We start from the raw sequence: 72,089 nt of genomic DNA on the forward strand, positions 1-72,089 counted from the left end.
CTATGGACAATGATGCTTTAATTATTCCTGTGCAAGTTTTTGAATGGACATATATGTTCATTTTCCCCCTATTCTAGTTTTACAACATCCACCACCTTTTTACATATTATACATATTCTATTTATTCTGTTATTTGTTGATTTTTTACCAACCACTAGAATCTAAATTTACTATAGTGCCTGGACTAGCTCTTAGTGTATAGTAAGGACACAAAATATTTGTAGAATGAAGATGCAATCTACACTAATAAAAGAGAAAGATGCAAATTGACCATACCTTCATGATGCCCACCAGCCAATCAGGAGTGAGTATGCAAATTAGCCCAACAATGATGGCGGGTTAATTTGCATAATCAGGCGCCAAGCGGCTGGGGGTGGGACACTTGTTTCGTCACCGTGGCGAAACAGTGTCAGAGGCTTTCCATACCACCCCAGCAGCTCCGGGTCTCTGGGCAGCTTGGGAAGGCAGAAATGTGGCTCTGGGCCGGAGCAAAGGTGGTGCTAGCAGCCAGGAGAAGGAAGGCCCATTCTTGCACAAATCTTCGTGCATTAGGCCTCTAGTGTTCCCATAATAGTGTTTCTAGGTAATACATTTTTAACTGGCATATTTTTTAATGCTTTCACTTTTTCATCAAATATGTATTAACCTATTTTATGCTGTAGAAACCATGTTATTATTGATGTTTATAATAATGGGTAGGACAAAACATTATGATAAAAAGATTCCACAATTAGCCCTAGCTGGTTTGGCTCAGTGGATAGAGTATCAGCTTGTGGACCAAAGGGTCTCAGGTTCAATTCTGGTCAAGGACAGGTACTTGGTTACAGGCTCCTCCCCAGCCAGGGTCCTGGTCAGCGCTCTGCAGGAGGCAACCAATCAATGTGTTTCTCTCACATCGATGTTTCTGTCTTTCCCTCTCTCTTCCACTCTCTCTAAAAATCAATGAGAAAATATCCTCGGGTGAGGATTAAAAAAAATTTCCACAATTGGATAATAGAACTATGTAAAGAACTAATCACCAAATGATAAAAAGGAACTATGGTAGGTAGAGCACACCCCCAATGATGTCCATACAATAATCCCAGAAATTGTGAATATATTATGGTCATGGCAAGGATGAATTAAGGTAATAGATGGATTTAAGATTTCTAATGAGCTCACCTTAAAATCCTGGGTTATCCAGCCAGGCCCAATTTAATAACATGTGTCCTTTATAAGTGATAGAGGCAGAAGAGCCTGAGTGAGAGTAGGAGGTGGAGGAGAGAAACAGTGTCAGAGTAATATGAAATGAGAAAGACACAATCTACCATTGATAGCTTTAAAGATGGAAGAGTCAAGGAATTGCACAACCATTCAAAGTTGGTAAAGGCAAAAACCTGGATTGTCCCTTAGAGCTACTAGAAAGTAATGCAGTCCTGCTGACCCCTTCATGTTAACCTAGCAAAGTCCATTTCAGACTCCTGACCTCCAGACCTGTAAGATAATATATTTGCATTGTACAAAGTTTGTAGCACAGCAGCAATAAAAACCTAATAGAGGAACCATATGCACTTGCTAGACAAGAGGATAAGAGGGGGGCCTGAATCCCCATTATGTTTGTTAAGCTCTTGTTCTTGTGTGTACTATATTTAGCACAATATAAAATTTTCATAGTAGTAGGAGTCATGGTCTCTGCTCTTGAGGAAAAAAGTTTACAAACTAGTTGGATTTTCTAATGGGAAAGCACAACCATATGGCTGAGATCTTAGAAGCACACAATTGTGCCAACAGGATAATCAACCATCATTTACATGGCCAGCCATCCCAGAGAACTGGCAAGCAAGGAGCATCACTGTAGCAGCTGTTGCCATGGCCCCAAATCCTACGATAGTGACTGAAATAGAAACAAAACAAACAAGCAAATAGAAACCCTCAGAGATCTTGAACTTGTTAAATTGAGAGGCAGCATAGTGTAATCAAAGGGAGTACAGAGCTACCTGGATACTAATCTCACATCTATCCCACAGTAGGCTTTTGACCTTGGGCAAGTTACCTAAGCATCATATTTTTCCTTATCTCTAAAATGAAGTTGAGCCCTTCCAGCTATTCTCTGGGAACTGGCTGACATCACTTCCAAAACAAGCCAAATATTCTTTCTTTTTTTCTATGTACATAAAAGATATAATCAAGGACAATTTTAGTACAGGAAAAAAAGTATGTGTATGATTTACTTAACAATACTCAAATTTATTTATTACTACCTACTTTATGCCAGGTTCTTTTACACTTTTACAAATACATAAACACCTCCATATATATATATATGTATACAGGCAGTCCTTGGGTTATGTAAAAGATCCGTTCCTATGGCGCGACGTAACATCATTTTTGCCGTAAGTCGGAACCAACATATAATAAGCACCTATGTCACTCACATGGAGCACAGCAGTAATGAAGTGAAACAGTAAAAAAAAATTAAAAGAAAGATAACAATTCCTGACCTTTACTTGTGGTAAATAAATAATAAAAACATAAAGTACATATGTACATACTTTGAAATGATGGAACTTTTTCTTTTTATAAATACTGTAAATGGGAGATGGCGACGTAACCATGAAATGATGTAAGTCGAGTCCAATGTAACCCCAGGACTGTCTTTATATGTATATAATATGTATATATACACACACAAGCATATATCTAGAGAATATGTAAATTTCTATAGAAAATATATATGAAGAAAATATATTTAGTAAAGAACCATAAGAGTTTTATAACTAAGTTAGTATATTTTGGAGATTCTGAAACACAATAGAAAGAATAAAAGAAATTTTGACATGGCCACAGTATTAGTAAGGGTTCCCAGAGAAACAGTCTATCTATATAAAAGCCTAAGAGACAGTTACAGAGGAACGATTGGAATGACCCGAATGATTGGAACAACCAGAACAACCAGAATGACCAGTTGCTATGATGCACACTGAGCAGGCAGGCAGGCAAGCAATTAGGGGTGAGCAAACAGGCAGGCGAGTGGTTAGGGGTGAGCAGGCAGGCAGGCAAGTGGTTAGGGGCAAGTGGTCCCAGAGAGGGTGCAGACCAGGCTGAGGGATTCCCCGCCCTACCCGTGCACAAATTACTGGGCCTCTAGTCCTATCTAATAAAAGAGTAATATGCAAATCATCACTACGTTACACTCACAAGCCACGCCTACCAGCCAATCAGAGTGAGTATGCAAATTAAACGAAAAACATGGTGGCAGGCCCGCCCTCCAGCCTCTCTGGGCCTGTGGGAGTTGGAAAAGTCAGGTGTCAGCACCTGAGGCTGGCTGCAGCCATGGAGACCAAGAAGCCGCCTGCCCCATGATCCCAGGCCTCAGCCAGCTGGAGAAACCTCAGGTCTGCCTGCCCCACGTCCTGGGGGAGACTGAGAAACCGGGTGCCAGTGCCTGAGGCTGGCTGCAGCCCGGGAGATGAAGAAGCCACCTGCCCTGTGATCCCAGGCTGCAGCCAGCAGCAGAAACCTCAGGTCCGCCTGCCCCACGTCCTGGGGGAGACTGAGAAACCGGGCCCTAGTGCCTGAGGCTGGCTGCGACCTGGGAGATGAAGAAGCCGCCTGCCCCGTGATCCCAGGTCGCAGCCAGCTGAAGAAGCTGCCCACCCCACGTCCTGGGGGAGACAAGAAACCAGGTGCCAGTGCCTGAGGCTGGCTGCGACCTGGGAGATGAAGAAGCCGCCTGCCCAGTGATCCCAGGCTACAGCCAGCTGGAGAAGCCGCCCACCCCATGTCCACCCACCCCACATCCGGGGGGAGATGGAGAAACTGGGCCCCAGTACCTGAAGCTGGCTTATAGCCCAGGAGATGAAGAAGCCACCTGCCCTATGATTTCAGGCCACAGCCAGAAGGAGAAGTCGCCCCCACTGCATCCAAGGGAAAATGGAGAAGCCACCCGCCTGCGGTTCAGGCGCCAGCACCTGCAGCTGGCTACAGCCTGGTAGATGGAGAAGCCGCCCATCCCGCAGCCCCGGGCACCAGCACCTGTGGCTGACTGTGGCCTGGGAGACAGAGAAGCCGCCCACCCTGGGGTCCTGGGCGCCAGCACTTGCAGCTGTAGCACAGGCAAAGCCACCTGCCCACCATCCCCTGAGGCTGCAGCCAGCCTGGGCGCCTATGGCTGACCAGAAGGAGGAAAGCCCGGATCCTGGGTGCGTTTTCAGCTGGAGGAGGGAATCCTGGGTACCAGGTGCGGGCCAAGACAGAGGTGGTTAGGGGCAATCAAGCCAGCAGGGGAGCAGTTAGGGACAATCAGGTTGGTAGGCAGAAGCAGTTAGGGGCAATCAGGCAGGCAGGCGAGCAGTTAGGAGCCAGCAGTTCTGAATTGTGAGAGGGATGTCCAACTGTTGGTTATCCCACGAGGCGTCCCAGATTGGAGAGGGTGCAGACCAGGCTGAGGGACACCCTCCCCGCTGCCCCCCATGCACGAATTTCGTGCACCGGGCCTCTAATATATAAATGAACAGAGAAGAGGTAAGGAATTATCTCAAGTGGTTATGGAGACTGAGAAGTCCCATGACTTTCAACCTGCAAGCTAGACAGCCAAGAAAGGTGATGGTGTATTTCCTGGGGAGCCCAAAAGCCAAGAGACCCATAGAAGAGACCCATGTCCCAACTCAAGGCAAACAGGCAGAAAAATTCTCTACTACTTGGGGGTCCATTATTTTCCAAAAGCTATTAATTTCATGGAACTCTCTAGTGGTCTCAGGAATACCCAGGAGATAACTACCCATTTCACAATATTCCTCTTCCACATTATCCATAGTGATTAAAAACGTGTTGCTTTATCAGGTAGAATAGAGGGTGGGTGGGTGGAGGAAAGGTTAGTTATACAGAGCTTTCAAATGTGGATAAATTCATTACATCAAAAATTGATTCTGTTTAAAAACCCACATACACTATCAGACAATTTTTAAGTACTAAGAAGTTGTCATTCTTACATGGCAGATAAGGTCTTCCAAAATTCTAATTCTCTCTTGAAATACTAAATTAAGTCATAGGTAACAAATTGCCTACTATTTTTTATTACAGTGAAAAGCTTACGTTGTTTCTTTTTTGGGGAAAGTCCACAAAGACCTCCTATCTTAATACTCATAGTTCTTCTATTAGACACTCTTTCAAGTAAAAACGTTATTGCCTGCAAAACGCAGCAGATTGAGCAAAATTCAGTCAACCATACAAGCCTAGATACAACTATTTACTATGCTTTGCAGCAAAAATACGCCCCGTTTTGCAACACAGATTACTAAAAAAAAGTATTCTAAAGGGTTGACATTTAATAAAATTCATATGGACATTTTTGTGTATAAATGGCATTGTTTTTGCTTGTGTGTAGTGGTGAAGAATGCAATAATTAGTTAATACAGATTGGTGTCACTCCCTTTATGGCACTAACAATTTCACCACTTTTATAGCATCACTATAAACGTCAACAGTGTGCAAAAAGGACAACAATGTCTAAATATTGTTATAAAAATAGTTTGACCTCACAGATACCCAAAGAGTATGTTAAGGATACTAAACCAAAGCTTCCTAGACCCCGCTTTGAGAACCACTTTACTGAAGAATAGCCAACATGTAACTTGCCCTCAATGTACAGTATGACATTGGTCAGGTTCTTTCCTAGAAGAACTCCTCTTATTTTTTCAACTAAGTTGATTAGAGTTCGGATAAGAGAGTCGCCGCTATTTATATGAGTAATTAGACCCATTTTATAGAATAAGAAACTGAGATTGCTGTTTGGTGGAAATAATATTAGGCTAGGATTTAATTTTAAAATGTCTTAGTATCACACGGAAATTGGAATTCTGGAAAAATATTGTCTTCGATCTATTTTAAGGGATAAATATATTTATATTTATAAGCTCATTATCTCTTACTGATCAACATGAATGACAGTAAAATATCCAGGAGACCTCAGTTCAAACAAACAAGTAACTGTGCTTAACTGAAGGTTGTTGTTAATCCTAACCAATGACGTGGCTAATAGGTAATCCTTTTTAAAAGATACCAACTCAAAATCAGTCTTTAAAATGGTATTTTCTACTGAAAATCTCTAAAGACCAAAGAAACCTTTTACAAAATAATTTTCTTTACTTTTAAACTTAATGTAATCAATTGTTATTCAAATTTTCTTTAATGTAGTTTTTCCCCCCCAGTACAATACATAACTTCATTAGTCTCATTGCTTGCTCTTCTAAACCAATATATTATTATTAGGCTTGTTTACACTGTACCTGCTCTAGGTTGAAAATTTGTTTTTGAACAAATTAAATATATTTAGAAAAAATGAAATGTCCTAAGTTACCATTGTGTTCTTCTTTTGTTTTTAGTGAACTTGTAAACAAAAAAGCTCCCATTTCAAAAAAACAAGATCCCAAATCATATATATGTTTACAATGATTACATTTACCTAAGCAACATACATACATGTTCAATTTAAAGATGTTAACTAAATTTCTGTGACAAATATGCTTTTTAAAATATATATAAACCAAGAGCATTGTGAAGTTAATGCAGAGTCCTGAGGATAATCTAGTAGTCACGAAGTTTTTCTTAAGTTTTCACTTTAAATGCTGTTATTTCTAACACAGGTAAGCAGGCAGTCTTTCATATGCTCAAACACTGGAATCTCTGGTTGCTACCATATCAGCTGGCTTGCAAACAAGAAGCCAACTATTTTAAGAATGTTTTCAGTGAACAACTAGCAAACCCTAGGGCTGGCTAAACCCTAAGAATGCACAATAGTGAGCATATACAACCATCACAACTGTGGGTGAACACTGTTCATCCCATTCTTCTGAAATGAGATCTCAAAGCTGTCTAGTTAAAAGTAAAAGATGTTCACAAAAAATTGGCATATGCACAATTTCTCCACCTATTTGTGTGTGTCAACCATTTAGTTCACTTTTCCACTTGAAATAAATGGAATAGAAAACTGGACACCATGTTTCACTATCTCAGTTAATATTTACAATTACAACAATGCTTCCCAGAGCCAGTTTATACTGAAATTAAGTTCTTTACACCAAAGAAATGGTTGTCCACAACCACTGGCTAGTGTACATATGAACTAAAATGTCTAGATTTGGGGAGAAACTAAAGCTGCTCCAATCATCGGCACTCCTTCGTCTGTTCCTTGATTCATGCTTAGCAACCTGTGGGGGTTGGGGCCTGCTGACCCTGCCCACTTGAAGAGGCTGCTGATTGTGCTGCTTTCTGCTTTAACGTTGTCCAATCAAATGTGTAGTCATACTGGTGGTTCAGGGTCCTGAAAAGAATGCGGAAGAGCTGCCTCAGATACATGTAATTCGGGGCTTCTTCAAAGCGCAGCCCACGGCAATAGTTTAAGTACATGGCAAATTCTGCAGGAAAGCCCTTACACAATACTTCAACCGGAATGGACATCTTCTTTTCACTAATCTTCTCATATTTCTGTACCTTTGTTGCAGCCTTTAGTCCTTGCCATGGCAGGCTGGTTCTATTAAAATACATCAAAACATATCCTAACGATTCCATGTCATCTCGGCGACTCTGTTCAACACCAAGGTGTGCATTGATGCTAGCATACCGCGCAGTGCCTGTGAGATTTTTATCTTCTCTGTATGGTATGTGTTGCCTTGTCCTGTTGTCTCTGTACTTTTTGGCCAAACCAAAATCAATAAGGAATAACTTATTACAGTGACGCCCAATGCCCATTAGGAAGTTATCTGGTTTAATGTCTCTGTGTATAAAGTTCTTTGTATGCACATATTCAACTCGACTGATCATCTGGTCAGCTAGCATCAGTATAGTTTTCATGGTGAAGCTTCTCGAACAGAAATTGAAGAGGTCTTCCAGGCTGGGTCCCAGAAGATCCATGACCAGCACATTGTGGTCTTTTTCCTGCCCGTACCAGCGAATGTGGGGGATGCCGACCCCGCCCTGGAGAATCTTATAGAGCTTGCTCTCGTACAGCAGCTGCGGGTGCCTGGCCTTCAGGGATTCCAGCTTCACCGCCACCTCCTCGCCGTTGGTGATGTTGATCGCCAGATAAATGTCCCCGAAGGAGCCAGACCCGATCTTCCGCACGAGTTTGTATTTCCCGCGGACAGTGAATTCGGCCTGAGAGCTGCTGCAGCTCGCCATCCTGAGACGGTCTCCAGCGGGGCTGAGGCCAAGCCCGACACCTCGGAGAGGAGGACAGAGGCCTCTGGGCTGGGCCCTGAGCAACTCTGCAGAGGTGGGCGGCCGGAAACGGAAACGGTGGCTCTCGGTGTCACAGGGCCCAGAATCCCCCAAGGGGACCCTAATCACCTCTGCTCCGTCAGGCTGCTCCTTTTCGGGCCGCCGTTCCTAAGGGGTTCTCGAGGTTCCCAGGCTGGGCCACTTGGTTTCTGGGCTTTCGTGACGTCGCGGGCTGGAAAAGGGGTGCGTTGAGTTAGGACAGGGTTACCGCTGCCCCCACCGCCATAGCCTCCCACCCCGAGGCCCCGCTGTCTCTGTTACTCTGCGGCTCTGTCATTTTGTTACTCACCTGGTGATGCCATCTTGTTACTCCACCAACGCCGCTGCCATCTTGTTATTCTGGCTCCACCAACGCAAAATGGCGCCTTCCCTGGAGCTGCTGCTTCCGGGCGCAGAGCACTCTGGGAAAGGGGCGTCAGGCGCTGACCCGGAAGGAGCCCCAGGGAGAAGGAGGGTGGAAGCGACCCGCTAGAGGAGCGTCACAGCTGCGCATGCGTATTCTCACGGAATTAGTTCTTCCGCAGGTGAACCTTTGAAGTGTCAATGCTTTGAATGTATGGGGTTGAATTAGAGCCTCTTCCTTTGGAAAGTGATAGTTCAGAGATGGAAGTGCTTCTTCATTGGTTATCATGTGGGCCTTGTGTGCGGTCCTTCATTCTCTTGGCATTGCTTTTTACCTAAAAATCAGATTTGTGTGTGTGTATTTTTTTTTTTTTTAAGAAGGAACGTTTCTTCACTTTTTTCTATGCTTCACTCTGTATCAACAATACAACTCGCCCCTCCACTGCAGAGTGGAGAGCCACACCCTGAAGGCAGCCGGGATGAAGTCTTATGCTCTCACCATGGACCCAATGCAAACTTGTGACCTAAGTGGGGGAGAGGCCAGGTCATAAAGCAGCAGTCGCCCAGGATGCCAGAGCAGTGGCCATTGGCTTGATCGTAGTGTGCTTTGCTAATTAATACATGGTAACCATTGAGGACACATGGATCAGCACCAGAGTGAAAAGGTACAGTTTATAGAAACTTGACTACTGTCGACTTCAGTGTTTTTTATCTGCAATGACACCCTCATCAAAATTCAGTGGTAACTCTTAACATTTTACTAAGATGAAGTGATTTATTTCAATAAATCAAAAATTGCAACAATGCCATCGAATGCTTTCCATGTCTCTTGGATTCATGCTCCTTTGTTATTTTGGAGTCAAAATACTTAGTTCCTTTTAAAAATTGTTCCACCCACTCATTTATTACACTAAAAATGTCCCAGACACTAAGACCTATAGGTATAAATACTAACAAAAAGAGGCATCTGCCAGCAAAGACTTTTAATCTTATTTGGGTAATTTATACATATTGTAAATGCTATATGAAAATTCAATAGTGCCAGATAACATCTTTTTGATGATGTTTGTCAGATATAGCCTTTGGTACATCATGTCTATAAATGTACCTAATTAGCTTGTGGGGGATTAAGAAATGACATTTCTAAGGTATTATTTATTGTCAGTCTATTTATAGTAGTGGAGTTAGCTCCCTGAAAGTGCCTTCAGTTCTTAAAAACATGCTGAAATGCACCCTTTTAATAAGTCACTCAACCCCCCACCTCAGCCGCATCTTCACCACCTGAAAAAATTCAGAGGGCACATTATTGAACAAGCTCCTTGACAGTTCCATGTATTTCCAATGAATAGATGCTTCTCAGTCCCCATTGTTTGCCATGTTCACAGGACTCAGTTAATGAAATGGCTAATTAGATTTCTGTAATCCTGTAGTCATTGTGTTTGAGGTGACATTTTGTTGGTATTTCTCTTGTGGCTCCTTCAGTGTGATAGGAAATATTTTCCATTAGCCAACTTGGCTCTTGTTATTTTGCTGGAATGGCAGTTCCCTCTGTCTGTATAATGAAATCATTGCCCTCCTAAATACAGCTCTGCCACTCAGCATTTAAATAGAAAAGAATAGGAAAATGATCATCTGATTAGGCAAACAGGCCCATGTTCAAAATCCGTTTCCGAAATCAAATAGAATTGCATTGAGTTCAGTGTGGAGGAATGACTTAGGTATTATTACATACTATAGTACATATTCACTGACTAGCAGAATGTGGAAGGATTTAAAGTTCTAAATTCTTATTCTTATTATCTGTAAGAACCAAATTCTTGAAAAAGTAGGGGCAAGAAGATTAATTTAGGCTGCTTTTTTAGACTCTTAAAAACTGTATTACAGCTAAGAAGTGGAAGATCATGACCAATATCACAATTCAAGTACTAAATACAAATTATTTAAAATATTGGAATGATAATAGTGCAATTTAGAACTTGATAATTGTCTTGTATAGAAATAAAAGGGATTTATATATTTGAATTTTAATTAATATAAATTTATTTTCTACAAGTTTTAATAATTTTCATTTTGAACCACCTTTTGATTAGTGCAGAAATACATTTTGAGAGTCACCTCTAACCAATTGGTTTCAGCCCTTCACTTCTGAAAGTCAGAAAATAAGCAATGAACTAGTTTTAAACAATACTCCTCTGAATGCCAACTAGTCAACAACAGTTTCATTCGAGTAGCCACAACTCTATAGATTATGCCTACTTAGCTATACCTTTAGAAGTAAAGTTAGCAAATTCCTAAACACCATGCTTCCTTGAATACTTATATAAGATCAATAGTTTGCTATGCTCAGAGAGACTGTGCCTGAAGAGCATAGCCTTCCATTATTATAGTGAACTATAAAGTCAGCTTTGTCTTTTTATTTCAGATATGGAATGGTTATTTCATCATCCTTCAGACCCCACTACACACTTGCATTATGTTTCTCTAGAGAAATAGAGACAAAGATATATTTATCTATATCAATATAGATAAAAATATATATCCTAACATATATCTTGCTTTCACACTCATCTTCCACTTCTAGTTTCTAGTTTACTCTCAATAAATGATCTATATTTAGCCCAAAAGTAGAGAAATAGGAGTAATGAAGCCTTGATCACACACAATACCTTCCTTAATATGACTTGTATCTTCTGTGATGCTTTTCATTCTCCAAAGGACCTCTACCAAGCTCACCCTATGGTGAGCACTGGCATAGGACACAAATATTTCCATGTTTTTTATCCATTCAGTGAGCTCTATCTTACATATCTCTTCCTCAAATTTATTTATCATTAATTTTCCAATGTTGTTCCATCCAAGTCCCTGACCACCAGCCTAACAATTGGCTATAGTCTGAATCAGCATGTAATTGCATATCTTGCCTTTTGCCTTTCAAGCAAAATGAACAACCAGATGTTCTATCCACTAGCAGTGGTTCTCAACCTTTCTAATGCTGCGACCCTTTAATACAGTTCCTCATGTTGTGGTGACCCCCAACCATAAAATTATATTCGTTGCTACTTCATAACTGTAATTTTGCTACTGTTAATGAATCGTAACGTAAATATCTGTGTTTTCTGATGGTCTTAGGCTCGACAGCAGTGGTTCTCAACCTGTGGGTCGCAACCCATAGGTTCTCAACAGGTTGAGAACCACTAGAAGGGTCACCTAAGACCATCGGAAAACACAGATATTTACATTATGATCATTAACAGTAGCAAAATTACAGTTATGAAGTAGCAACAAAAATAATTTTATGGTTGGGGGTCACCACAACATGAGGAACTGTATTAAAGGGTCTCGGCATTAGAAAGGTTGAGAACCACTGCACTAGGGAAGTCCCTTCATCACTGTCCTTCTGGGATGTCCCAGAGAAGGCCTGTAGTATTATACCTGTCCACTTTTAGGTGGTGCCTGCATATCCTACAGAACCATCTGTACACTGGGCCTCCTCTTCCTCTGTCAAGTGATCAGAGGGAATTTCCCATGAAACTATAGGTGCAGACTTGGGGAGAGAAGCAGAATGAGGACCATGAGCATTTGAGTCATTTTCCCATGTAACTAACTTTGTACCTTCAGATTCTGCTTAGGCTGTTCATTATGGATGTCCTGAAGTTCCATGACTCGCTGTCTGGAAGCTGGAGAACCAGGAAAGCCAGTGCTACAATTCATTCTGAGTCCAAAGGGCTGAGGACCATGGGAGCTCAATAATGTAAGTCCAAGTCCAAGTTGAAGAAGGCCTAAGAACCAGGAGCACCAATGTCCCAGAGCAGGAGATGTCCCAGCTCAGGCAGAAAGTACTAGTAAATAATGCCCTCCCTCCCCTTGTTTGATTCAGTCTGCCAATCCAAATGCTAATCTCTTACAGAAACATCCTCATATACATACCCAGAAGTAATGTTTTACTAAGTACAGTTAAGTGGACACAAAATTAACCATCACAAAACATAAAAATATTTTTACAACCCAGCCATTTTTCTTCATCTGCACTGGGTAGCCCAAGATAGCTTTACATTCCCTGGGTTATATCCTACTTCATTATTTGCCCATAATTTTTCTATATGTTCTTTTTCACATTATTAAAATTTTAATTTTATCCACCTATTTTAATACTTATTTGTTTTATTTTAAGACTTTTTCAAAGAAATTCATTTAAAGAAAAAATCTAGTATACATTTGATTAAGTGGATTCCCACAAAATATTTGGCCATTATTGCCTCCTTATATAGCCACTCACATAAACATGTTCTTGGAATGATGGCTTAGAAAATTGTAGAAGCAAACAATGAAGGAAATATTCCATGTAAATGGGTTTAGTGAAATACAGAAAACAAAGCAATCACCCAATAAATAATAAGCAATAATTATTATTATTTTTAATGGAATGATTTTATTAAAGGAAACTACTCCAAATTTTGACAAAAGAAAATTCATTAGAGCATTATCTTTCATATAACAAGAGAAAGAAAAGGCATAAATCTTAAGAGGGCCATCAAAATAGCTTTAAATTCCAAATGGAACTTTCAGCATAGGCAATGAGGAAAATGTGCCCATATACCTCAAAGGGGAGTAAATATAATGTAGGAGACACTTGAGAAAATTACTTCAAAATTTTGTACAGCATTTTATAATCACTTTTCAAACCACCATCACACTTAAGGAGAATAAAATGTGAAGAAAGTAAATGACTTCAATTAAGATTCTTTAATACTCAAGTCCAGTAGTCAACAATCACTTTTATTTTAATCTACTTTGTATTTGATTCACTTAGAATGTTTTTAAATATGTTGAAATAGATTTGCAAGTAGCATATAAGGCATATCTGAAGAAGAGGCCCAATTAAATGCCCAATTAAATAATTATTAATTTTTTAAACTTATCTGTAATCATTATAGTCTCAATTCACATAAGACAGAGTGTAAGTAATAAAGCCACCTTACCATTTGACATTCTTTTTAAGCCATAGACATCATTTTTCTGTTCAGCTTACTCCAATCACATTAGGGGAAATACTATTTGAAAATAAATAGCATGTCCTTTAAACCTCTATTGCTGTGCAGTTTAGGATAAGGAAATAAAGAACTTTATCTCAAAAAATATTAATGGGTCTCTACTAGATCTTATTTCAGATAAATTCCCATTACTTACAAAGAGTTTTCTGATTTCTCCTAGGATAGTTTTAAAAACATGATTATCTTCTTTCTTAGAGACGGATTCATCTGTCAAACAGTATCCCCAATGACTGTTTGTACACTGAATACCTTAAAAATAGATCAGAAGTAAAAGCACAAGCAATACATTTTTTTTAAATTTTCAAACTGGGTTCCTTTTAACTAACATATCTTTCTCCCTTGATGCTTTGGCTTTTAAAGAGCTTTATAAAAGATAGTAATTGGTCTTATACTTTTTGAAATTTCTTAAGAGCATTAGTCTCTTCTGTAGTTCAGCTTACCCATAAGAGAGATGGGAAAATGTGCTAATGTGAAAAGTTATTCACAAAATTTTTGCCCTAAATATGGAAAAATTTTAGTTGTGGCCACTGTAATGATTTAAATACTCAGGGTACGCATTAAATTTTTTAAACCTTCTTTTCCACTGATCCAGACCCTGATAAAGATTTAAAATAAAAGAGCATAAGAGAATAATAAAGGAAGAACAACTGTACTTGTATTAAATAACACTAAACTCATTCTAGTCATCCTCTTTTTGTGTGTGCATTATTCCCAAACACTTTTATATAAGTGTTGTATTTGGTTTTGTGGAATGAACAGAAGCTATGAAACTACATGAAGTGGATTTAAACATAGTTTAGCTAAATACTGCACAAAGTAATTATCCCCTAATAGCCTAAGTTTTCTCATCTACAAAATGAATGTAATAATGGCTATCTTATATATTTTCTATTAGCATTGCATGAGATAAGCATAATATCCCTGGATAAAAATTTAATAGGACAGACTAAAGGGCCCAGATACAAACCCACATAATATAGTCACTTGATCTTTAGCAGTGAAGTAAGAGCAATAGAGGGTGGGGCAAAAGTAGTATTACAGTTGTTTGCATGGAAAATAATACAATAATTAATAAACATACAAGAATAAACTCTGTATTTCTCATACTCATAACTGCAGATCTACTTTTGACCACCGTGTAGAATGGAGAAAAGATAGTCTTTTCAACAAACGATACTCTGGTAACTGGACATTCACATGCCAATAAATACCAATAAATAAATAAATAAATAAATAAATAAATACCAATAAATCTAGACACAGACCTTTCGTAAAATTAACTCAAACTGGATTGTAGACCTAAGTGTAAAATTCAAAACTATAAAACTCCTGGAAGATAACAAAAAAGAAAATATAGATGACCTTGGTTTTGGCAATGGATTTTTAAATACCACATCAAAGGCACAATCCTTGAAATAAGTAATTGAATAGCTGAACTTCATTAAAATTAAGAACTTCTGCTCTGCAAAAGACACTGTCAAGAAAATGAAAAGAGAAAACAATCTAATTAACAACTGCTATCTAAAATATACAAAGAACTCTTAACAATAAGATAACACAATTTAAAAAAATAAGTCAAACATTTCAATAGACATCTCACCAAAGATATACTGATGACAAGTAAGCATATGAAAAGATGTTCCACATATCAATAAGAAACTGAAAATTAAAACAACAGTTAAATGTCACTACACACTTAGCAGAATGGCCAAATACAAAACACTGAGAATACCAAATACAGATGAGGATGTGAAGCAACAGGAACTCTGATTCATTGCTGGTTGGAATACAAAAATGGCACAGCTATTTTGAAAGACAGTTTGGCAATTTACTACAAAATGGTACATACTCTTACCAAGCAATACAGCAATCATACTCCTTGGTATTTACCCAAATGAGCTGAAAAATGATGTCCACACAAAAACTTACACAAATGTATATAGCAATTTTACTTACAATTGCCCAAACTCACAATCTAACAAGATATCCTTCAGTACATGAATGGATAAATAAACTGTAGTCCATTGAGCTGATGGAATATTATTCAAAGCTAAAAAGCAATGAGCTATCAAGGCATAAAAAGATATCAGGTACCTTTAATGCATATTACTAAGTGAGAAAAGTAAATCAGAAAAGGCTATATCCTGTATAATTCCAATAACATGACATTCTAGAAAAGACACAACTCTGCAGATAGCAAAATGGTCTGGGGTTGCCATGGGTTAAGGGGGAAGGAGGAATGAATAGAGCACGAAGGGTTTTTAAGGCAGTGAAACTATTCTGTATGGCTGTAATGGTAGATATATGTTATTATACTTCAGTCAAAACTCATAGAATAGCCCAGCCAATGTGGCTCAGTGGTTGAACATGGACCCATGAACCAGAAGGTCTTTGTTCAATTTGCGGTCAGGGCATATCCTAGGGCTGCGGGCTCCATCCCCAGTGTGGGGCATCCAGGAGGCAGTAGATCAATGATTCTCTGTCATCATTGATGTTTCGCTCTTCTTTCCTCTCTCTGAAATCATTAAAAATATTAAAAAATAAAAACTCATAGAATATACAACACCAAAAGTGAACCTTATGCAAACTATGAACTTTGAATGATAATGGTAAGTCATTACAAGTTCATGGATTGTAACAAAAGTACCATTTTGATGCAGGATATTGACAGTGGGGGAGGTTGTGTGTGTGGGTCAGCAACAGGGGATATATGTAAGCTCTCTGTACTTTCCATTCAATTTTATTCTATACCTAAATCTGCTCTAGAAAATAATCCTGTAAAAATCATTTTTTTAAAAAATCCTGTAAAACAGTAGTTTTAACTAGCTTGGTAAATTAAGAATGCTAAACTGTTAGAAAAAAAATTTATTTTTTCATTTGATATATTAGTAGGTACCATTTGGGCATTCATTGGTAGGAAGGAAGATATTGTGATTTTTCTCTGAGAATGACCATAGACATAGATCTTTTTTAGTTATGGCCACTTTAGGAAGCATTTTCAATCTCTAATCTCAAAATTGGGTTCTACATTTTTTTATTTATTGTTTCTTATATGCTGGCATTAATACTCAATTTGCCTTTTGCTGATTGCCTTTAAGTGTTACTATAACAAACAAATAAAAGAATGCAATAAATCTTTAATATAAGGAATAATGGGGGTGAGGAGCCGGGGGGGTGGTACAGTTTCAAAAGACAGTGAAGGGAACCAAAAACAATGGTTTCTAAGCAAGAAGATTGCCCAATATAGCAAAGCATCTTTACCTCAGTAGGGCTGAGTAAGAATGCTAAAATATTCTCATCAGCAGCAATATTTAATAATCCCAAGAGATAGTAAAATCAAAGTCCTAACTAGCCATCTGTCCAGTATGTAAACTAGGCTACTGCTCTACTGTACCTAGAACTCTCACCCAGTCATCAGTTTCCTTGGAAGTAAGACTCGTGTCACACAACCTTAATCTGCAACTATCTGCCAATCCCTGAGTGCCTATGACCCTGTGATCTCCTGGCAATGATAAATCAATGGTGTCCATAAATAATAAGGGACAAGGCCCATAGCTTTGGGGAGGGTTTACCTGAGAATGTTAAAGCACTTCATACTGTCTGTAAGAATACAGATACCAGGCAAAGTAATAACACAGGACCTGGATAAAGATTTGCATAACATAACCAACTTTGAGCAGAAAATAACTCAAAAACCGGTGACATAAATATGGATAAAAAATTGTGGTCTTTGGAAAGGTTCACTGTACGTGGATTTTAATTCTAGCTCCAAAAGTTATTAACTGATGTCTCTATTTACTTATTCATTCAAAAAAGCATGTTCATTGTTCCAGCCACTGTATATATAACTTTGAGCTGATATTAATATTTCTAATCTTCACTTTCATAATTTATAATGTTAGTAATAATTGCCTACCTAAGTCAGGATAGTTGAAAATGTTGATATGTTGCCAATATTTTAAATGTGTGCATTATACACATGACAGTTATTATCCTATATAATAAAGAGCTAATATGCTAATTAGACCAGAGGGCGGAATGACCTTCCTGAACGACCAGTGGGTGGGGCTGTGGGGCTGTGAGGGCTGAGCCCCTTGCAGGAATTTTGTGCATTGGGCCTCTAGTTAAGTAATAATAACTAAGTCATATTTTATTGTGACATACTATTCACATCTAATGTTTATCTTTCCTAACTTGTATAATACACATACAAACCACCTTTTTTTCCTATTCATGGAAGCATACTATTTTATATAATTAACTGGAATTGAAAGAATCTTACTACATTTTGATACTTAGAGTTTAGCAAAGGTTCTTTAATTTTGTGTGGCTGTGAGGTTGGGTCAGGTGTTTATTTGTGTCTGAGACCACATGTCCTACATTAAAAATAGCACAGTTGGAAACTGAAGTTCCATTTCTAGGCTATTGGGAAACACAAAAGAAAGTGAAATTAAGGATTAAGGGTTCCTACTACTAAGCTGCAGAATACTCATTGTACTAGAGATGCAATGATTCAATTCAATTCCATTGTAGAATGATGTGAAAATGAAACTGATGGGAGAGCAAATGGAAACAGCTGTGTTTTACTGCAACACAGACAGTCTGCACATTTTGCTGCTTATTTATAATGAAAATGAAAATTGTAAGTGACAGGCTGAGGATAGTTTATAAAGCAAACATTTTTGAAGCCTTGGAGGTGCTATTGCTTTTTGAAAGGCAACCATCTGACCCACCTTTTGAATTATGCATGGTCACTGAATTCTGTTACAATGATGGAAACACACACTTTCATATCAAAAGAAAAATGCTTGAGACATAAAACAAAGTTTGATAGAGCCCCAAATATATTATTACTAGTGGCCCGGTGCACAAAATTCATGCACGGGGGGGGGGGGGGAGTAGGAGGTTGCCTCAGCCCAGCCTGCACCCTCTCTAATTGAGGACCCCTTGGGGGATGTCCGACTGCCTCTTTAGGCCTGATCCCTGTGGGCGATCGGACATCCCTCTTGCAATCTGGGACCGCTGGCTCCCAACCACTCACCTGCCTGCCTTCCTGATCATCCCTAATTGCCTCTGCCCGCCTGCCTGATTGCCCCTAACACCTCTGCCTGCCTGTTTGATCACCCCTAACTGCTATCCCCTGATGGCCTGATCTTGCCCCAAACTGCCTCTGCCTGACTGATCACCCCTAACTTCCCTCCCCTGCCGGCCTGATCTCACCCCCAACTGCCCTCCCCTGCTGGCCTGATATTGCCCCCAACTGCCCTTCCTGGCAGGCCTGATCTCAACCCCCAACTGCCACCCCCGCCAGCCTGATCTCGCCCCCAACTGCCCTCCCCTGCCGGCCTGATTGCCCCTACCAGCCTCTGCCTTGGCCCCCACCACCATGGCTTTGTCAGGAAGGAAGTTGGATATCCAGAACATAACCAGTCGACCCGGTCTAATTAGCATATTACCCTTTTAGTAGTATAGATAGATTATATAGGATAGGATTGCTTAAATCGGGGGGGGGGGGGGGTGCCTTTTTCATCAGGAGGAGATGCTCTTGGCAGACAAAAATACATAATCCCTATATCTGGACTGATAGCCAGCCATATGCACTATACTGCCAAACCAGTCATTAAAAAATTGAACCACTTTCTTATACCTTATACCAAACACCTTAAAACCCCTCCTCAGCCCCCACCTTAGGTTCTGCCTTCACAGTTCACCCAGATTAGGTTCTGATTGGTCGGTTTCTGTGCCAGTCAGCATCAAAAGCTCCACCTCCTAGGCGGCCATCAGCTCCTTGCACTTCACCCAGATTAGATTCTGATTGGTAGGTTTCTATGCCAGTAGGTGTCAAAAGCTCCAGCTCCTAGGCAGCCATTGGCTCCTCGCACTTCTCCCAGATTTGGTTCTGATTGGTCGGTTTCTATGCCAGTCAGTGTGAGTAGCTCTGCCTCCTAGGCAGCCATTGGCTCCTCGCACTTTATCCAGATTTGGTTCTGATTGGTCAGTTTCTATGCCAGTCAGAATCTCCAGACCTATCAACAGGCCTGATCAGAGAGGCAGAGCTGATCAGCAGCCCCTGCGGAGGCCCAAGAGAATGAGAGGTGTGGCTTCTGGCCAGGCCCTGAGAGAAAGAGAGGCAAGGGCTGATCAACAGTTGCCATGGAGGCTACGGATCAGACCCTGTTTCTCCCTCCAGGCCTCTCTTCAGTCCTGATCCACAGCCCCCTCAGCAGTCAGTGCTGGGTCACCACAGCAACCCAGCACTGACTTCCAGTATGTTGAGCTTTCAGTTGTTTTGGATGTTATGGACCCTGGGTTTTCATATATTAGGATTTTCTATATTCTAATTCAGAACAGGTTATTGATAAGAATATATCTGGATTAGCCCTAACCTAGGCTCAATGGATAGAGCATCAGGCAGTGGACTCAAGGGCCCCGGGTTCTATTCTGGTCAAGGGCATGTACTTTGGTTTTGGGCTCAATCCACAGCAGGTGTTGTGCAGGAAGCAACTGATTGGTGTTTCTCTCTCATCTACATTTCTAACTCTCTATCCCTCTCCCTTCCTCTCTGTAAAAAATCAAAAAGCCTAAGCAACTATTACGACTGAATGACTGGAACGACCAGAATGACTGGAACAACCAGTCGACCAGTCACTATGATGTGCGCTGACCATCAGGGTGCAGACGCTCAATGCAGGAGCTGCCCCCTGGTGGTCAGTGTGCTCCTACAGCCAACCTCCTATGGCCCTCCCCCTCCCCCCACCTGGCCGGCCAACCTCCCGCGGTCCCTCGGGGGGCCACCGGCCAACCTCCCTCGGTCCCTCTCCCCTGCCAGCCGCACCTCCCCCCGATAGGCCTTGATCACTGGCCAGGCCAAGGGACCCCATCTATGCACGAATTTGTGCACCAGGCCTTTAGTATATATTTTTAAAAAGAATATATCTGGTTTAGTGGCCTTGGGCACTGGATCATTGGATTATAGGGTCTCTTATGTTGAGGTAATCAGTTCAAAAATAGGCAGAGTAATGTCAATGCCATGATTTAATGTTCTGAATAGTGATCTAGGATCCTTCTGGGTTCCTTTTCTCCCCTGGGGATTTTTTTCCTTGATATCCCCCATTTGTTGCTATACCTTCAAGTTCACACCACATTTGACTATCCCTAGATGAAGATGACTGGGAAAAAAGGGTTAAATTTGAGTTGAGTCAGCAATCAAACAGGACCTAACTTGCTATCAGTAAAAGTAACAATATTTTTGTGTCTCAGAGGTTATCTGTATGCTTGTGTAACATTGGCATATAAATATATATCTTTTGGATGGCACATCTCTGTTTCAGGCTGGTAACACATCATTTTCCATTACCATGGCTCTTTTATTCCAAGAGTACAGAGGCAATTTGATACAGAGGTTGGTCAACTACAACCTTGGACTATAATTTCCAATCATTTTTTCTAATAGTAAGGCTTGTAGCTAACTCTGGAAGATGCATTCTTCCAGACCTTTACTTTTTACATGATTTGTTCTACTAAGCCCATTTATTCCTTCCTGCTCTGTTAAGACATGCAGGAAGCATTTCTAGCACCCCACCCTCTGCAACCTGACTCCGCACACATGAACTAAGTGCTGATTCTCTACTCACACACTAATGCAGTGTAAGCCCATCTTATGACACCCTGAGAAAGACTGTGTTTTAATGCATTTAGATTTTTTTTTTTTTTGGTGGGGGATTCACAGAGCATTGTGTGAAAGATCTTTTATCTTGGCTGTATGACAATTTAAGCCTGGATCACCACAGGTGTCCACAATGGAATTACCTTTTATAATAAAAAAGAAGTGGCAAAATAATATAGTAAACTTGGTTGGGAATGAGAGTTTATTCATCAACATTTTTTTTCTCTCTGCCAGGCTAGCTATTATGAGAATTGAAGAGTAAATATTTCAAACTGTTAGGCTGTGGGCAGACTCACACAGAAACAATTAAATATAGGGTGATGATAGGCTATATTAACAACAAGCTAGGATGGGAAAACAAAGGAAGCAATGAGTAAAAATGCCTTGTGGAGTCAAGGGATCATTCACAGTAGAGAGACCACTTGAATTCAATCTTGGAACAAAACTAGAATCTAATTATAAAAAATAGGTGAGGAGCAATGCCATTAGAAAGATGATAAAATAGGAAATTCCAGTTATTTTTACCCCCACAGAAATACTTTTTAACAACCACATACAAACCAAAATACCTTTATGAGAAGTTCATAATCTGATTAGGAAGATGCAGAACCCCAGAAAAGGACACACCAAGACTAGCTTCATTGAAATAAATATAAAGAGCAATTTCACTTCATCATTACCAGGCCAAACTGTATCAACCATTGGATCTTTTTAATTGTGAATCTCCATCCATATTTTCAGGGAAGGCAAATTCATAGGAAATGTTTGAGAGTCTCTCAGAATTCCCAGTCAGGCTATTTGGTGAATATTTTACCATGTCAAAGCCAGTCCTTAAAGACTGGAAAGAATGACTGTTTCTTTAAATGTCCAGACACTAACACATATTTGCAAGAAACATGAAGAATAAGGGAAACATTGCACAATGAAAATAAATCTCCAAAAGCCAACCATAAAGAACTATAGATATATGAATTGCCTGACACATAATTCAAAATAATTATCTTAAAGAAACTCAGTGTGTTAAGAGATAACACAGATGAACAACTAAACACAGTCCATAAAATGATACATGAACAAGATTAAGATATAAACAAAGAGATAAAGAGATAGAAACTAAAAAAAAAATTCTGGACCTGAATATAATAACTACACTGAAAAATTATCCAGATTGATTCAACAGCATACTTGATCAAGGAGAAGAGGAATCAGCCAACTTGAAGACCATTTGAAATTATTCAGTCAGAGAAGCTAAAAGAATGAAAAGAGTGAAGAAAGCCTAAGAGACTGATGGGACATTATGAAGCAAATTAATGTGTGCATATCGGAGTTCCAGAAGAAGAAGAAGAAGAAGAAGAAGAAGAAGAAGAAGAAGAAGAAGAAGAAGAAGAAGAAGAAGGGAGGAGGAGGAGGAGGAGGAGGAGGAGGAGGTGGAGGAGGAGGAGGAGGAGGAAGAGAGAGAGAGAGAGAGAGAGAGAGAGAAGGGGAAGAAATCTTATTTAAGGAAATAATGGCTGAAATGTTCCTAAATCTGGGTTAGAAAAGGATATCCAGATTTGTGAATTCCAGAGAAGCAACAAAATTTAGAATATAAAAAGTTTACACTGAGCCACATTATAATGAAATTGTCAGAAATCAATGACAAAGGAAGAATTTTGAAACCAGCAAGAGAAAGTATGCAAGGGAGTCATCATAAAAATATCAATTGGTTTATCAGCAGAAACCTTACAGACCAGGAATTAATGGGATGCCATATTCAAGGTACTGTTCTTCAAGTTGAGATGAAATAATGCTAAATAATATAAAACTCACTAAAATATATAATAGACAAATATGGAATGCTCTAATACTAAATGATACTGTATAAATCACAATTTTAGTATAACAGCAAAGACAAAGTGTTAATAATAACTAGATCTACAAATATTTTAATGGCTATCTATATATATAAGAGGCTATCCTATCTAATAAAAGAGTAATATGCAAATCATCTCTGCTACACTCACAAGCCACGCCCACCAGCCACACCCCAGCCACACCCACCAGCCAATCAGAAAGCAAATATGCAAATACACCCAACCAATATGGCTGCAGCCTCGGACAGAGGCCATGGTCGGAACTGGGCGATTGGAGCCCTAGATTAGAGGGGACGATTAGAGCCAGCTGGGGTCCCCCACAGGCAATCAGAGCCAGCTGGGGTCCCCTGCAGGCAATTGGAGCCAGCTGGGGGTCCCTGCCCAGGGCCCGAGCCTCAAACAGAGGCTTGAGGCATTGGCTGGCGGCAGAGCCGGACCATTGGAACCAGCTGGAGTCCCCTGTGGTGACTGGAGCCAGCTGGGGGTCCCTGCCCAGGGCCCAAGCCTCAGCCAGAGGCTTACAGCCTTGGCCGCTGGGGCGGAGCCGGGCAATTAGAGTGAGCTGGGGGTCCCTGCTCAGAGCCCAAGCCTCGGCCAGAGGCTTGCAGCCTTGGCCACTGGGGCAGAGCCTGGCGATCGGAGCCAGCTGGGGTCCCCTGCGGGCGATCAGAGCCAGCTGGGGGTCCCTGCCCAAAGCCCAAGCCTCGGCCAGAGGCTTTCGGCCTTGGCCGTGGATGGAGCCGGGCGATAGAGCCAGCTGGGGTCCCTTGCAGGCGATCGGAGTCAGCTCAGGGTCCCTGCCCAGAGCCCAAGCCTCAGCCAGAGGCTTTAGGCCTTGGCCAGGGGCGGAGCCTGGCAATCAAGCCAGCTGGGGGTCCCCTGCCAAGGGCTGGAGGCTTTAGGCCTTGGCAGGGGCGGAGCCAGAGATCGGAGGAGATAGGTGTGAACTACAGAGGAAATACCTTTTCTGACCGCTCATTGGCTAAGCTCCCTGTATGCCACTGGTAATATTCTTAGTAACTTGGGTATAAGAATCCAAAAAGGTGATCTAGGGCTTTTCCACCACACTCCTGGAGAAAAAAAAACAAAGGTCCGCTGCTGGAGGGCTAAGAAATGTCATAACCTGCCCTACACGGTTTGGCTCAGTGGATAATGCCTAGGTTTGCCAACCGCAGAGTCCAGGTTAGATTCTGATCAAGGGCATGAACCTAAGTTGCAGGCTCCTCCCTGGCTGGGGCCCAGGTCAGGGCTCATGCAGGAGGCAACCAATCAAAGTATTCCTCTCACTTTGATGTTTCTCTCTGTCTTTCCCTTTTTCTTTCACATTCTCTAAAAGTCAATGGAAACATATACTCAGGTGAGGATAAGAAAGAAAGAAAGAAAGAAAGAAAGAAAGAAAGAAAGAAAGAAAGAAAGAAAGAAAGAAAGAAAGAAAGAAAGAAATGTCATATCCTATGAAAGACACATCTTGGAAATTCCTAAAGAAAGTTGTCATTTTTTCTTGGTGAAGGGACTGGAGTCTGTGTTGATGAAAACACCTTGGTGGCTGCGGTGACTGGCAGTGGCTCCAGCAGCGGGGTGATGGGGCTGGTGCCTTTCTCTGATCAGCCTGGTTGTCTCCCACAAAGGGAGGCCAGACTGTGGCTTAGGCCCGCTCACCATAGGGAGCGGGCCTAAGCCATCAGTAGGACATCCCCTGAGGGCTCCCAGTATGTGAGAGGGGGAAGGCTGGGCTGAGGAGACCCCCCCCCCCCGCCAAGTGCACGAATTTCATGCACCAGGCCCCTACTCTATATATATAAAAGGGTAAGCGACCATCCAACTGTCTGACTGGCTGGTAGTTATAATGCACACTGACCACCAGGGGACAGATGCTCAATGCAGGAGCTGCCGAGCTCCAGTGACATGACAGCAGCAGTTCCCTGGTGACGGACCCCAGAATCAGAGAGGAGGGAGCCCGATTCCAGGGTACAACACCCAAGAATTACCCTCTCGCAATCTGGGACCCCACAGGGGATGTCAGAGAGCTGGTTTCAGCCCGATCCCCACAGGCCAAGCCGAGGGACCCCACCTGCCAGAGGGGTCCTGCTCACTCTGCAGATGCCCTTCAAGCCACTGCACTGTCCCAGGTGTGGCCGGATGGGGAGGGACTGTGGGAGATTGGCTGCAGGTCCTGTCTGGCCTGTCTTGCCCAGTCCCGCTCCACCAGCCACCTTCTAATTAATTTCCTTTTAATGTGCACGAATCCATGCACCAGAGCACTAGTATAACATAAAAAGATGCAATTCTACTTTATACTATAATAAATATAAGGGAATATAAATCAATAACATAAAGTGTGATAGAAAAGAAGTAAAAGTGTAATTTTTTTATGCAATTAAATTTAAGCTGTCACCATCTTAAAACAGACTTCTATAACATCTGTTATTTAAGCCTCATGGTAACCACAAAAATACCTATAGAAGATAGTCAAAGGAAAAAGAGAAAGGAACGAAAGCATACCACTATAAAAAGTAAATGACAAATAACAAAGGAAGACAGCAAAAGAGGTAAAGAGGGACAAGAAAACTATAAGACATACAGAAAACAATTAACAAAATGTCACTTGTAGGTCCTTATCCATCAAAAACTTTTAAATATAAATAGATTAATCTCTATACTCAAAAGACATAGAGTAGCTGAATAGTTTGAAAAACAACAAACACACACAAGATTCAACTATATAAAATTCGTTCTATATTTAAGAACACACAGGCTAAGAGTGAAGGGATGGGGAAAAATAGTGCATGCAAATAGCAACAAAAAGAGAGCAGTATTAGGTAAAATTATATCATATAAAATAGACATTAAGTAAAAACTGTCTCAAGAGACAAAGAAGGACATTATATGATAGTAATAGGGTCAATTCACCAGAAAGATCTCTATATATAAAAGCCTAAGCACTGTTAAGACCGAACGACCAGAGCAACCAGAACGACCGAATGACCAGGCGACGGGCCAGTAACTATGACAGCCCCAAATCTGATTCACCTGCACCTGGGACCCAGACAGGAGGGAGGAGGGAGCCTGATTCCTCACAGAATCAGCCATTGGTTAGCTTGCTGCTGGGGCCAACCTCCTGTGGTCCCTCCCCCAGGCCGGCCAGCCCCCCCATTGGCCCCGATCACTGGCCTGGCCGAGGGACCCCACCCATGCACGAATTCATGCTCCGGACCTCTAGTATAACAATAATAAAATATGCCTGCACTTAACATCAGAACATTCGGATCTATAAAACAAACATGAATCTGGAGGAAGAAATATAATAATAGTAAGAGACTTTAATACTCACTTTTAATAATGGATAGAATATCTAGTATCTGGCTGGATAGCTCAATTGGTTGGAGCATCATCCCAATGCAAGAATCAACCAATAAATAAATAAATAAATATGTGGAACAACAAATCAATGTTTCTCTCTCTCTCTCTCTCTCTCTCTCTCTCTCTCTCTCTCTCTTCCTCCCCCCTTCCTTTCTCTCTCTAAAAATAAGTTAATAAATACAAAACAATATTGGATAGAGCATCTAGACAGAAAATAAACAAGGGGCCGAAACCGGTTTGGCTCAGTGGATAGAGCGTCGGCCTGCGGACTCTAGGGTCCCAGGTTCGATTCCGGTCAAGGGCATGTATCTTGGTTGCGGGCACATCCCCAGTAGGGGGTGTGCAAGAGGCAGCTGATCGATGTCTCTCTCTCATCGATGTTTCTAACTCTCTATCCCTCTCTCTTCCTCTCTGTAAAAAAATCAATAAAATATATTTTAAAAAAAAGAAAAAAAAAGAAAATAAACAAGGGAACAAAATATTTAATGCAAAGAACACATTCATATAATGGATGTATAAAGATCATATGACACAAACACTATCTAGTGCCAAGAAACACTGTCTACAGTAAATCACATGTTAGGTTGAAAACCAAACTATAACAAATGTAAGAAGATTAAAACATGGCAAAAATCTTTTTCAACCACAATGGAATGAAATTAGAAAACAATAACAGTAGAAAACTAGAAAATTCACAAATATGTAGAAATTAAATAACACTCTTGAGCAAACACTGAATCAAATTAAGAGGAAATTAAAAAAATATTTTGAGACAAATGAAAACAAAAATACAATTTACCAAAAGTAAAGGCAGGCAGAAAAGTCAGTACAATGAGGAAAGATTATAGCTATAAATGACTACATTCAAAAGAAGATCTCAAATAAACAACCTACTTTTATATATTAAGAAACTAGAATATAAAATACAAACTAAGTTCACATTTAACAGAAAGAAGGAAATAAATAAAGCAGAAATAAAATAGCGAATAGGAAAACAATAGGGAAAAAAAAAACACCCTAAGATTTGGTTTCTGAAATGATAAACAAAACTTTAGCTAAACTAAGATAGAGCTCAGACTCATAATTAAAATCAGAAATGATTTTAGGCATTACAATTGATACCACAGAAAGAAATGGTGCCATAAGAGATAATAGGAATAATTATTCACTAACAAACTAGATAACCTAAAGGAAACGGATAAATTCCTAGAAATATATAACCTACAAAGAATAAATTATAAAGAAGCAGAAAATCTGAAATTATAAAGAAGCAGAAAATCTAGTGAGGAGACTGGATCAATAATAAAAAATCTGCTAACAAAGAAAAGCCCAGGAACAAATGGCTTTACTGATTAAATCTTACAAACCTTTAAAGAATTAAAGCCAATCATTTTCAAACTCTTCCAAATATTGGAGAGGAGGAAACATTTCCAAACACATTTATGAGGCCAACATTACCCTAGCATTAAAGCAAGATAAAGCTATCACAAAGAAAGACAGCTATAGTCTATTATCCCTGATGAACTCACATGCAAAAATCCTCAACAAAACATCAGCAGGACAAATTCAATAGCACATCAAAAGGATCATTCACCAAGACCAAGGGGGATTTATCCCTGGGATGAAAGAATGATTCCACATGACAATCAATTAAAGTGACATACCATATTAACAGAATTAAATATTAAAAAAATCACATAATCATCTTATTAGATGCAGAAAAAGCATTTAAAAAATTCAAAACCCATTCATGATAAAAACTCTCAATAGAGATAAAAGAAAATTACCTTAATGTAATTAAGACTGTATATGGCAAGCCCACACTTCACATCACAGTCAAGGATGAAAACTTAATTTTTTTCCTTTAATATTAAAACAAAACCAGGATTCCCATTCTTGTCACTTCTATTAAATATTAAATATATTCACTATATTATAGAAAGGAAGCATTTACAATAAGGAGTTTAAAACTTTCACCCACATGTCCTTTTAATATAGCCTCATGTAGTTAGAAATGTAATTCTGTAAGAGTGGTTACTAAAAGGACATTTTTAAAAAAATCTAGTTTCCAATATCTTACCTACACTGAAAAGGATTGAACTGGATATTGATGTTACTATCTCTTCCCATATTCAGTGTATAATTACTAAATCAATATTTCTTTGCTAAATAAGCTAGACAGCCTTACTTATTAAAACATCTTAGAGTTGTATGTAAGTATATATTGTGGGGTTTTTTATAAATTAAATTTTATTTTTATTTTTATATATGTCTTTGGAACTAAATTATGAGGATTCAAAATGAAAGTGTATCACTTTCATCAAGAAAAGGCCCTCACAACTGACCAGTGTTTTTCCCTCACATTATCTGTGTGTGTGCATGTGTGTGTGTGTGCGTGTCTCTCTTTCCCTTCCTCCCTCCCTCCTTCATAAAAAGAAGAGAAAGGTGCATAATGCAGTGTGCAGATGATGTGCTATTGAGCTGTACACTTGAAACCTGTGTGGTTTTGTAAGCTAATGTTACCACAATAAATTCAGTAACAAAGTATTAAATAAAATGAAAAAGAAAAGATTTCAAATGAATCCATTTTGTTTCATAACTATAGGGCAAATAATGTTATATCATAAATTAAATAATGTTATACAAGTAATTAGGGGAGCTGAGTTGCCATGAAAGGACTGTTCCTAACTGGCTGTGAAACTTTGTACAACTCCTTTACCTGCACTGGAGCTCTGTTTCGTCATTTGTAAAATGAGAGTTTGGAACTTCCGAGCTCCCAAAAGTAGCTCAGCCAAGTTGCAGAAGTTTTTCCCTTTGAGGCCAGAGATAGTTTTATCACGTTTCCAAATGCTAAATGCTCTTCCCCAAGTGTTCACCACAAATCAAAGTTGGCAATCTAAAACCAAACCAAACAAAATGCATTTCCTCTTATGCAAGATAGAATCTAAGAAAAGTTATAATTTAAAAATCTATAACTGATTGTAGCAAATTTGCTTCATTCTGGTAAACCTTATTGATTTAGTCAACAGACATTTATTTAAAACTGATCATTATGCAAAATAGACAGGGCAGTAAAATTAAAAAGAAGAAAAAGAAAAAGAGAAGATGAATTGGTTTCAAAGAACTTACAGACTAATGATGGCAGAAGTAAGGAGAGACACGTGGAGTGACCACATGGCTTCCAAAGAGCAATATGTTCTTTCAAATATACATGTTATTTCTTTCCTCAAAGATTTATCTTGTTGTGTTCTACATTAAAGCTATTGTGTGTACCAATTTACCATACTGCAGTCCTTTTTTCTTCCAACATATGGTTTAATATTTAACAATTATCCAAAGCATGAGATAAAATAAGGCTTACAAGACAGATACTAGCATTTACATCAGTTGCCATAATAGCAGGAGTCCGTATGACTTGTCTACTATTGTGAAAATTGTCTCAAATAATGAGCCATCTATCATGTAGACAAATCATTTCCACCAGGTCTAGCAAAACAAAACATGCAGCGGTGAAAAACAAAACAAAACAAACAAAAAACAATAGGATATTGGGGTGTTTGTGGCAGAGAAACCAATTAAGTATGGTGCACGAGTGAGTTAAATCACTGCCAAAAACTAAATATATATTAAAACTTGGAGCAAAAGCTGTCTGAGCAACAGGAATTATAGCTGTTATAAATTAAGAAAGTAAATCACAAATTCTCAATAAAGAGATAATATGAAAATTACCTAGTCAGTATTTAAAAAAACAACAACATATAGCTACAGATGATATGTGTAGAATTGTGCATCTGAAACCTGTATAATTTTGTTAACCAGTGTCACCCCAATCAACCCAATAGAGGAAAAAATAAATAAATACACAAAACAAAATATATGTCTTCATATACTTATGCTTAGAATCATTGTGATAAACCATGTTGGATAGGGCTAGGGTGGAGATATCAATACTTTTGATCTATGACATTTTTAGATCTCTGTAGCCAAACTTACACATTAAATTGACAAAGCAATAGAATGAAAATCATAATTATTGTATTTTGCTTAGATCATAATTTATTGGATTTTTTTGTTTGTATTTCTGGCAATTAAATTTTTTATTTTATAATCACTTGGACTTACTATGTCTTATCTTTGTAATTATGATACATTTTTATTAATGGAATACTGAATATAAATGATATCAAATATGTTGTACATATTTGTTGAGCTAATGACTATCTTACTGTTGCAAAAGAGAAGAAAAGGGAAAGAAAACAAAAGAAAATAAAGGAATGATAAATGAAATATGTAATAGCATGATATGTAGTAATCTGACATTCAAGTTTTGAAGTTGGATATGTGTAGGTTCTAACCTCCATTCTGTCTCCATTCTGTCACCTATTATGTGATTGAACTAGTTACTCAAAGACTATAAACTTTAGTTTTCTCATTTGTAAATGGAGATAATTACATCAACCCCATAAATTTTAGAGGAAGGAAGGGAAGAGAGAGAGAGAGAGAGAGAGAGAGAGAGAGAGAGAGAGAGAGAGAGAGAACGTCGATCTGTTGCCTCCATCATCCATCCCGACCTGGCATCAGACCTTCCACCTGGGTATGTGCAGGAAGCAAACCCACTACTTTTGGTAAACAGGACGACACTCCAACCAACTGAGCTACACCAGCCAGGGCAACCCCATACATTTTTTTATGAGGTTTACATGATATAATATGTATAAAGTATCAATGTAGTGCATGGTCTCAAAAATAGAGGTAATTGTAATTTGCCCTCCAGTGATACACCTCCCAATAAGGGAAATTTGGGTAGAACACAAATAGTATTTGGTTCTCGTTTTCTACAATTACTCAAATTGACCATTTCAGCAATCTCAGTAATGCATGGTATGTCACTTATGTGAATTACAGCATGTTGACAGTTTCCCTCTGTGCGATGTGCACTGTAGTCAGAAGGTTAAATTCACTTAGCAGTATCTTGAGCAATGCATTTTTGGACAAAACATCTCATTGCTCTGATATCTTTTCTTAGTCTGCAAAATGGGAATAATCACACTTAATAAACCCTGCTGAGTTATACATCAACTGTTGTAATCATTTTTTACCAACAACTCCACTTTAGAGAAAATTACTATAACTTTCCAATGTCATTTTTCACTGTGCAAAGACTTTCTGTGGATTCTTGTATTTACAACAAAACTAATTAGTCATCTTAGCACTTAGGAAGTATTAACAAGTTAAAAGGACAATATCAGCACTCTACCTCATTTAGCAGCTGGCATCTTGCTGATATATGTATGTGTGTGTGTGTGTGTGTGTGTGTGTGTGTGTGTGTGTGTGTGTGTGTATGTTTTAGCTTTGGTAAACTCCCCAGAGAATTTTGTAGATCCAGTCTCATTTAACTTTTGCTGAAGTTTGCTCTCCAAACAAATAAAATACCACTCAGTCAAAATACCTATGATTTCTGAAGCCTTCACATTAAAAAATAATACAGGTAACACAAGGCTGAAGCAACTAACATTGCAAAAAAATCCAACTGATTAAAAAAGTATTCAGTCTCTTAACAATATATGTCTTTCAATAATTTAAGGTCAAACATATATTTTGACAGATATTTTTAGAGCATCTGTATATGTTTGCATATTCATTAAGGAATTAGTATTCCTCTGTCATTTTTTTTATGGATGTAATCCACTGATACCATATCCATCTTACCTAATAATAGACAAACATGTAAATTGACTGTACCTCCGCTACGCCCACAGCCAATCAGGAGTGAGTATACAAATTAACCTGAAAAAGATGGTGGGTTAGTTTGCATATGCAGGCGTGGAGCGGCAGGGTGGGGTGGGATGCCTTCTATGAGCGGGGGGGGGTGGGGGGAGCAGAGGGAGCTACAGGAGCAGTGCTCTGGCTGGGAGCGAAGCCAGGGGAAGGAAGGCCTCTTCTTGCACGAATACCGTACAACGGGCCTCTAGTTGTGGATATATCAGGTTGTTCAGAGCAGCTGTGGCAAACCATTATCTATTTTTTTCTCATTTTAAATTTATTGATTCAGCCAAATGCACTATAATTCAGAAAAGAAAAATACCCTATGATGGGTCTAAGGGTGCTTAACAAACACCATTGCAATCTTAAAAATGCTTTTACTGTCTGTTTTATATCAGCTTCTGCAAAGAATACCTATAGAGCAGGTTTAATACGTTATGGTATAATCTTAAACCTGGAGACAACGGGAGAAACACTACAGCTTAATAACAAATGAAGCAGTATTGGATTCTTTGTGTCTATTACAATGCACTTTTCCACGGATGCATGTCTCATAAGTTTTATTTCATTTTGGGGCCTTTTAGAACAAGGGAGCCTGTTTTCCCTCTTTAGGTAAAGAAGCATTTTTACTTCTACTCTTTTAGCAGGAGATTCAAAATATTCCTCAAAAGAACTGAAACTTTCAGAGGAAGAAGTAGGAAATTCAAACAAAGGGTAATAATAACTGAGATTAGGGACATCCTCACTAAAGAGATAAACACACAGAAATACATTTTATACTTATTAACCAACTTTACTCCTCAAGATCGTTAGGTGTTGAATTTTTTTATAGATATAATCATGAATTTAGAAGTTTCACTGTCCTTACTAATTGTGGTATTAGGAAAGTAATTTTATTCTGATATAAATAAAATAAATGTAAAAAGTTACTGCTGACTTACATTATGTATTTGCCTAAATGTCCCCAATTTTCACTTTTTTCACTCATTTGTTCATTTAACAGTACTTATTATAGGCCTATAGCCCTGGCTAGTAGCTCAGTTGGTTAGAGTGTTTTCTTGATATGGCAAGCTTATAGGGTTGGCCCCCACAAATATAACCAACTGATGTTTGGCAAAGAAATAAAAGCAATAAAATACAGGAAGGATAATCTTCTCAGAAAATGGTGGTAGAGCAACTAAAAATTGAATCTAGACACTGATCTTACAACCTTCACAAAATTAACTCCAAATGGATTATAGATCAAAGGTAACATACAAAATCATAAAATATCTATATGATGATACAAGAGAAACTCTAGGTGATCTTGAGTTTGGCAATGGATTTTTAGGTACAAAACCAAAGCATGATCCATAAATGAAAAATATTATAAGTTGGTCTTTATTATAATTATAAACTTCTGCTCTGTGAAAGTGACCATTAAGAGAATGAAAAGATTACCCACAATTTGGGAGAAAACCTCTATAAAACACATACCTGATAAAGGACAGGTATTCCAAATATATAAAGTACTCTTAAAATTCAAAAATAAGAAAACAAAAGCTCAATTAAAAATTGAGCAAAATATCTGAATAGACACTTCACCAATGAAAATATACAGAATGTAAGACATATGAAAAGATGTTCAATATCATATGGAATTAGGGAATTACCAATATGAGCAATAACAAGATACCACTACACACCTATTTCAATGGCTAAACTACAAAATACTGACAACACTCATCCAGTTGTTGGTGGGAATGCAAAATGCTACAGCCACTTTGGAAGACACTTTGGTAGTTTCTTAAAAAACTAAACATGCTCTTATCATATAATCCAGTATTCACATTCCTTGATATTTACCCAAATGATATGAAAACATGTCCACACCAAAAGCCCCACACAGATGTGGATGGTAGGCTTATTCATGATTGTCTAATATTGGAAACAATAGAAGTGCCCTTCAACAGGGAATATTTTAAATTGTCCTTTAGCCTGGCCAATGTGGTTCAGTGGTTGAGCATCTACCCATGCACCAGGAGGTCCCTGGTTGGATTCCCAGTCAGGGCACATGCCCAAGGTTGTGGGCTCAGTCCCAGTAGGGGGCGTGCAGGAGGCAGTTGATCACTATGTTTCTATGTCTCCCTCTCCCTTTCTCTGAAATCAATAAAAATATATTTTTAAAAATTGTCATTTGCTTTTCCCCTAAAGAGTAAAAAGAGAAAAATCACTTGAATTTTGAAAGAGGTGAGCAAATATCTTAAATCTTATCACTGTAATGAAAGCATTAATATGCAAGTGATTTCCTAGAATATGTACATTCATACTTGCAACTGAATGGTTAATAGAGAATATTACTTGGCTTAAAACATATGAAATTTATATAACTTGTCAGGTAAAACTAGATCTTTTTTAATTTTTAAAAAAATATATTTTATTGATTTTTTTTCAGAGAGGAAGGGAGAGGGATAGAGAGTTAGAAACATCGATGATAGAGAACATCGATCAGCTGCCTCTTGCACAACCCCCACTGGGGGTGTGCCCGCAACCAAGGTACATGCCCTTGACCGGAATCGAACCTGGGACCTTTCAGTCCACAGGCCAACGCTCTATCCACTGAGCCAAACCGGTTTCGGCAAAACTAGAGTTTTTTTAATGTAACAATATTCTTTATATATAAAAGGCTAAGTGACCAGCTGACCAGCTGGTAGGTATGATGTGCACTGACCACTAGGGGGCAGATGCTCAATGCAGGAGCTGCCAAGTGACAGCAACTTTGCAGAGTGCCCTCATGCACTCCAGGACCCCTCAGGGGATGTCAGACTGCCGGTTTTGGCCCTATCCCCCAGGCCTGGCTGAGGGACCCCACCTGCCAGAGAGACCCTGCTCACTCTGCAGATGCTTGGGAGGGACCACAAGAGGTTGGCTTTAGGGAGTGTCCAGCCCGTCTCACCCAGTCCCACCCTGCTGGCCACCTTCTAATTAATTTCCTTTCAATGTGCACGAATACGTGCACCGGGCCTCTAGTTATGTAATAATGCCCATTTACCCCTCAGTTTCCTGAGAAGATAATAATACCTACTTTTTAGGTATTATTTATTTATTATTTATTATTTATTCCCTTCATGAATAAAAGGGAAACAGTGCATTTAAATAGTACTGGATAAGTCTTCGTTTCTTTCACTTCTATCTATACTCAAATACACGTGCAGAAACACACCCCAATACAAACTTATAATTCTGACAGTTTGAGAACTGTGGTTAGGGAAAGAAACACAGCCCTTATCTGAAGTAGGGATCAGCTAAATATAAATGTGCTAGAAGTTAGACTGAAGGCTCTCAGCTTCTCAACAATCCCCTGTAGAGAGAGGTTGCAAACCAAACACTGTGAAAATGTAAAACACTTCACAGTCCACACTAAATGTAAACATCTTGAATTGGGCTCCTGACATTCTTCTATTCACTGAAGTTTCCGAGAGTGGAGGGGGTGAGTGCTGAGGACTGAAAGCAAGAGGAGAAGTCTACACAGGGAGTGGTCAAACACTTTCATTTCCTGGGAATAGTAGAAAAGATTTTGCAATCTAGATAAGCTCTTTTCATAGATTGAATCCTCTTCAAAGGGAGTGTGAACTGTTGATAGCCATCAAATGCTGGAGCCACTTTATTTTCTAAACCCCAAAGCCTTGTGTGTCTAATATCCACTTTCATTTTCTACTCTTGGTGGAAATAATGCTGATATTGTTCTGCTGTCAGTAGCAACGTGTAAATGGAAACGTAGGAGGAAATTTGTTCTGACACCACAAACAGTAAATGATTTTAGTCTGCTTATACTGATGAGGAAGCTGATGTGTCCTCTTTGTCATTTCCCTTTCTCCGCTGTTATTCCTGGCCTCTAATTTTGAAAGCACAGTCTGTGAAAAGTGATAGTGGTTGCTGGCATGTTTTATCAGAGAGGTCAGTTTCTCATTTTAACTAGCTATGGACACCAGGTTTGCAGACAGCTTGATGCTATTGCAGGGTGTCATCTAGCCTTTGCCTTCTGGAATATTAAGTAGCAGCCATCCCATTTATAAATCCAAATGTTTATTTTATTTCACACTCCATCTGCTGATAATCCCTTTCTCGCTGTCCTCTACCCCCACATATTTAGATAAAAAATGTGACAGCAACTTCACTTCAGGATAAATACTACTCCACAGAATTTGTGAGCTCCAATAATTTATTCAACATGGAACAATTTTATTTTTTTCTGCACTGACACTAGACATTAGGCACAACAATGAAGAAGATAAGGGTCACCTAACCATATGAAATTTACATTCTAAAGACAAAAGTAGAGGATAAATGAATTGATTATTGATGCGATGATTATTACATTTTATAAATATTATAAAGAAGAAAACAATGAGGGCATGAAATGGGCAGATTTTAATTCAGGAAGGGACTCACTAAAGTCTGTTCAAGTAACACGCAAGCTGGCACTGAAGAAATAGTAAACAGACAAATGGAAGGACAAAAACAAAAACACCTTCCAAGCACAGGTAACATCAGGTAAATGATGCTGAGCCAGGAAAGAGCTTGGTATCCTTAAAAGCTGCAGAAAGACCAATAAGACTGCAGTCAATGAGTGAAGGTAGAAATTATGCAACACGAGGTTGAAGAAATATTGGGTCATGTCATGAAGGGCTGGCCAACTTTTAGGTTTAGGAATGAAGTTTTATGCTTATTTTTATTGCACTGATTAACCATGTAAATATTTAAACAGGAAGTGATGGACTTACATCTGCATTTTTTCAATGTAGTTCTTCCTACCAAGTGGTAAATAGACAAGGGTGAGAGTTGGATAAAAGAGTTCAAGTGTGAGAAACATGGTGGAGGTACAGAGAGCAGGACCCATTCAATACCGAGTTTAAAGGTTGAATTGATAAGATTTGCTGATGTAAAATCAATAAATAGTATTTAGCAAGGATTTGCTATGCATATAAGAACAATTGACAAACTGGGAGCTTTCAAATTTAAAATTGATATGAAGCTTAGAGACATTCCATTACAGGATGGCTTATAAAGTGAAAATAAGGCAGTTGTTAAACTTTACAATGACTGGTTATTGCAATGGGGTTTTTCAGATGGCAGGGGATTGATTAAAAGTAATTATATTACTTTTGAAGTTTCTTTTATGCATATCAGAGGCATTTACCAGAAATTAACTTTCCCTTATATTCATGAAATAAGCAAGATTTGGTTTTACTTATGTGGCTTACATGGTTTTGTCTGCTCAGGAAATTCTCAAGTCCAGTCTCAATTTTTTATTTCATTTTAACAGTGTCTACATTTCTGGACTCAGCATATGGTGGTGCCGTTTCCTAAGGAGGAAAGCTTAAAGCAGAGGGAGTGGGCATCCAAGTCAGGTCATAGTCAAGCTAAATCTGAGGTATCTCAGAAACATAAATGAGAATAACCTGAACAGGTGCACACCTTGGTAACTCAGATGTAAGTCTGAGTAACAGAAAAGAGATTATTATTCCAGAGGATGAGTTTGCCTTGAGAGGAAGTAGAAGAAAAATGGAATTCATCAAATTACAAACACAGGATGATACTCTGAGCAACTCAATGTTAAGTGTTTGAAAATAGTTGACTCTCTATGTCTTCTTGATTCATCCAGGTACATAGGGAAGAGAATGCTTTCTGTGTATGATAAAGCAGCCTTTAATTTAGCTTATGTTTATATTTTATTGCTACTGAAATGCCATAGACAGATACCACCTGAATTTTACACCCATATTTCTTTAAGGAAAGAAAAAAAAAACCTCATATATTATAAAATCACGGTGCCTATTTTCCTATTCAGCACTTTCATGTTCACTGAATAATTGCATAATGTTTAGTTTCCTATGGCTAGTGGAGGCAAAAATTGAAATTTTAAAAGCTAGGACACAGGGGAAGAGAGGTGTGCTTTCTCCAGAAAAATATGCACAAACCTAATTTTGCTTTGCAATGTCTATTCTCTTCTGCCAGAGGCATACTCCTCCGGAATAATGCTGCATATAAATTCCTTTATAATGCTGGTCCTTGAGGTAAGGATGTTCCAGCTAGATAAGTAGCAGGAGCCAACCTTGTTAGGAGATCATTGTGTTATACCAGATTTTGACTGAATATGTTAGTTGTGTTTGGGGGGAGGGGAATAGCATGTGAGTGTTTTTAAATGTAAAAGAAACTTTACAGTCCATTTAATCTCAATTCTACAGAAGAAACTGAAGTTCACAAAGGTGAAGTCAGCTTCTCAAGGTCATACAGCTACTTAGCAGCAGATGTGGAACTTGAACTCAAGCCTCCAGACTGGAGCCCCTATAATGTAAGACCCGATTTGACCCAGCATGCATATGTATCCCATGGAGAAACCATTTCTATCGGTAAGCATGACTGAGCCTGTCTGACTTTTGGCAATACAGTTGCTTCACTGGAGTTATAATTCTTGCTACAATCAAAATATCTCTTAGGGGCTAAGAGAAGTCTCTTGGAGTTTATGACTGTAGAATCATCTTTGGGGAAGGGGTAGATCCAAAAACATGTTTACTTTCTTTCTCGTCACTACTTGCCATTTCAACCAGGCTTTGAGCAACTGCCTCTTTGACATTGTATGACTGAGGTTAACAACACCAGTGTTTAGAAAGACACAAAAACCAATCATCTCCACCTCATGCATTGCTGAAAAATATCTGTTAAAAGTGCTTTTCTATATGCATGCATATTAGCATAACCAATGGACACAGACACTGGGGTGGTGGGGGCTTGCCTGGGCTGGGAAGGGGTGGGAGAGGGGGTCATTTGGGGAAAAGGAGACATATGTAAAACTTTAGACAATAAAAAAAGTGCTTTTCAGAGTTGGATTTTGTTCTTCTTTCCCTAAAAACACACACCACACCCTAGAATTTTTAATTTCATGAGTATACATATGTATTCAACATTATTTCATTCAACTAATACTGTTAAGCATGGCCATGTGGTAAACTTAATATAGGAATACAGAGAATACATGAATACAGAAGGGAGAAAACCAGGCCCAGGGAGCTTAGAGTAGAGAATAAGAAAGAGACACTCACAATTAAGTGTATAATTATAAGTTCATAATTACAAATTGTGATATGTATTACTTGAAAAAGACCCAAAGGCTATGATGGAGAATTACACTGGAAATTATATTTAGACTAGAGGCCCATTGCATGAAGAGATTCGTGCAATAAGGCCTTCCTTCCCTTGGCTTCTAGCACCGGTTTTCCTCCGGAACCCGGGACCCGGGCCTTCACTCCCACCAGAGTCTGCTATCGTCGTCTTTGCTGCAGACCCCAGCTGGAGTCTGCAGTCTTCATCTTTGCTGTGCTGGAGTGCCGCTCCTGTAGATCCCTTCGCCCCCGCCCCCCCTGCCCCCCCCGCCGCCCTCCCTCTTATAGCAGGCGTCCTGCCCCACCTGGCCACTCCGCACCTGGAGCAGCTGGGCGGGCGCCATCTTTGTCCTTCTAATTTGCATATTCCCTCCTGATTGGCTGGTGGGCATAGCAGAGTGATGGCCAATTTGCATGTTTCTATTTTATTAGTGTAGATGGCAGGTCAGTGACAGTCTGGGTACACATGAGGTTATGAAGAACATACACTAAGCATTCAAGCAGTTGATTAAACAACTATTTTAAAGGAAACACTGAACATTCATTATTAGAGGGAATCACATTGTAGAATGTCATGAACAAACGTAGGTTTTGTAATCTGGATAAATTTTTAAATTATTTTATACAAATGCAATGCATTAAACTACAAACTACATATATACACATTATTAGTTTTTCTCTTATAATTTGCACATTAGCCTGAAACATTAGTGAATTATCAATTCCATAGTATAACACTGTTAGCTGTGGTAAATAGGCATACAGTTTTATTTGTGGAAATTTAGAGGTTGTTTTTCTAGAGGGGATTTTCTTAAATCTGCATATTCTCTGCTTCTTGAGAAATGAATGACTTTCCTAGATACATGGGCTGTTGAATTAAAGAGAAACAAGTGCAAACCATACTTTAACTATGACTACTTGACAAGATATTTAACCTCTTCCAGCCTTATATTTATAATGGAAAAAAAAAAGCATTCATTTTATAATGCAATGTTTAAAACAAAGGCTAGGACATCATAACCATATAATATATAACAACTAATATCATATTACCTCCATTAAAGAACTTACCACATTGCATTTAAATGTTTGTTTATTTTTATTCTCAATTGGTTTGTGAACTACTGGAGGGCTAGAGCTACTTTTATTTTTTTAAAATATGTTTTATTGATTTTTACAGAGAGGAAGAGAGAGGGATAGAGAGTTAGAAACATGGATGAGAGAGAAAAACATTGATCAACTGCCTCCTGCACACCCCCTATTGGGGATGTGCCAGCAACCAAGGTACATGCCCTTGACTGAAATCGAACCTGGGACCCTTCAGTATGCAGGCCGACGCTCTATCCACTGAGCCAAACTGGTTAGGGCTAGAGCTACTTTTACACAGATATTTACATCTTTGAATTCCAGGTAAGTAGTATATATTTAAATATTTTACACATTTTAAAGTTGCTAGAAGATATCAAACATTTCATTTTTTATATAGAGTACATTGGACCAAATGGACCCCATTTGCAATTTTTCTATTCAATATGTTCAATATTTCAATGCTTGCTAAGCTCTGTTTCCTTTTGCCTGCTTTTTCCCCCCACTCCTGTTTTTTCTCTTGCTATATGCTTTTACTGCTTTCTACTATACTAATGCATCTGCATATTTCAGTCTTTCCTCCCTGTGATAATTTGTGTAGTCTAATCTGCTTTATACAAACAAAGCAGATTATCAATCTTGAAAATATCCGCTGTATTAGATGGAATTATATTCACATATATACTGACAGCAAGAGGTTTATAGTATAATCTTTTAGGCATCTAATTTTGCAATTAATGTGACCCGATATTGTTTTCCTTATTGTTCTCAGTTGTTTACTGATACTTAGTTTGAAATGTTGGTACAGTAAAGATGAAATATGTATTGCTTTTGCCATAAAGTAATAGTAAAATGTACATATTTTTACTCACTTTTATGCATGGCATGTATTGACCCTAGGAGGTATCCCAAGTATCATTGCATTGAACTTCATTATTTTAGACATGAAGAAACAGCTTAGTTAGTTACCTTGTGCAAAATTATACAACTAGTCATGAGCAGATGTGAAACCCTAACTAACAGATTTTAATTAATGTTGGGTAATTTTGGTGTTATCTTACATATAATAACATTTTCTAGTACCAGATCTTTATCACAATGTTTAATTGTATATGATGGTGATTAAAACATATTGCTAAAGACTCAAAGGAAATATAAGTTGACAGTAATATGTAGCATTGATCTAAAAAACTATCAAAATACGTATGAAAGATGAGTTCTTTAAGCTTATTTAATGTATTTATTTGGCTGGGTTTCCTTTAGGCTCTAAGTTCAGATCAGCCATATTTTTCTACAGTAAATTGGTCTTCCTCATTGCAAAGTCTATAAATTCCTATGCCTGGTTGTTCCTAGGCCAGTGAACTACTGGAAGTGGAAAAGGAAGAAGGGCTCTTAAGGAATGCCTGTAATTTTTGGACCATGGGCTTAGCTCTTCAGAGCCAGAGTTCCTAAGCACATTTAAAGTAAACTCCTTTGTGGTGTCATTCCTTTAACTTAGTGAGGTGTCAAGTGGCTTCTTTGTGCCTCCCATTTTCCCAGAGGGCTGTAGATTATAATCCTCAATGATGAGGAATCACAACCATCTATTTATGGATATTCATTTCCTGCTCACTTTTCTTCAAAGTACACAGGGTGTGCTATTCCATTCTGTGGCATTGTTATGTAATCTGTAGTTAGTAATGTATGAAATTTACATTTAACACTTATCAGTACACCTCTTCCCTGTAAAGTGTGATAGGCATGCAAACCTGGATTTTCTCAACCAATCATGGACTAGCAAATCACATTTTCTATAAAGGCAGCCAATCACTTCATTGTCAGAGAAGAGAATTTGTGAAGGTAAAGTGTAATAGACCATAATGAGCCTTCTGTAGACAGCTAAGAAAAATGATGCTCTATATTTTGGGTAACTATCTTAGAGAAATTTTCCAGAAACCAAAGATAGTAAAAATAATTTGCAAATTATAACAGACTGACCAAAATGTACTAGCATATATGCAATAATTACTATCCAAAGAAAATGAGCTCTAAACATCTATTGTGAACTAGTACTAGATTGTTCTGAAACAGCTGAAGCCTTGAAAATTAAGAAGCATTGAGAGAAACTTCAATGTGAGAGAGAACCATCCATTGAATTCCTCCTGCAGGCTTCCCCCCTCCCCCCAACCCCGGGTATTGAGCTGACAATCCGGGCATGTGCCCTGACCGCGAATCACATCAACAGCCTTTTGGTGCATGAGACAACGCCCAATCAGCTGAGCCACAGTGGTAGTTATATGCATGTGCTCACTTACTGGTGACTTATTGAGATATACATGTATAATTTCTATAGTTCCTTAAATATACAATATCCCTCCATAGAAAAGTATATTAAAATGCTTTTCTAATTGTTACTATGTTATTATTTGCAAGTATTTAGGATATGGTTTTTTAAGTCTTTATTTTGAAATAACTTTAGAATTACAGAAACATACAGATGATTGTAAGGTCATACAGAAAGTTCGCATATACCATTCTCCCAGCATAACTAACATTAATGTGTATGATCATTAATAACATAATCATTAAAATCACAAAATCAATATTTATACAACTGTATTTAACTACTGCCATAATTTAAATTATACTAGGTTTTTTCAACTAATGTGTTTTTTCTGATTTCAGAATCTTGCACTGCATTTAATTGCCCTGTCACCTTTGTCTCCTCTAATCTCTGACAGACTCTCAGGCTTTTATTCTGTCACAACTGTCTCACTTTTGCATCCTACCCAATAGCATTGTGTCAAATATGGGTTTGTCTGATTTTCTCTTGATTAGATTGAATGCCATAGACATGCTAATGACCTTCTCAGTGCAGCCCTTCAGGGGGCCCATCATGTCTGTATGTCTCTCTATTGCTGATACTAATCTTGATTATTCCGTTAAAGTGGTGGCTGCTGGCTTTCTCTACTGTAATATTACCATTCAGATGCAAAGCAATTTAATTTGATTTTGAGATTTTCATGGTAAGAGTATTTGATAGAATGCTTGGTGTAGCAAGTGCTGGATTAGGGTAGTGGATGAAAGCCTTTTTTCCATATATATATATATATATATATATATATATATATATATATATGTGTGTGTGTGTGTGTGTGTGTGTGTGTGTGTGTGTGTGTGTATATATATCCTTAGGAACAAGAATGAGAGAAGAAAAAAAAAAGAGTGCAGGAATAAATAAAAGATTAATTCAGAGTTATTTTCTGATGAACCCTAATAATTCTCTTAAAACTTCCTTAGCACATAGATATTTTCTAACTAGAGTTGAAATCTGTAAAACAAAGAAATAACACAAAAACCAAAATATATGGATAGAGGGCAATACCAATCTTCCTTCACTTGTATTTGAATTCTACTCCATCTCAAAAACACGTGTATTTCTTATTTCAAATACAATTTAAGAACTTCTGGACCCATTTGTTTTCGATAATACATGTAAGTTTATTCAAGTGAACTTTAAAAATTTGTAGACAAGAACTCAGCATCCCTTATAAATTGTATGTATATAATCAGATTTACAAATGATGAAAACATTTAAATGACTAAATTTTTCTTTAACCAACAGAGAAACCTGAGTTGCTGGGGCCACTGCTAGTTAGAATTAGTCTTGCTGGAAACGGAGTCAGACAAACACTTAGGGTCGATGGGTTGAAATAGGTAGAGCTAAGGAAAAGTTTACAAAGCAGCAATTCTAATCAAATGTCAGTCAAGATGACCTGAATGAAAATTCCCCTTGCAAGGAGGTGGAAGAACAAAAAAGGCAACTAAAATAGTTAGAAATGATTGCCTCTGAGAAACAAAACTGGCATGAGGGGGATCAAGGGACTGTAGTATCCAATGTTACATTTTTTTTGGGGGGGTGGGGGTTTTTTTTTTGATATTTTAAACCTTGATTTTAAAACATTTGCTATTTAAAATTTAATTTATTGGAAAAATAAATATGGATGTATGTTTGCATAGATACAACAATATACCAAATCACAAAGAGTTAAGTTTGATTATTTAATGTAATTATTAGAAGAGAGTTACTGTTCTTGAAATAGACAACTATAGTAGTGTGAGCTATGAACAAAACCCAGGTTCAAGTTCAGATTCTGCCATCCACCAGCTCTAGATAAGTATTCTTTATTTGCAAAATGTTGATGATAAGAAGCTGCCAAGCTGCCATTGAGCAATACAGCATTAGTGTATAAATCAAATATGATAATGCCAATTTTTATTCTGGAAAGTGTAAGAACTACTGTGAATTATCATTCTAGCAAAAACTCTATAGAATTTTTAAAGTTATGAAAATGGTATGATGACAGGCATTACTGGAAGTCATTACGTTCCTCTCTTGATAAGTTCATTCATGCTGCCTATATGATTGATGTCCACATTGTCCTTTTCTTGCATAGAACCATTAATTCTATGCTACTTCATTTTCAAGGCTTCAGCTGTTTCAGAACAATCTGGTACTAGCTCATAATAGGTGCTTATCGCTGGTTTTCTTTGGATAATAATTATTGCATATATGCCAATACACTTTGCTCAGTCTCTTATAATTGGCAAATTATTTCTGCTATCTATGGTTTCCGGACAATTTCTCTAACAATAAGCTTTCAGTCTCAAGATGTCCAAGTTTGGAAAATAAATTTCCTGATACTACCTATTGTTCAATGACAGTGTTTTGAGCTACATTTTGTGTTATATCTATTTTGAGTTATTTTTATTTAATTAAATAAAATACCATTAATCCCAATAATGAACTTTATAAAAGGTCTGATTGGACCTTCCATGTTGACTATTTCCCCAAGAGAAAAAATAAACCTTTTATATCGTAAGAATGATTCTACACTACCAATATACCTTCCTCAAGTTTATGTATTTGTTCATTCACTTTTAAAATAGAAATACTAGTAAATAAATGAAAGCAAACCCCTTAGGGATATTTAAAAAATACCATAGTAACTATCTAGAAATAGCCCTCAGAGTAATGTTCTCTAATTAGATATTTTACATGTTGGACAAGATTAAAGGTTAAGTCATGTCCCAGAGTTACTTTCTATATGCTTAATTCTAAACTTATCAGAAGTTTCAGAAGTAATAGCAATTACTTTAAAAATAGTAAAAACTGTAAAAAAAAAAACACTCATACAATTTAAAATGCAACTTCTTCTCCCTTCCCAGCCCCTCAGTCCTCATGATGAATCCCTATAATTGGATTTATGTGATGATGTTGCTGATGATGAAAGAGAGAAGAGAAAAAGCCACAGCTTCAGAGCCTGCCCCATCTGTACCAACTCTGTGAGGCCAACTGCACGGGAAAAAGCACAACTTGCTTTTATTGGTAAAGTCAGCAGATGTGACTTGAAGACGAATAGGCAGCAGATGCAATGAGTTAGATCATTTGCTTTTACATAGACAAATGTGGCTGCAGCCATCATAACTGGGAAATGCTTCAGCTGCAGAATCCGCTCTTTCTCATAAGTGCCAAGCCTACATTTATTTTTTAAAATACATTTTATTGATTTTTTACAGAGAGGAAGGGAGAGGGATAGAGAGTTAGAAACATGGATGAGAGAGAAACATTGATCAGCTGCCTCCTGCACACCCACTACTGGGGATGTGCCCACAACCAAGGTACATGCCCTTGACCAGAATCAAACCTGGGACCCTTCAGTCCGCAGGTCGACGCTCTATCCACTGAGCCAAACCGGTTAGGGCCAAGCCTACATTTCTTACCCTCTTGGCAATTCTAATGGAAGCATGGAGAACACACCAAACTCCCTCTGAAGTATCATCTGGGACTATTAAGTTAAACATTTAACTGTACAAAGTGTTTAAAAGGCATTTGTTGCTTTTCACACACATTATAACAAAAGATACTCTGTTGAAGTGTCTGTTATTAGAAAGACAGAGAAAGAGACAGAGAGAGAGAGAGAGAGAGAGAGAGAGAACAAAAGAAAGATGAAGGAAGGAAGGAAGGAAGGAAGGAAGGAAGGAAGGAAGGAAGGAAGGAAGGAAGGAAGGAAGGAAGGAAGGAAGGAAGGAAGGAAGGAAGGGAGGGAAGGAAAAATAAGAACAAGAACAGAAATAAAGATGTTTGGCAGAACTGGCCTAGAAAAATCTTAGAGATGAATGTGTTAATGGATTCAGGAGATACAGAGTGTTGAAAAGAAAAAAGAAAAACAACAACAAAACCCCACACACAGCCTGTCATTAGACTTGGTGGGCCATTTCTGAAGGTGATACTTATTTCCTGGGGAAAGCCCAATATGCTGTTATTGGACTCTGACTCTTCCAGCCTAAACACTGCAGGGGGCTGCTGACCAGCTGGGCCCCTGCTGTTTTGAATGTTTGGCTGCGTCCTTTCAGGTGGAGAAAAGGGAAGAGATATCCGCATTGCATTTGGAGGAACCTCTCAACTGAGATCACAGAATCAAAGGAAAAAATGGTATCCATATTGTAAGTCAGGACAGCTATTAACTCTCACCTCAAACTGTATTTTGTCTGAGAGACATTCTGGGCAGGTAATGCAATTGATACCATGACTGAATTAATTTTCACCTTTTTAAGAAAAGTATCTATATATATATAAAAGCCACACGACCAGAACAACAGTAAGGACCAGAAGGACCGGAGCAACTGGTCACTATGACAAGCAATGCAGCCAGCCAACCGGCCTGATGGGGGCGGAGCCAGCTGGCCAACTTCCCACAGCCCCTCCCCCCAGCTGGCCAACCTCTCATGGCTCTGCCCCCTTGGCCAGTCTCATCCCCGGTTCTCCCCCCCACCCCAATCGGGGCAGGCCGGCCGGACCCCACCTGTGCACAAATTCTTGCACCAGGCCTCTAGTATATCATAAAAACCATAATTAAAACATAAAGTTTCATTTTTCTATACTCAGCTGGTTTCCCTTTATTATTATAGTTATCACTGTTATTAATATCCTAGATGTGAAGAGTGAGAATCCTGCTTTTGATAAGACAAATTATCCTGACATTCCATTTTACTTTTATATGTCTCACAGAAAATGAATCCTTTCAGGCCATTGGCCTTACTATTACCTCCATGTCTAACATCAAACTCAATGCAAGCATGCAGCAACTAGAATGCTTCCTGAGATCTGATTGGAAGTGAGGATAATGTTTCTGAATGCAAACTGTGTTTGCATGCAAGAAGGATGTGATAGAGCAACCTCCTAATATATGACTGTTTAGTTTCTGTGAATGATGCTAAAATTTAAATGAATCATGAAATCTCTTATCCATAAGAGAAGCAACAATGACACTTTCTATTCTGACTTAACCTGTTATTAGTTTTGTGGGCCTCCTTTTATCAAAACTAAAATGAAGATTGTTATTTAACTGGTCAGAAGTTGAAGAAGGTGAGCTCCTGACATATTGTGTAAAGCATCTGGTCCATGGGAGTGCTAGTCAATACCAGTGCACATCTGGATTCTGGTGGCGTCATTCTGACTCTTACTAACTGTATAACTGGAAAAGACCCTCAACCTTATAAGCTTCAGTTCCTTCATCTCTGGAGTAATAACTACATGAAAATTAAATAAGAACTGTCTGACATCCATTTCTAGATTCCCACAGCCTAAGGCTGCCCTTGGGTGTCTGCATCTCAGAATTTGGTTTTAATGTATTGCTATCATATTTCATAAACTCCTTCTCTGCTTAACTTCACTCCTCTACAGGGCAGGCACATCTATATTCTTTGAGATTACTAACATGTCAAGAACTATTAGAGTGATCATTTTTATTTGTGTGTTTGTTTTTGTGTTGTTGTTGTTTTTTTTTTTTTTTTGGTGTGGTATATCCACATTCTTAATCTTCTGCAAGAAGGGTTAGCTAATGGTTTAGTAGAACCTCCTCCCCCATGATTTATCAGGCTAGAACAACATGGTCTGAGACTTGTTGCTGTTTTCATTTTTCTCTTGTAGCATATTTTGCTCAGAGTATCCGTAAAGCCAGGAACTGAAGGTTTCATTTTCCTGGAGTCAGCAGCAGGTGGAATGATTCCAATAGAGTGGGAAAAGAGACGTCCACGTCAACAACTTCATCAAGGTTTATTTTTCATTCCTTCCACAGCCGTGCTGTGAAATATGGTCTGGCTGCGTTGCTGTATCACAAGGGAGAGCAACAGCAGAATATGATTCAAAGCAAATAGTTTCACAGTCTCACTGATGCAAAGAGCAGAAAAATTAATCTTTTGGGTCGTTTCCTATTCTGAATAGCAACCAGTAGTTTGCACTTGTTGGTAAAGCTATCTGTTGAAAATATCATAGCTGTATTCCCTGTTTGTATTTATTGGGGAAAAGAATGATCTTGGGTTCAGACTGAGTCTCTAGTAAGTTTCTTAATTCATCTGGACTTTATCTTCCTTAAAGATATACAACTAGAGGCCTAGTGCACAAAATTTGTGCACTTGGGGGAGGGGGTGTCCCTCAGCCCAGCCTGCACCCTCACACAGTCGGGGGATGTCTGACTGCCGACTTAGGCCCACTCCCCAGGGGGATCAGGCCTAAGCCGGCAGTCAGACATCCTTAGTGCTGCCACGGAGGAGGGAGAGGCTCCCATCACCACCACAGCACACGCCAGCCGTGAGCCCGGCTTCTGGCTGAGCAGCGCTCCCTCTGTGGGAGCGCACTGACCACCAGGGGGCAGCTCCTGCATTGAGCATCTGCCCCTTGGTAGTCAGTGTGCATCATAGCGAATGGTTGTTCTACAGTTCCATCGATTTGCATATTAGCCTTTTATTATATAGGATGGGTATTTGATTCCTAGCGTTCCTTCTAGTTCTCACATAGCTTTTATTTTACTAAGAAACCAAATTCTAATAGTTGAATCCATCAGGTTTTTCTGTTATTCTTATTTCAACACCACTGTTCTCTCTGAATAAGTAATACCAAAATCCTCTTTTAAAATTATATTTAAAATTGTGCTCCTAAATACATAACATTGTATTTATAATCTCAACAATTTTTATTGTTTAGAAGTGTTAGATTCACATAGTTGTGCAACCTATTCAGAACTTTTTTTCATTTTGCGAAACTGAAACCCTTATGCCTATTAAACAACAGTTCCCCATGTCCGTGTCCCCCACTCTGCAGCTCCTAGCAACACCATCTACTTGTATTATGATCATTGCTGTGGTTAAGAACACAACATGAGATCTACCCACCTAACAAATTTCTAAGTGCACAATACAGTTTTGTTAACCAGAGTGTTGAACACAGATCTTTAGAACTGACTCATCTTGAACAGAAAGTCTCCATCCCCTGCCTCTAGCAACCACTATTCTCTCTGGGTCCGAGTTAAAAGAAAACACAGCCACCCTGAAATTAGTGGTATACAACAACAACAACAGTGATTTTTTTATGATTTTTTCATGGTTGGGGGTAAACTGGACTCAGCTAGTCACTTTTTGCTTTCACCTAATTGGAGTCAGACAGTACCTGGGGCTGGAGCCTCTGAAAGGCTTCCTCATTTACCCAAGGCTTCTGATGCAAATCTCAACTGGGTTCGGCAGCCACAATGTCTGTATTCAATCCTAATAAGGTTTTGACTATGCCAGCACAGATAATGTTAGGTTGAATGTTCTTGTTTCCTATGTTTTGTTAACCACATTTTATATTTAATAATGTAATTGTGCTAATAGTTTACTCTGGTACAAATAATATTTTATTCTAGTTTTACTTGCTACCAGACACAGTTTTGGCATCATAGTTGTTATTACTTAGATATAACACACTATCTGTCAATGTACTTAGAATAGATCATCCATTTCTGTTATTTCAATATGGATTCATCCTTGGGCATTCGAATCAAACACATCCCCCTTTTTTTGTGTTAAGCTTCTTGCATTGGCTCATGTCTTAAATTACTTTATTTTTTATCTTAGTTTATATCATTTTGATTCACTTATGAAATTATGACATCATTTGATATTATCTTTCATTTGATTATGGTCATTATAGTAGGTCCTTGGGTTACTTCGGAGATCCGTTCCTATGGCGCGATGTAATGTGATTTTTGCCATAAGTCGGAACCCACCTACATAAGCACCTACGTCACTCACATGGAGCACATACACAGAAGTAATGAAGTGAAACAGTAAAAAAATTTAAAAGATAACAATTCCTGATCTTTACTCATGGTAAATAAATAATAAAAAACATAAAGCACATATGTACATATGTCGAAATGATGGAACTTTTATTTTTATATTTTTCTTTATTGATTAAGGTATTACATATGTGTCCTTCTCCCCTCTTCCCCTCCCCCCCCGACTCATACCCTCACACCCCTGGTGTCATGTCCATTGGTTAGGCCCATATGCATGCATATAAGTCGCATATAAGTCCTTTGGTTGACCTCTCCCCCTTACTCCTACCCTCCCCTACCTTCCCTCTGAGGTTGGACGGTCTGATCGAGGCTTCTCTGTCTCTGGATCTGTATTTGTTCATCAGTTTATGTTGTTCATTATGTTCCATAAATGAGTGAGATCACGTGATTTTTTTTTTTTATAAATAAATGAGAGATCGCGACATAACCACGAAATGACGTACGTCGAGTCTGACGTAACCCGAGGACTGCCTGTAGTTACATTTTCATCATCTCAAATCCAATTCATAACATTTTGAAGTAGGCAATTATCATTGTGTGTCCAAGTATAATTGTTTTTCTTTATTTCCAGTTATCTTGAATTCATTTACCCTTGTTATTAATTTCTCATCTATTATTTTCATTTTCATTTTCTAAGGTTCTAAGTATGTGAATATTACTTTACAATAGTGTTTTCCTGATTAATATATTTAATTTTTATTTATGTTAGATGAGTTAAGTGTACAAACACACACAATTGCATAACCTCATTTTATACCATTTAGCATTTGCTTATCATTGCTTTGATTGAAACAATATATTTAGGGTTTTACTATTAACTTCACCAGCTTTTTAACAGTGGTTTGAGTAAATTGTCCATGCTAAATTCATCCAATGTTATTTTAGTTAGAAATTTTGTTATTAAAAGACTTGTGTAAAAATTTTTTTCTCTATTGCATCTTCTATTTGAACTAGTACATTTGGTTAACTTTTATACTTGTTAATCATTGTTGAAGATATTCATCTACTTTCAATTTAATTCTAAATTTTTCTTTCATATTATTAGCGAAAAGTCTAATTTTACCTCCCAAAGCTTCTACAACTTTCTTCTTGATTTGCTTAATGTCACTCCTTATGTTTAGGTTGCTATAATCTCTAACCTGAAATTATTTCTATGGTTTTAATTTTGGTGTTCCTGGCTCAGGTCTCATCTTCTTCCATTTTTTCCCCTCACAGGTAAACAGAGTGACAGTTCCCAAAATTGTATGTCTGCTCTTATATTTGCCCTTCTTAACCATTTTCAATGAGTGATTACTACTTAATTGATAAATTCTAATTTCTACTCCATTGATTTTTTAAATAAAATTATCCATGTATCAATCTATACATCCTTTCTTTCATTCATCCATGTATACATCTATCTAAAACAAGATCGCTGGTTTACTCTGTCTTACCAAGTATTGAGATTTTGGAATGACCTATTAAGCTTGCCATAGTCTAATGAAGGAAAATTTCATTAGTCAATACTATTACTCCTGGAGTCGTATATTGAGCTAGCAATACCTGTTGAAACCAAATTTGCTGCCCCATGCCCTGTGATTGACCCTCTGCCTCCACAGTCATTTTCTGCTGATAGACACCTTTTCAAAAATTAGTTCGGTATGACCTCACCTTCTATAAAACACCCTCATTGATTGCCTTGAATAATGTTAGCTATATTCACTTCCATTTCCTTTACATATTTCTATCAATAAACACATTTTATTATGTTTACCTATTTGCTTGACTAGCATATCAAGATTTTGAGAACAGAAACTGGCAAACTCACCTTCATATTCCCACAAACTACATATAAGGCTGGACCATACCAGGCATTGATAGAAGATAAGCAATCCAATAGAATAGCTAAGAGTTCTCTGGATTAGTCAAACTATAAGTGTAATTCTACACATGACTAAGGTAAAACTCAATGGTTAATAATTTTGTTGCTTATTTAATTTTCATTCCCTTTTTTCCTCATTTACAAATCTACACTCTTGACTTGTGAAGGCCTATTTTTAAGCCTTACACATTCTTCTACCCCTCCCTTTCGAAGATTGTGCAACCTACTTTGTTTCCTGTATCACCTGGTATATCTGGGAAACTCAATAAATATTGGAACACTAACCATATATAGTGATTCATAGCCCATTATTTTTTCTTTCTCCTCCCAAGACAACTTTATAAGCAGGAACTTCAAGGGAAATAATTTAATTATCAATGACAGTTGAGCTTACAGTTTATAAAACTTTTTCTATTTTCCCTGTCTGTGGAATTTATGGGATACCAAATGTGTTTAGGAAGGTAATTTGAAGTAGCACTCTGGCCTTAATATGGAATGTACTAAAACCTCTAATTGTGTTTCAGGTAGTCGATCAACCTGACCTTGCTTCCATAATAGAACCCAAAAGACAGGAATCATTTGTTATCATTAATGTTCAAAGTTTTATACATTCTCAGTATTATCTTTATTCAAAATGCCTATACATTGCTAAATTATGATAAGATAAAGCCTTAGTTCATACTACCAAATTCATACTCATATCCTAAGTGCAACAACCAATCAGTTTCCATTATCTGACCTGAAAACACTGAGCTATGGACTACCTTTAGTAATAAGCAAAGGTATCTGAATAGAGACCATTTTTCACCCACTGGTGAGATTTCAGAGTTGAACAGATTGGAGAAAAATCACTATTTTTTTTAAATCGGCCAATTGTAGTTTCTTTTGAGTGGTTATCAAATTAAGTGGGAGAAGAGCAACGTTTGTAAAATATATATATATTTTACATTTTCATGGTTGTCTTCCATTTAGGGAAATCAGATCATGATCCACACTGCAGCAAGTAAATTTTCTTCTAATTTGTAGTGTGCTTCTTTCAAAAGTTTCCGCTGATACCACACCCATAGTGCAGCCACACAGGGCATTTATTTTAACAGCATATTTGAACAGAAAAGACAGCCTGTCTGTCCCTTGTAGGCCTTTGAAGATTAAAACACAGGATGATTTAGATAACCTGTATTGAGAGGTGGGGAAAAAATGTGTACTGCAACCTACTTTGCATTCTCTATCCACCTGCAACGTTTATTTTCTCTGTGAATGAAGCTAGGGCTCATTTCCTCATTTCACCTTGATGATTATGAACTTTTTAAGAAACCAAATGTTCTACTGATTATAATTTGATGAAGAAAATGTCAGAAAAATTAAATCAAATCAAATGGAATGCCTCAGAAAAACAATAAATATACATAAAACTCATGTATCTCGCTCCACACCCCACATCTGCTAGGATACTAAGTCAAGATTTCAGTAATAAAATGTAATGTTACTGAGGCCATGGCTTTATGGTTATAGAGAAAATCACCTACTCTTTGTGTCTTTTTAAAGCCTTTAAAAAGACATTTGTCCCTGTCAAATCTATGAATATTCAAGCTTAGGTTGTATTTGAACTATATCACCACTACTCACCATAGTTATAAATAATCCTCTCTTTGGAATATCAAGTCTTCTTGCTACATAGAAGGTTAGCAGAAAGGGAAAGTGATCCCCCACTATTTCTTACCTCTCCTGGAAATTTGTTCACTCAAGTGACATTTATGAAACTGCAGTTCTCTTAATGCTTGTGAAAAGTATTAACTGTTAGCATATCTGTACTCAGTTGTTCCATCTGTTTCTTTTTTTTTTAATGTTTTTATTGATTTTTAGAGAGAGAGGAATGGAGAGGGAGAGAGAGATAGAAACATTGATGAGAGAGAAACATCATTGATCGGCTGCCTCCTGCACACATCCCTAACTGGGGCTCGAGCCTGCAACCCAGGCATATGCCCTGACCAGGAATCAAACCATGACCACCTAGTTCACAGATCGATGCTCAACTACTGAACCACACCATTTGGGCCCAATTATTTTTCATTCTCATCACAGAAAAGTAGATGTTGAATTTATAGACAGTAAAATGTTTTAATAACTCACATAGAAACACCAAATGAATTTTTTTCTTACCTCAATAGCCACTGTGTTTGCTGAATACTGGTACCTTGAAATATAGCTTTTTAGTTTTAATAAGACAGGTAATTAAGTCAATTTCAAATGGCTTTGCACCATAAGATAAAGTCTCATATTCAGAAGAAAAATCCTTAGTTGCATATTAAGCACATTTCTTTTTAACTAATTAGGCAAAACATGTTTCCTTCAATTGCCTTCATGTTTATTTTACTTTATTTTTCCTTAATATTTATAATAAATTGTAAGCAATCAACTTTCTGTTAGAACAGAACACATGTGGGAGTTATCTGCTCTTGCACTAATGAGATACTTATTCTGGATTGGACAAGGTACAAAGACTCAGTATTTATAAAAGCAAAGCACAGATGAAGGATGGAGAGAGTCATTTCCTAATTAGCAGGAAAATTCTGCCTGATTATATTTTTAATTTGATCTGAATTATATCCTTCAATTTCATAGTTCCCCTCTATAAGTTACATCCTCAATGGATTGAGCAAAGCACTTTCTTCTTTGGTTACCACCTTCTCATGGCTGGCACCTTTTACATTCCCTTTCAAAGAAGACCACCTAATGGCCAGTGAGTGTTTTGAGTATTTGCATATTTAAATATCAATGAGACTCTTTATCATTAAAAATGATATGTGCTTTTTGAGACTGAATATCTTAACTGAGCCAAAAATTTATGTTCAAGTCTCTTTATCACAGTTTTCTTTCTCCCACCCCGCCTCCCTCCTTACCTCCTGGCTCCCTCCCTCTATTTCCTTCTTATCTTTCTTTTTCAAATTATAAAATTATTAGAAATAAACTTTCAATGGAAAGTTTGTCCAAAAATCAATCAAAATAATATTTAATGTTAGAGGGAAACAATTTATTATCACATGTATAAGGGAAAAGCAATCTATTTGTAATAACGATTATACTGAAAATAGGCTGCCATGTGAGAGACTAAAACAATTCCCTACCTTAACTATTTTTATACCCAAATTAAAGTGATATATAAATGTACAATCAAATGCTTAACACTTTAACCTTAGTAAGCCAGAATATTGTTTACTTAAATATGTTCTATTTATCAAGTAAAGTGTTTCTTTTAGTTATTTTTATACCTGTTAATTTTCATATAATTTTGTTTCCAATTTCATTAAAGGTGTTTTGACAATGAATATACCACTTTTCTTCCATGGGAGCTAAAACTAATAATAATCTGCCACAAGGGATCATTCACGTGGGAGTGACATATCTCTGTACTTTTCGGAGTTAAACTTTATGTGAATAATTCACTTTGCCTTTCATTAGTTATTTCTGATTCCATATGCCATTAACTTTCCAGATTTATTTTTGTACTCGTTAGAGAATGTGACCTACACATGATCCACTAACAAAAGAAATCTGACTGTCAAAGGTTAAAGGAAGAGTAGAGATCCAGTTTCACTTTTGAATTTTATAGACAAGGCTTTAGAGAGTTCATGGTTTCCCACAAGGCCACAACAAGAGAGAATAGTCAAGCAAGGATCAAATTTAGAGGAAAAATAGGAAAGTGAGGAAGGGATGCTCCAAAACATCAGCTACATTTCAAAATCATTTTAATGCTAGCTATAGTCCGAATATAATATAATCTCAATTACAAATAGGAAGTTTTGAATAAATAGTTAAAAATGAAGGGCGGCCAGGTGGCTCAGTTGGTTGGAGCATCATGCCATATATCAAAAGGTTGTGGGCTTGATTTCCTGCCAGGGAACAAACATCTAGGTTTGGGGTTTGATACCCAGGGGGTAGCTGATCAATGTTTCTCTCTCTCTCTCTCCCTCTCCACTCCCCCCCTCCTCTGTCTCTTTTAAATCAATGAATTTACCTTCGGGTGAGAATTTAAAAAAAAAAAAGAATTATGGTAATTGTAGTGATTATTTCACAATGTACATCAAATCATTAAGTCATATACCTTAAAAATATATAATTTTTATTTTTAAATTATACCTCAGTAAAGTTTGGGAAAAGAAAGAGAATAAAAGATATGTGATATATATTTTTATCATATACAAAGGTGGGGAAAATAAAATATACATATTAAGTGATAAAATAAGATATGACAGTTTGGAAAAATATGGAGGCATCTATTTTTAAAAAGTTTAACAATATATACAGAGGGAGATAACACTGACTAAATAACAATGGCAGTCAGGAGGTGCACATTCAGAAAAGTAGAACTTTTAATGGCTAATAGCACCAGATATCAGACCTCAGTCCTTGAAGTTTGGTGAAGAAAGAATTCAGAGTCAAGACTCAACTACAAGTAAAAGTTTGTTTAGAAAGTCACAGAGGTAGAAGAATTGAGCTATGGAAGAAGTGAGTCATCTGGGCAGCATGGGCTCAGGAAACAAGTTACAGAGGCAAAAGAAGGGCTCTTGAATCTTAGATAAAAAGGCAAAGAAAACATGCCTGGGGGAAGGAGAGGTGGAGAGATGAAGGTGTGCTCCAGAAAGAGAACACCTTGGGGGTTGAGTTAGAACCAGGGGATGTGGAAAGGCAAGGCATGCTTGAGAGAGAGAGACCAGTATAAGCACCAGAAGTAAGATAAGCTTCACATGAGGACCTATGGTTTCATCACAAGAGGTGATGAAATGGGTTTTGGTGTATCAGTAATTACAAGAAAGTGATACCTCTACTCATCATACTACACATGGTATGCAATGCATAGGGATTGAGAACTGCTGATTTCTACTCATTTTAACTGGTATAATGATTCATTATCTCAGTGACAACACTGGTGGCCCAAACAAAACAAATAATATTCAATTTGGGGAATGTTTGTTACTCAATGTTAAGTGATAAAAATAACAGCTAAATGCTTTAGTATAAAGAATTAAATATAAAGGGAAGAAGTTACCGTCAATGAGACCTGCTCACAAGAACCAGTTATAAAGTTTGATGCTGACATTTACTAGTAAAATAATCTCTAAAGGTTACAAGACAACCATTAAGAGTGATATTTCCAAGACCAGATTAAAACATTAAATATTTTAGAGCTATGGTTTCAAATGCAACTATTCCTCACAGTAGTAGCATATTCATCCTGAGGTACACAATGTCTGATATCAGATATTTGGTAGAAAGTAGCAGAATGCTAGGTTATTTTTTTTTAATTTCAACAAACAGTGTTTATGCATATAATATACCAAGCCATTTGAATTCAAAATTGAATAATGAACTATCCATACTCTACAAAGTTAATTGTATAGAAAAGACAGACTTGAGAGAAAATCATTGCATTGTATTGTGAAAGTATTAACAGACCAACGTAGAAACCGTGATGGAAAAACCATGAAGGTAGAGCTGAAACTCTAGGAAAAACTCACAAATGAGTCACCATTTATGTTGGGACATGAAAAATCAGTAGAAACAAGTCTGGAACACAAAGCTTGGAAATGGGTACTCCCGGCAGAGGACAGAAGAGATCCAAACATTCTACATATGTTTTATTCTTTTATCTTGGAATGAGATGAATGGTCAAATTGGAAAGTTCTGCTTGTATCATCATTTATGACAAATGTAATGTGAATGTGGATCACTGAGTGCCAAAAAGTAGACAACTTGTATGAAAACAAGGAAAAGACAACCCAGGAGCAAAAATCACAGGAAAACAGGGAATTCTTCATTATGAATCTTAAGGATAATCATAATACATGGAAGTTTGTATTGTGACTTCAGCACATGTTAATGTATTTTCAGTTGTTAGAGCAAAACATGTTTGAGATGCATATGATGGGGCCCTAAATTCATAGGTAGAACAAGTAATCACAACTAGGAGACTATAGCTGTAAGAATAAAAAGAAACACATCTTTTTCTCAAATGCTGCTTACTGTACACCCTCTATAGCAGAAACAGCATGTGAGAAGTTAAATCTATAAAGATGTAATGTAAATAAGTATAAATCAAGCTTCAATTTGCATATATTAAGAGGATTAGAATATTGATCTTTTGTTCCACACAGGAAATAGGGAATTTAAAGAGCCATGTTTTTTGCTTAAAAAAATTAATAACAACTTGAAATTGTTGCAATTAGTCTCCTACTGAATGGCATCAATATCAAAGTAAGACCTCTCAAGTACATTGGGGGGAAAACATGAGACAGTAAAGCAATTAATTTGACTTTCTTCTCATTAAAGTCTCATAATTACATTTAAGTTCATTTATGTAAGGGCATACTATTTTACTTGGAATAATAAATGGGACTGTTTCATCTTGAAAATGTCAGGGATGCTTCTGAACATTCCACAATGCACAGGACAGGGCCACTGTGCCAAAAATGTGTCCAGTTCTAAGTTTCAGTATTTTTGAAGCTGAGAAACCCTGCTATCCAAGATGAAGAGCGAATGACCTAGCAATTATTTTTCTTGGGTCCCACCCCTAGTCCCCTGGAAAAAATGGTTTCATGCTGAAAACAACTTGAGAAGGAAAGAGAATAGTTGGCACCTGAGAATAATGCTTAATAGTAATGCTTGCAAAGCTCCAAAGCAATTGAATTACTGAGTTTGTCATGAAAATTTCAAAATCCAAAGCTATTGGAGACATTAAGTCAGACATTTTTTTCCCTTCTTCACACCTTTATTAGTATATCAAAATAGTGAGTGCCTATCCAGAGGGAAGAGCTAATCATTTTGCTAAGTAAAAGGTTTTGGCATATCATGGCATTATCAAAAAAGAGAGAGAGAACAAAGCACAGTGCTAATACAGCAATAAAATATAGAGGAAAAGCATAAATAAGTATAATAAAAAGAGGATTACATTCATCTATGTGGATCAACATTCATCTGCCTTGCGCTGATGTTTGCATTATGCCAGCTGGAATTCCCAGACAAATTGCTGCATCTTTCACAGATTAAACTAATGCTCCCGACTGAATGAATTCAGTTTACTGCCAGGGCATGTGATGTAGAAATACTTAGACTATGGAAATCAGACAGATGGCTTGGCAAATTAATCCATGAGCAGCACACCATCAGTGTAGTCGATGACAGTGATGGAAGAGTGTGGTTGTTGATAGGGATAATCACAGGAAATTTGAAGGTGAAAAAGATCATGAAAAAGGAAGGGGGAAGCCACTGTTAAATTTTATGATAAAGCTACCTGATACGTCCCTTATAAGTGTGCTTTATCTTTCTTAAGTGACTGAAAGAGAAAAAGAATGTTTTCAATTTATTAACAAACAGGTAAAACTGTGATATTCAAAACTGTGACAACAGAGCCATGTCATTGCTCTAAGCACCTAACCAGAGTTTAAAACACAGGGTTATTGTGGAGATCAAATAGAAATTATTATTCCCATTGTAGGTATTAGAGTAGCTTTATGTGGGACTTCGTATTATTTTCAATTGTCATTTGTAATCCATGGCCATCTTTCCCCCCATCCCAAAACCCAAGAGTTTTATTATTTGTTTGATTCAAAAAGTAAAATGACATACAAACATAAATACTATTACATGAAGACAATCACTAATAACTTTTTCTAAATATCCTATCCATGCTCATAAATGTGATTATGCAATACATGCTATATTACTTGAAGTTTTCACCTAATGATAGGTGGAGAAATGGAAAGTACAAAGGCATTTTAAATTAAGTGTACTAAACAAGTTCCAGTGAGATATTTTCTATTTTATCAGTTAAGTATACGGTGAGTCCATGTTTTGGGCATAAGAAGAAAAGTGTCAGTTTTGGAGATTAAGAAGAACCTTATATATAGAACAAATGCCTCTTTATTTCAAAGGAAAAGTCTTGAATAAGGCAACAACTTAACATATATTTTTCATACTATGTGCACATTCATAGTGCCTGAAACATAGGAGCCACCTGCCTGGTAAGAACATTGTATCAACATTTGATGCAAACCAGCCCACCCCAGAACATAGTGATTTAATAAACATTTATCATTGCTCACTCAGCTGTGGATTCCTTTTGTCTAAGCCAGCTTGGCTGGGCCTGAATGTTTCAAATTAGCCTCATGAAATGTCTGGTGATTGGTAGGTGTCAGCTCAGTGAAAAGATGAATGACCGCTATGTCCCATTACCTCTAGGCTAGTTCTGGCTTGTTCCTGGGGCATTCTCTAAAGCATTAAGACAGAGCCCCAATGTGCAAGTACTTTTTATGCCTCTGCTTGCATCATATTTGCTGAAGACCTATGGCCAACTCACATTCAATATTCAAAAGATGTTTCTCCAAAGCACATAATGTAAAAATAGATACTTTATCCTAAAAAAAATATTTCAAGTGTCTGATTTTAACTGTGAAGAGTCCACCTTAATATATATTTAAGTTGCCTTAACTGAGCACAGACAGTTCTGAGTTTGTTTTCTAATTAGTCAAAATACAATATACCAATACTAATCTCTATGACACTCATTTTATAGAAATTAAAAAGCAATGTTCTCATACTCAAAATAGTCACAGATCTTCCTATTTTTCCCATAGCTCTGAGGCAGCCGTCTTGACAAAAAGAAGCACTGTTATGGCACCAGCTGATACTGCAATAGTTTCTGCAGGATATGGTACATGCCTGAATCAGTGACCTACATATTGTATCTTTTACACCATAGCCGTGATACATAGGGACATGAAATAAAAACAAGGAATAGTATGCTTTACTTATTAACTATTGTAATATCAGAAAGAAATATTTTCAAACAGGTAAAACCAATGGTCCACTTACAGAAACTTCTGCAAACACTGGCAGCTGTTCAGACCTGGCCCTTACCGCCCTTTGGCTTGTAGTAGTACATTCTCAGATGCCCCCATGATTGCCTGCTTCTTTCTCTTCATCATTGCTTATGCTCAATCTCATATTGACATTATTTCTGATCTTTTTACCACAGTCACCCAGACATTCTCTCACCCAAGTCCACACACATTTGTGGATTCTCTAGTTCCTACATGCAAACCTTATTTCCATCATACTTGTTGTGGCTCTTATTTTCTTAGAAATCCAAACAGATGTAATAATTAACTAGCTGGATAAATACATAAAAGCATGTCAGGTGTGGCCCAATGAAGTATGTTATGAACCAATGATTATAATTAACTCAAATAGGACCTAACTGAAGTTCATAGAAGAAAAAATAAAATCATCCAGATATGAGTATGTCACTGTCAAATGAGTTCCTTAATTGAATTAACACTATTCACACAGATTATACGAAATAAAAATCTCAAAGAAGGCACAGTAGACAGTCTTTTTTTAAGTTAGGAGCATGACAAGGATAACCACTGTCATCATTTCTATTCACCTTTGTACCTGAGCAACACAACAAGAAAAAACAATGTAGAAAAATTATATGCTAATAAAGTCGATTTTAGTCATGGGAAGATGAGAAGGTAGTTGCTAAATTGTTTGTCAAGGTCCTAAGAAACCAGTATACATACTGTTGTAAAATGGACTAAGCTATGCTATTTTTTGAGTAGAGGAAAAGTTTTGAGAAAGTTCTTTGGGAGAATGGAAAAGTGAATAAAATAGCAAATTGTAGTTAGGTCTGAAACAGTGCACTTGAGAGAACACTTGGGGTTTGTGGTCTTGAATGGAGAGATACCAAACTGGGTTTCCCATTGGGTGAATTACATTGGTGGTGAGCTCCACAGAATGACAAAAGTAGTGTTTGAGATAAAAACAATGAAATATATATTAAAATCTTCAATAAATGAAGGAGAGTAACTGGGAGGTCAGTTGACTAGATAATTTTATAATTTTATATCATGGGTTCAAATAAACCTTTATTTGTTTATTTGAGAAAGGGGGGTAGGAATGGCAATAGTTTGAAAATAAAAATTAGGATCAAGTAAGATATATACCTTACCCCATAGTTTATAGTATGTGGGACGTGGAAGAAAAAAGTTTACCAAAAAGAAAATATTTTACAACATATATAAACTACAATTATAATTAAATCTGTACTAAATATTGAGTGGTTTATATTTTATATGAAAAATTTTTCATGTCAGATTTTTTGTAAAGTGAAAAGTATATGTAATTTCTTAGCAGAAACATTTAAAAATTTTATACTGTTCATTTTTAATATGTTAATACCCAGTAATATCCAAAAATATTATTTTCAAATTTTAATCTTTCTCTCTTCTGATATATTTAATTCAGAGTTTTTAAAAATGCAAATCATTTTATAGTGGATATTTTATAAACAACAATTGATTTATATTTTAATTAAGAAATTTTGATCATATATAATTTTTCCATATTAGAAACTGTTCTCAAGCATTTTTTTTTTGAGAAAAGTTATTATACCAGTCTTCGTTTTGCCCTGCATCTTACCTCCACAACTATAAAATGAAAGAAATACCATGTGTTTAAATAAAGGTGCTCTGGAAGAGAATTAAAAGTCTGGAATAATTTCCCAGTGGTGTCTTAAGAACAAATAAAAAATGGAAACTGACAATTTGCACAATCCAGGAAAGCAGATCGAGAAAAACTTGATGTTCTTCTTATTTTCAGCTCATTTTTTTTAACATGATAGAAATTTGAACTGTAGGTGTATTTTTTAAAAATTGAGTGAATACCATGGGATAATATAATCCAAAAAAGCCACCTATTTTCTTGATGAATTTTTCTGAAATTCCATTGGGAGCACCCTGAAGAGAAAATGAGGCTGTGACCAAGGAACGTGAAGCACATTCTGTGTTCCCTACTGGAGCCCAAGCTTTATAGTAAACGGCAGCTTTGCAAATAATTATCAATTTTTTTTTTCCTTTTAGCAAGAAACATATGAAAACTTTGCTCAGCTTTGTTACTACAGAAATGCCCCTGAATGACTTTATTATGAATACATTTCATTTGTTATAGTTCTCTAAATGCTCTTGGGAAGCTATACCAATAAACTATCAAAAAACAACAACAACAACTAATGAGGGTAAGGCTGATAAAACAGACCCTTGGGTCGAAAAAAAATTAGACATTGTTTATATCATTGCTGAAAAAAGAGACACTTAGAAGCCCATCCTTTTTAAATGTCAGCTTGATAGCAATGTTTACCTCATAAAACAAATGTTTAGTGTCTTCTATTAAGTAACTCACTTAAAAGGCATACATTTTGCTTGCATGATTGTCCCAGAGCTATCTGTACCACTTACAAAATGATAATATGAATGAAAAGTCAAGACTTAATGAAAGCTACATTTCCTAATGTTAACTAAATTAGATTTAACCTTGACTTTCCAAAGCCTGTGCAACTTTATGACAAGGATATTCCTGCAGACAAAAAGAAGCCATTCTCTGTCTTTTATAACACTTCAAACTACTTAGCATCTTAAAGATGGCCTTGAGGGTCTTATATAAAGGGAAGAAGAAATACATAGGTACACCTATCCACATATTGTGTTCCAAAAGTTAATATGATAAAGCCCTTAAGATTTCTGAAAATATGCTGAGTACATGTTCCCAGATTCAAAAGATTTTTGTATTTGATTGCTTTTCTAATCATTTTTTATGAAAATGGATATATAACCCATGAAACAAATATAGTACAAAAATGATAATATGAGAAGATGAAAAAAAAGAAGCTAGAGAATCAAAATCAGACAGAATATCGTCTTCAAATTCTTCAAGTAGGGAGGCATAAAAAAAAAAAGATGAATTGGTATTTTAAGAAAAAAATTAGAAATGTCTAACTTTCAAGTGCTTTAAAAATAATTTTGTATATTGTTAAGAATTTATGTCTAGTTGGTTAGGTACTTGGGGTGGGGGAGATGAATAAAGGTAATATCAATTCCAAATCTTGCCACTTCAAATTCTTAACCATATTGACACTCCCTAAGGACCCAGATTTTGTAATATGTGCTTTATGTTCAAAGATGCAACCTTTCAGGTGACAATGAATAAGTAGGGGTGGCTGGTGAAGGGTATGGATACTGTAACCTGATAAATTCTACAGAATAGACATGGGGTGGGATGGTAGCTGGACTGCTATTTGGCAATGTAATCAGTGGCATACATACCTCAAAGGAAGGCCCTATGGAAGTGGTCGGCAAACTCATAAGTCAACAGAGCCAAATATCAACAGTACAATGGTTGAAATTTCTTTTGAGAGCCAATTTTTTAAATTTAAACTATATAGGGAGGTACATTGTTATTAACTTAAATAGGGTACTCCTAAGCTGGCCTTTGCTAAAAACTCAAGGGGCCAAAGAGCTGCATGTGGCTCTCGAGTCGCAGTTTGCCGACCACTGCCCTATGGGATGTCGCAATGCCACAGATCAGTTCTGCTCCAGTTTTCTGTACCCTCTTCAATCACTTTTACCTGTTTTCCTGGCTATTCTGACATTCTTGCCTATGTTTCTATGTAGCATCAGAGGAAAACTGCTTGTTACTTCAAAGAATTCATTTAGTCAAGTTCCAAAAAAACAAGATTTATAAGATTCAGAAGGATGGTGAGCAAAACTAAACTTTTCAGTTATAGAAAATTACTATGGTTGTCTCTTTTTAGATAGATAGATAGATAGATAGATAGATAGATAGATAGATAGATGATAGATAGATAGATGATAGATAGATAGATAGATAGATAGATAGATAGATAGATAGATTAGAGACCCAGTGCACGAATTTGTGCACAGGTGGGTCGCGCCGGCCTGCCCCGATGGGGGCCGATCAGGGCTGGGCTGGCTGGGGAAGGGGCCACAGGAAGTTGGCCGGCTGGCCCCACCCCTGATTGGGCTGGTTGGCCAGCTGCAGAGGGCATCATAGTTATAGATATCTTTATAGATATAGATATACTATAGACATAGACATAGAGATAGATAGAGATAGAAATAAAGATAGAGATGTAATTTCAACTCTTTTTGTAAGGATTAGATAGAAATATGATTTTGATGTAATGCAACAATCTAATTCTTACTCGAATTCTTGCCAGATAGATACATTCTGGATGTATTAGGAAGCAGGCACTCTCTCTGACCCAGTGTAAGGCTATATGTCAAGGAAACTATGGCCACCTTCTGGCACCCATGACTCTATCAAAATTTCTATTTTATGTTTAAGTTGATAAAGTATATCTCAAATCAGCTTTGGTTATCCATTTGAAACTATTCCTAAAAGCTTTCTACAAAATAACTAGGTTTAGCTTTATATCTCCAAATTAATTTAAATAGGGTTATGCTTGAAGTTTTGTTAAAAGAAAAGTTACTTGTATTTTAGAATTGTAAGAGACAGGTAACACAGGATTTCTTTATAATAAAGCTCAAAACAATTGCCTTCCTAGAATGAAGAGAGTGCATCTTTTTATCTGAGAGAGACAAGTGCTTTCCTCTGATGAAACATCCAAATCCTGCAATAAACACAGAGCCACTTGCCTAAGGATTTAAGTGTATTTGAAAATAAGTTACTCTTAGGTCTTTTTATATTCTTAATATTATTTTTAAAATTTCATGGTGAAACATTTAGATTTAATTGAAAATTCAAAATTTCCTAAAATATTATTATAGGTATATTCCAGTATGCTCTTGCTCTTTCCTCCCAGGCATCTGCTTCTTTCTAAAGTAACATTTAATAATCAAAACATTATTCCTATTATACAGAAGGCAAAACTGAGGCTTCAGAGATACCCTTTTTAAAATAAATTTTACTCATTGACAATAATGTGTTGTCCCAGTAATTTAAAAAGTATCCTCATTGTATTTCAAAATGATGATTTTAAGTTTATATTAATTATGGTTTTAAAATAAAACCATATGATGATTAAGTTAATTTTATATACACAAAGAAAATTCCACCCAACTAAAAAAGAAATCTCATCCATACAATGACTTGTTGTAATCTTAGAGAGTATATTGGTTCTTCAAGTACTTTCTTTTATATTCTGGCAATGTGTAGCCAATCTGGGACTATCAGAAGTTTTAGTTTCACCTGCATCCACTATGTATTTAGGAATATATATTTACTAGAGGCCCTGTACATGAAATTCATGCATGGGTAGGGTCCCTAGGCCTGGCCAGCAATTAGAGCCGATCAGTGGGGCAACTGGTGGGGCAATCAGGGGGCCCCGACTGGCACCTGCCTTGGCCAGCCTGGTGCCACCTGCTCGCTGGCCCCGCTCCCCACTGCTGTTGCTAGTTGCCTCCCTCTGTGGGGCGACCATCAGGGCAATCAGGAGGCCCCCTCTGGCACCCGCCTAAGGCCTGTGGGCTGTGGGCAGCTCCTGCATTGAGCATCTGCCCTTGGTGGTCAGTGCATCATAGTGACGGTCGTTCCGCCAGTCTTTCCACTGCTCGGTCTATTTGCATATTAGGCTTTTATTATATAGGATGGACAAGAAGAAGATGCAGCCCAGTTGGCATGGCTCAATGGTTGAGAGTGGACCTATGAACCAGGGGGTCACGATTTGATTCCCATTCAGGGCAAATGCCTGGGTTGAGGGCTCAATCCCCAGTGTGGGACTTGCAAGAGGCAGCTGATCAATGATACTTTCTGGTCATTGATGTTTCTATCTCCCTCTCCTTTCCCTTCTGAAATCAATAAAATGTACTTTTTTAAAGATGCAGAAACAAATTAGGCCCTGTTAAAGAAAAAAGCAGAAGAACCATGCAAAATTCATGACAAGAAAATGTGAGACATGAATTGATAAAGTGAGAAATGTGACAGTGACAATGATGAAGAGTTTTGGCGTAAACGACAACCCATATCTCACCTCTGTTGCTTCAGGTTTCAATTCAGGGGAGAGATATTGTCATGTGGTAAGTCAGCAGATGCTCCAATCCCACATGGCTCTAACCCAGTGGTCTGCAAACCGCAGCTCGCGAGCCACATTCGGCTCTTTGGCCCCTTGAGTGTGGCTCTTCCACAAAATACCATGGCCTGGGTGAGTCTATTTTGAAGAAGTGGCATTAGAAGAAATTTAAGTTTAAAAAATTTGGCTCTCAAAAGAAATTTCAATCCGTTGTACTGTTGATATTTGGCTCTGCTGACTAATGAGTTTGCCAACCACCACTTTAACTCAACAAAGACATGGGACAATAAAATAAACAAAACATCAAGGGATTGTTATTTATTACCTGCTGATTAAAGACAAAAATACGACATGCTCTAATCTTCTGATTCTATTAAATAACATACAAGTGCTTTGTTATTTAAAAGTTATAGTTCAATTCTTGCTGAATGCATGTAATAATTTTCTTGTATTTGACCTTTTGAGAATATTCATGCAATAGAAATAGTTACCAGTTCTGTATACAAGGTGTACAGGTTAATAATGCAAATTTTGTAATCAAAGAAAACACAAACACACTAATTTCAAGAGAAACATCAAAAGTGCTTTATTCAAAGTAATGTCCATTGCTGGCTACACATTTCCCCCATCTTTCGGGTAATTTGTGGATACCGTCCCAATAGAACTTTTCTTGTTTTGAGGCAAACCATTCAGAGACCAAATTTTCCACTTCTTCGTAAGTTTTGAAGTGCTGCTCAGAAAGTGCGTGTGCCATCAATCAGAACAAGTGGTAATCTGAAGGAGAAAGGTCTGGTGAATACAGCAGGTGGGTTAATACTTCTCAGGCAAGATCTTTTTTTAAAAAATATATTTTATTGATTTTTTTACAGAGAGAAAGGGAGAGGGATAGAGAGCTAGAAACATCGATGAGAGAGAAACATCGACCAGCTGCCTCCTGCACACTCCCACTGGGGATGTGCCCGCAATCAATGTACATGCCCTTGACCGGAATCGAACCTGGGACCTTTCAGTCCGCAGACCGACGCTCTATCCACTGAGCCAAACCGGTTTCGGCACAGGCAAGATCTTTTAACATGTCTTTAACTGATTTGGAAATGTGTGATGGTGCGTCATCATGAACCAAAATTGCTTTACCATATCTTCTGGTACATTCTGGGGGTTTCACAATCAAAGCATGGTTTAAATTGATTATTTGTTGTTGGTAGTGATCAGTATTAACAGTTTCACCTGGTTTTAGAAGCTTGTAACACACCACACCTTCCTGATCCCACCAAATGCAGAACATTGTCTTCTTTCCAAAGCGCTTTGACCTTGCAGTCTATGTTGATGGTTGACCTGGATCAACCCATGATTTTGTGCAATTGGGATTCTAAAAATAAATCCACTTTTCATCTCCAGTCACAATTCGATGCAAAAAAGACTTTCTTTCATGCCATTGAAGCAACATTTTACTGGTGACTTTTTGTTTTTCCATTCGTCTTTTGTTCAATTGATATGCCACCCATTTTCCTTCTTTTAAAATCTTTCCCATTTCTTGTAAATGATCAGAAATTATTTGCTGAGCAACACTTAATCTTTCTGCAAGTGGTTTTTGAGTTTGACATGCATCTTCATCCAATAATGCTTGTAATTGCTGGTCTTCAAACTTTTTCGGTTGACCTGGACGTTCTTTGTCTTTCACATCGACATCATCACATTTAAAGCATTTAAACCAGCATTCACAAGTATCTTGAGATAGAGCATGTTCACCATAAGCTTTCTGAAGTATTCAGCAACACTTTTCTTCAAAGTAATGAATTAAAACTTCCCGCAAATGCTCTTTTTCTGGCACAAAATTCGACATTTTTAAGCGTAAAAATATCTATGATGTTATTACCTTCAGCAAATTTGACATATGAAATTTTGAAGCTTGTTGTCAATACAACAAAATAGCATACATATTAAATCGCATATATATCAACATATGTGTAACTCCATCTAATGAAAAAAAATTTGCAGTATTAACCAGTACACCTAGTACACAGGGAGAAGAAGAAATATTCCCTTGTAATTAATTTCTATTAAATTAAGAAGATGCATGTGACAAAGAGACCCTAACTCTACCACATCATCTTGACTAAACTTAAGAATACCTCCTTCCTGACCACAGACCCCTTACATTCTCTTTTCTGAAAATTTCTCTATAGAAATCTTGCAACTGTAAATTCTTTCTCTCCCCCTTTGAGATATTTGCAGATCTTTTAAAACAAAATCCTCTTGCCCAGGAGCACTTTCTTTGATATTTAATTACCAGGGAATATTAGGAACCCTATCTCCCAGGCTCTGCTAAGAAAGTAGGAGCCTAATGTCAATGGTGCCATTAGTAAACACAGAAGGGCTAATCACCAATAAAAATATTTGCAAATTCAGAAACAACTCAATGCACTGGACACATCCTGTTGCTTCACCTCCTCCTAACCTTTCAACTAGCCTGCCCCAATAGCAGAGAGAGAGAAAAAGGAGAGAGAGAGAGAGAGAGAGAGAGAGAGAGAGAGAGAGAGAGAGATTTCTTTAAAAAAGGAAAAGAAAAACCTCTCACCTTCTGTTTCATTGATATTGAGCTCAAACTGAGTTCTGGCCTCTCTCCCCACTCCAATATCCTGAATAAAGTCTTCCTTGCCTATCTAATTTTGTTCAGTGCAATGTTTGCTTAGATAAATGTGTCCATCCACATTTTGCATCTTCATAAGAAAATAAAGACATCATTCATTCATCATTCCTTGATTCAGAACACTCATTTATTCATTAATCCTATAAATATATTTTTAATATCTGGTACATGCCAGTCTTTGGAATGTGTTGGGATAGAAAGAAGGAGCAGTATTGTTCCTTGTTTTAATGTTCAGATATCTGTAGATTCTATGTGTAAAGTAGGAGTGAGAAGTAAAGATTCCTTTGGGAAAGATTTTACCCAGACTCATGATCTACCCTGGAGTTTTTTTCTCTAAACTGGAATCCTGAAAAGAACCCAAACATTCTTAAGAAAACTGCAAACAGAAAAATTAGAAGGCTGTGTTTATTACAATCATTTTGGCACCAGAAGAACAGAAGGGCTCTTTGTTCATTTCTTTTTATAGTCATTTGATCACTTGCTTCATTTATATTTCTTTCAGATGTCAGTGTATAAACATGCAAAACTGAATAGGTGCCTTGTCTTTCTGCTTACTACATCTTAGAGAGGGAGATCTCATTTAAGTTTTATGTGTAAGTTACTGAGGGACCAACAGTGTACTACTCCAAACTGAAGTCCACCCATGACCCTAGAACCATTCATACTGATTTGGGAAGAGACAAAGTGATGGGTATTTAGAATTTGATACAATTATAAAATTAGATCCTATATATGAAAGCCTTACCCTTACCTAAGCTATGACAATGGACCATCGGTTATCAGAATGGCAGGTAAACTTTCTTAGAGAAGCAATGGAAGTTACTTCAGAGGATGTGGCAGATATCAGAGAGGAATACGCAAGGAGGAAGCTTTAGGCAGAGATGGTATTATCCAGATTAAATATTTAATTTGGTCAAGCACTTGTATCCTGATATTAATTCTAGGATAATAAACAATTTATCCATTTCAAAGCCATGATGAGACAAACTGCTGCGATCAACCTTAACCTGTTTGAAAATGGTACGGACTCAAGGAATTAAAGAGTAGAATTTTGACAGGTCCCTGAAGTAAATCTGCCCTGTATACCTTTGCCTTCATTTCAAAAGAATCAAGGAACATCTCCTAAAAAGACCAGATAAATGGAAAGAAATTGGATGCAACGTGTTACATGACTCCCTGAGTGCAGGGTGAAAGGGATGATTTCAGTGGAATCTGGAACAACCCATCTGGAAGAATTCAACCGCAAAGGCCCTTCACCCAGATCAGAAGTCTAATGAGGTTAAGGATTAGATAAATCGCCTCCAGTGCAGATTCTGATTATGGGAAATTCTGGTTCAATCATGGAAGGGCCAACGTACACATGGAACTATTAATGAAAAGCTGCTAAGTCCCAGCAAGTTTGCCTCATGGATTTGTTTTTACATGTAAAGAAGAGAGTGAAGCACACTAAGAGTATGAAAAGATGCTCCTTATAGAATTATTTTAATAGCTCAAAGCTCTAAATTACCTAAATGTTCAATAATAGGAGACTGATTATTGTAAATAATGGTTTAGTTATAATAAAAGAGAATACTAAGCAGCTATTCAAAACCATGTTTAAAAAAGTAATGACAGAGAAACACTCATCATATAATTTTGGAGGACAAAAGCTGTAGGCAAAACCCAATTTATGCTATTAGCATGAGGATATAACATTGTGTATGTGTACATATACAGCAATATTACAATTGTGCTAAAATAAAAATATTACCCTCCTCTGGGTGTGGAGATTATGGATATTTTTTCTTTCTTGCATGTCTTCTCTACTTTTCAAATTTCCTGTACTAATAAAATAGTATTTTATAGTAAGAAATAAATAACTACCATGTATGGAGACTAAGATTTTGCTCTACTTGTAACCTAACCAGTTAGCCTGCCCCAGCTTCATAGATGCTGTGGGAAGAGATGATTCTGAGTCAGAGTTGAAGGACTTTATTACTCAGGACAGAGGAGCCAGTTCACATTAGTTCCCTTGCCCCAAA

At 37.6% G+C, this 72,089-nt stretch overlaps 1 protein-coding gene and 1 long non-coding RNA gene across 2 annotated transcripts; one reads left to right on the forward strand and one right to left on the reverse strand.

Annotated features, from left to right (window-relative positions):
* Positions 1-6,979: 6,979 nt before the first annotated feature.
* Positions 6,980-8,851, reverse strand: LOC103291036 (casein kinase I-like). The gene is made up of 2 exons (XM_054725635.1): positions 8,546-8,851; positions 6,980-8,428 (listed from the first exon to the last, which is right to left on the reverse strand). Exon 2 carries the CDS (start codon positions 8,155-8,157, stop codon positions 7,180-7,182), a length of 978 nt encoding a protein of 325 aa, XP_054581610.1. The 5' UTR covers positions 8,158-8,428; positions 8,546-8,851; the 3' UTR covers positions 6,980-7,179.
* A 149-nt stretch (positions 8,852-9,000) lies between these two features.
* On the forward strand, positions 9,001-38,692 carry LOC129151287 (uncharacterized). The gene is made up of 3 exons (XR_008558015.1): positions 9,001-9,263; positions 12,217-12,349; positions 38,519-38,692. It is a non-coding gene; the product is annotated as an uncharacterized LOC129151287 (long non-coding RNA).
* Positions 38,693-72,089: the final 33,397 nt, after the last annotated feature.

This window comes from Eptesicus fuscus, chromosome 13, assembly GCF_027574615.1.
Source record: "Eptesicus fuscus isolate TK198812 chromosome 13, DD_ASM_mEF_20220401, whole genome shotgun sequence".
In the NCBI taxonomy this organism is placed as follows: domain Eukaryota; kingdom Metazoa; phylum Chordata; class Mammalia; order Chiroptera; family Vespertilionidae; genus Eptesicus; species Eptesicus fuscus.

What these genes read in the sequence shown, in the direction of transcription:
- LOC103291036 (XM_054725635.1), bottom strand. Translation starts at nt 8,157, where the DNA reads ATGGCGAGCTGCAGCAGCTCTCAGGCCGAATTCACTGTCCGCGGGAAA.